This window comes from Nicotiana sylvestris, chromosome 5 (genome assembly GCF_000393655.2).
Source record: "Nicotiana sylvestris chromosome 5, ASM39365v2, whole genome shotgun sequence".
Classification (NCBI taxonomy): domain Eukaryota; kingdom Viridiplantae; phylum Streptophyta; class Magnoliopsida; order Solanales; family Solanaceae; genus Nicotiana; species Nicotiana sylvestris.
This window is the reverse complement of record NC_091061.1, coordinates 97812216-97884304: the sequence shown is the minus strand read 5'-3', so window position 1 is coordinate 97884304 and position 72089 is coordinate 97812216. Positions and strand designations below refer to the sequence as shown.

At 39.5% G+C, this 72089-nt stretch overlaps 1 protein-coding gene across 1 annotated transcript; it reads right to left on the bottom strand.

The window, feature by feature from the left end:
• Positions 1-25580: 25580 nt before the first annotated feature.
• On the bottom strand, positions 25581-35611 carry LOC138869018 (uncharacterized). The gene is made up of 5 exons (XM_070146605.1): positions 35321-35611; positions 27199-27375; positions 26377-26514; positions 25994-26246; positions 25581-25912 (listed from the first exon to the last, which is right to left on the bottom strand). The coding sequence occupies exons 1-5, from the start codon at positions 35609-35611 to the stop codon at positions 25581-25583; spliced, it is 1191 nt and encodes a 396-aa protein (XP_070002706.1).
• Between the last annotated feature and the right edge of the window lie 36478 nt (positions 35612-72089).

Below are 72089 nucleotides of genomic sequence, written 5' to 3'. Positions count from 1 at the left end.
TAGATGCTAGACAAGCCACGACCATCATGACCGAAGTACATTCCGGGGTTTGCGAGCCGCATATGAGTGGGTATGTTCTGGTAAAGACGATTCTTCGAGCGGGTTATTATTGGCTCACCATGGAGCGAGGTTGCATCGGTTTTGTGCGCAACTGTCATCAATGCCAAGTACACATAAATTTGATTCATTTTCTGCCATCCAAATTGCACACGATGTCCACACCATGGCCCTTTGTTGCTTGGGGTATGGATGTCATTGGACCAATTGGGCCGGTAGCATCCAATGGGCACATGTTCATTCTGGTGGCCATTGATTATTTCACCAAGTAGGTTGAAGCTAAAACTTTCAAGTCTGTGACCAAGAAGTCAGTGGTCGATTTTGTTCATTCGAATATCATTTGTCGGTTCGGAATCCCGAAGGTGATCATCACAGATAACGGGGATAATCTTAACAGTCATCTGATAAAAGAAGTGTGTCAATAGTTTAATATTACACATCGAAATTCCACTCCATACAGCCCCAAGGCAAATGGATCAGTCGAGGCAACCAACAAAAATATAAATAAGATACTTCGGAAAATGGTGCAAGGTTCCAGGTAATGGCATGAGAATTTGCCCTTTGCGTTGTTGGGTTATCGCACTACTGTTCGCACTTCAATAGGTGCAACACTTATTTGTTGGTATATAGCACAAAAGTAGTAATACCCGTGGAAGTTGAAATCCCATCCTTTCGGATTGTTGCTGAAGCCGAAATTGACGACGATGAGTGGGTCAAAACCCGTCTGGAGCAGTTAAGTTTGATTGATGAGAAAAGATTGGCAGTAGTGTGTCATGGCTAGTTGTACCAAAAGAGAATGGAGAGAGCCTACAATAAGAAGGTTCGTCCACGGAAATTCGAAGTAGGTCAGCAAGTATTGATACACATCCTTCCACATCAGGCTGAAGCAAAAGGCAAGTTCGCTCCAAATTGGCAGGGGCCATTTATCGTAACGAGAGTGTTGTCCAATGGTGCTTTGTATTTAACAGATATAGAAGGAAAATGTATAGATATGACTATCAATTCTGATGCAGTCAAAAGATATTATGTATGATTTCTTTGGTTTAAATTGTGTTTGTTTGTACTTGGCATGTTTTGAAGATTGGAATGACGAAGGAATTTTGTTCTGCTATCTAAACACTTTATCCTTTGTTCCCCTTTGAGCCTTATTTATTTCCTTTCATACCCCTCTTTTGGAATTAGTAGCAAAGTTTAGAAACGCGAGCGCAAAAGATAAGTAAAGAAAAAGAGAGAAAAAGAGAAAGAAAAGAACGAAAAAGAGTGGAAAAAAAAGAAGAGAGAAAAAAAACAACAAAAAGGGAAAAAGGAAAAAAAAAAGAAAAGAAGATAAAGAAAAAGAAAAGAGAAAAATCACAACAACAAAGTAATTCCTATGACATGAACTACGTTTGACCTGATTCCTTTTAAGGATAAGTAGGCAGCCTCACGGTTCGGTCCCATCAAACTAAAATTCAAAAGTCTCCAAGCAAAGAAACTAGGGCATAAAGTTGTGGTTGTTGTAAGAAATCTAATTCCAAAAGTTGTAATTTTGAACCCTTTCAAATTGTTTTGAGCCTTTCGATATACTTTCTTTCTAACCCTATCCAAAGCCCACATTATTGTCTAAAGAAAGACCTTCTGATCAGTCGTCGAGAGATGCCAGGTCGAGCAAGTAGAGGCGAGTCGTATCAGGGGAAACACTCTGTTCTGAGCAGGGAAGTGAAAAATGAGAGAGTCTTATTGGTGAAAACCATCACGGGCACCGTAAGGCGACATAAATGAGAGAGGTTTGTTAGTAAAAACTCTTCAGGGCAGCGCAAGCCGAATAAGGTTATTGACTTGGAAAGAGAGTTAGATTATGGGAACCACGGGCATAAAAGTGCAAAGATTGAAAGAAGATTGGTTGAATAGGTTGGGCTGGTTAATTCTAAATGCATGTCATGATCATTGGTACCATCTGCTCCACTCAGATAAGTCTCTATCCCTTTTCTCTTTCAAACATGTCATCCAGTTTTGGATTTTCCTCTTTATTCCTAACTCTTGAAGTCATTGCGTTTCATTTCTTTATGTTTATTTCTCTAATATTTTCCAAATGTCACCCTTGTTTAAGTAAGAAAGAAAGGATTTCAAAGCTTAATACCAAACCTCCAAATTGCACAAAGCAAAGTGCGGCCAAAGCATACCAGAGATAACATGATGTAAAGTGGGAAATAAGGTGTCAGTGAAAGTTCCATTGGTCGAATGGTTTAGTAATATTGTGGGAGATACAGAGGTTTAGGTAGAAGGGTCAGAAATGTAAAACAACGGTTTGGATGTAGAACGCTCGGGTCATCCAAGGTTCTGCGGTTGAGAGTCCGTCAGAAAGTCAAACGGTTCTTGGCCAGTTCAAGGCAACCAATCAAAGCAAAGAACGGTAGCAGAGAGACCACTTTCAACAAGAATTCCACAAACTAACCACCACATTTTAAACTGACAAGATTTTTGTTTGATTTGAAACAGGGGTAGAAAATTTCGTTTGTTTCGAAGAAACCCTCCTTGAGGAAAGCAAGCACCAAACAGGTTCGACTGTAAATTCTCAGGACCCTCCTGGACAATGAGACCTAGTTTTAAAATTCAAATATTCATGAGTAATAAGATCTAGCATAAGCTCTACCTTGTGAAAATATAAGTTGGTTTTGAAGTTTTCATTCTTAGGACGAGACTCAATTGGAAATTTTCAGGACCCTCTTGAATAATGAGACTTAGCTTTAAGACCTCCATTAGATAACAAGATTTAGCGTAAGTTCTGCCGTAGGGAAGTATAATTTAGCCTTAAAGTTGTCACTCTTAAGATGAGATTTGATTTTGATTTTTAGGACCCTCTTAGATAATGGGATGTAGTTTTAAGACATTCATAGATAACAAGATTTAGTGGAAGTCATACCTTTAGAAATTTTTCTTTGTTTTGTCTATTCTGTTGTAATCAGGCGCCCACCTGGAGAGTGAGGGAAAACAACACGAGTTTTGAGAATAGAAAGCAGTCTAGGGTCAAGCAATCAGGCACCAACTTGGAGAAACAAGGGAGGACAGTTCAAAAGAAAAGCGGTTTCAAGAAAAGGACAATTTAGGTTCAAGCAATCAGGCACCCGCCAGTAGAAACAAGGGAAGGTAGTTCAAAGGAAAAGCAGTCGCAAGAGGAAGTAGTTCACGTTCAGCAATCAGGATCCAACCTAGAGAACAAAGAGAAAACAAATCAAGTTTCGAGGAAAAACGGTTAAAGTTTTGGCAATCAAGCGCCCACCTGGAGAACAAAGGGAAAGCAATTCAAGCGTTGGTAATCAGGAGCCCACCTGGAGAATAAAGAGAAAGCAATTCAAGTGTTGGTAATCATGAGCCCACCTGAAGAACAAAGGGAAAGCAATTCAAATGCTGGTAATCAGGAGCCCACCTGGAGAACAAAGGGAAAGCAATTCAAGTGTTGGTAATCAGAAACCCATTTGGAGAACAAAGGGAATACAGTTTAAGTTTTGGTAATCAGGAGCCCACCTGGAGAACAAAGGGAAACAATTCAAGCGTTGGTAATCAGGAGCCCACTGGAGAACAAAGGGAAAGCAATTCAAGTGTTGGTAATCAGGAGCCCACCTAGAGAAAAAAGGGAAAGCAATTCAAGTGTTGGAAATCAGACACCCACCTGGAGAACAAAGGGAAAACAATTCAAGTGTTAGTAATCAGGAGCCCACCTGGAGAACAAAGGGAAGCAGTTCGAGTTTCGAGGAAAAACTGCGTAAATGGTGGTGATCAGGAGTCTATCTGGAGAACAAAGGGAAAGAAGCAAGGTTCAAAGCAAGACGGTGCAAGTTCGGCAATCAGGCGCCCACCTGGAAAACAAAGGGAAAACAAGTCAAGTGTCGGAGGAAAAGAATATAATTCAAATGTTCGTAATTCGGCGCCCACCTGGAGAACAAAGGGAAAGCAATAATGTTCAAAGGAAGACAGTTCAAGTTCAGCAATCAGGCGCCCAACTGGATAAAAAGGGAAGGCACCTCAGAATACAATTCAAGTCAACAACAAAAGAAGTTCACCTGGAGAGTACAATTCAACAAAGCAACAGATATTGCAAGATCATGTTTGAAGATACAGATATGATTCTTGTAATTCATAGATCAGAGTTTAGTCCAACTTCTTTTATTTTGTCTTGATGTAATAAGGGGTTCAACAAGCAGCAGCAACAACAATAGTGAAATCACGGCTTCTTGGTAGTCCCAGCTACCAAAAATTCCCGAACTACAGTGACCTGATTCCTTTATAACCAAGAATATGTAGGCAGCCTCGGAAGCATGGCGCGGTCAAATCTTTTAAAAATGCTTCCCACGGAGTATTCAAACGGGCAAAAATCGCTAGTATCCGCTCACTTTATCTTTGTACGAAAACTCTTCATGTTTCCGAGCAAAGAGGGGCAGCTGTGAGCACGTAATGTTTTCCCTATATCAATTACTCCCATAAATTCAAGAAATAAATTTTCCCATTATTTTTTGTAGATTTTTTATAGGATTTTTATTAATTGTTTGCATTTGTCCATGCATGTTTATTTTATTTAAATCATAAAAAATTACAAAAAATACCTTGCATTGCATTTGGGGCTTATTAGTAACTTAGTTGTTCTATAAAAATGAAAAAATCACAAAAATGACTCACTTTGCATTTTTAACCTTTTAATTTTAAATTTTATAGTTCTTCTTTTAATTTAGGAGTTATTTAATTTTTGTAAATACTATGATGAGTAGTTTGTTTAAATTGGTAAATTATTTTAAGTTAATAGTTATTTTGTTTGTTAATCAATTTGAAAAGAAAAAGAGAAATTAAGAAATTGAAGCAAAAAAGAGAGAATCAGAATTGGGTTAATTTGGGCCAAAAGTTCAATTGAGCCCAACCTTTCTCCTCTCATTAACCCGCCAAGTCCAGCAGTACCTGGTCCAAATCCCCACTATGGCCAAACGACGCCGTTCCGACTCCCTCCTATGTCAACCGTTGGATCACACTGATCCAGCGGACCAGAACTGAACTCCATTAGATACATATATGTCCGAAACGAGCCCACCCCCCTCCCGAATCGACCCCCTCACTTCATCTCCTCCTTCAGGTTCTCTCTATGAACCCTAGACCCGCCGCCCTAAATTCCTCCACTATCTCTACCGGCGGTGGGCAACTCAATCAACCCCAAATTTGTCCTCTACGATCCTCACACCCCATGGAATATGAATACAACACGAATTTCCCCAAAATCCCCACCTTTTCTCTTCAATCCCAATTCTGAAAATTCAAAAAAAAAAAAACCTAAGCCGTCCCTAACGTCGATTTTCATGTTTCCAAGGCTTGATCTGACTCAAGACTTACGTTAGTTGATTGTTCTCGTTCAGAATAATTGATTAACAGTAGTTTTGGCTCACTTCGAGAGTTACCAACTTCTGACCAGACCATTGACGCCGGACAAGTTCGTCTTCTTTGTCGATTTATTCCGGTTAAAACCAGTACCATTCCTTCTTCTTTTCCTTTTTCTTGTGTCCGTTTTCTGGTTCCTACTTGTTGTTGGTTTGAATTAGTTTTAGTTTGCTTAAAATCAACAATTCTAACTATTTGAATGCATGATTAGGATTAAATGTTTTATCATGATTTTTCTGTTTGATTTTTTTATATTTTATTTTGGCCGAATTTACTTAGGTTAGTCATTGATTTCGAACTAATACTTAGATTATTAAGTGTTTGCTGAATCAGAATTATTTTCCTTTATTACAGCTCCTTTCTTCTTTGTTCTTTTCCTTCAATTCACCCTTAGTGTAGCCTGGGTCATAGCTTGAGCTTCAAATGCTCAGTTGGGTGATTTATGTTTTAGCTGTGGGCCTTTTTTTTTCCGGTCATCACTGACCTGTTTCAAGAAACCAGTTCATTTTGGTTTGGGTTTTGGGTCAAACTTGACCCATGTGATCTTCTGAATGTAAATTGTAGGGGGCAGAGGGTTAATTTGGGTATTTTAAAACTCAGGGAATATTTTTCTGTTAGCATAGAACCTTCTAGAGGATAAGGTTTGGCTGGTTGGTTAAGAAGAGGGAATTTTTAGATATTTTGAAGGGTTAAAAGAGGTAAAATGACCATGAATTGGGATGGTAAAAGAGGAAATAGTTATTCAGGCTAGGGCTGCCTTAAGCTGCTTATATAAAGACTTCTTTGATTCATTTCAGAGGCAGCCCAGATACCTTGAAAAATACAGAAAGTTTTCTGCATCATTTCAACTTAAATTGCTGAAAATTGCTCTCTAGGTTCATTGTTAGGAATAGCTTAAAACTTTCAAAAGAATTTCTGGTTTATCTTGGTCCGAAAATGGTCTAGAAGAATTGAGTACTGCTATTGATTGATGTGATGAGCTGCTGTTACTGCTTGAAGTCCTCACTCATTTGCTTTTGTTTAGATTTCCAGGTATGCCTTGGCTCTTGAGTAACATATGAGGTGCAAATGTGAAGCCCTGTAATTGATTTAGATAGTTGTGGTTGAATGTTAGCTGAATATTGGTCTATGCTCTTCAAAGATTGCTTATGTGTTTCTTATTGAATCAGCTTGACTATTTGAACGCTACTATATTCAGTCATGCTTAGGCAGTGTATTTTCGGACTGTATTTGGACTCTAATTTGTTATTTTGATTCTAGTTTGGTTAAATTCTTTCTCAAGTACTTGTGTGTTTGGACTATTATGGTAGAGATTTAGTGAATAATGTTATCGGTTGAATCAGTAGTTTGAGTTCTGCATCTCTCATTCATATTTAGGTTTGGTTTGGATATCACATTAAAATTGGTTGTTTGAAACTCCACAGCTCAATTGTTATAATTTGATTAACGTTGGTTGATTGTTGAATATACATAGTTTTTATCATCGTTAGGGTAAGCTGTTAATGCCAAAATTAGCATGTGATAAAGGGTAGCCTTGGATTCTTGTTCACCTCACCATTACTTGTAAACAGGCGTAAGAAATTTTGAACTCTCAATATGGTAATGTATATTAGTTCTTGCCTATGCTTTCTTGGAGTTTTCTTAAGGGAATTGGACCCCGCTTAAGCCAATATGGGTCTGCCTGTTAGGAAGGGGCTAATATGTTTGTTTCCGCCCTTGGTGACTCTTCAGGCCCAACTTTGGGCCCTATCCAGAAAAGTTCTAATTCGTTGTTTTTTTTTGTAATGGATATGATGAAAAAGGGTTCGTCCTCGAGATTTGAATGGCCATTCCCTTTTGATGTTGGTTTTCGGGTATCAGGCCTGGCCACTCTCATTCTTTCTTCTGAAAAGTCTTCAAATAACATTGGGCCTATAGCTGGCCCAAACCATCTCATGTGATTAAAATGTTTGTTTCATTACACTTGGGTTTGTGACTAGCAAGAGCAAACTGAACCTCAATTTAGATTAGGCTTAACGTCTTGGTTTTTTTTATTAAGTATTGTCCTTCAATTAGATTGAGGTGCTCCATTTCAACAAAACATATAATTTATGGCCCTCAAAAGAGTAGTTCAAACATCCTTTAAAATTGAACTTGAGGTGTGCCATAAACAAAATTAGATAACCCATGGCCCTCGTATAATTAATACTAACTCTTTAAAATCGAGGTGTGCCATCAATTAAACTTTCCATGGCCCTCGCAAACCTTGTGATTAATTTGGAATTTTGTAGTTGCTTTAGGCGCGCTATTTTAAATTGATTTTCTTTTGTTTTATTAAATCCGGGTGCACATTTCATGTGACTCAATTTCAAACAACGTTAAATAGAACGTGTCGCAAACCGCGGGTGCATTTCATGTGACGTGATTCAAGGCATGCTTTAAATAACGTTGAATTTTCCTAAAAATAATTAAAGGCAGTTAATAAAGTTAAAATGCACCATAGGCTAAACACATGTAATGAATCTAATAATAGGCCAATTATAATAGTTTGAGCGACCGTGCTAGAACCACGGAATCCAGGAATGTCTAACACCTTCTCCCGAGTTAACAAAATTCTTTACCCAGATTTCTGTGTTCGCGGACTATAGAATAGAGTCAATCTTTGCTAGATTCGGAATTTGAACCGGTGACTTGGGATACCATAAATTATCTCAAGTGGTGACTCTATATTATAAATAGTTAATCTCATTTTTATTGTCACTTAAATTTGAAAAAACTCCATTATACCCCTTCAGGGTAGTAAAAAGAAGGTGTGACACATGCCAGGTCAAGAAAAGTCCAAGCTAGGAAGGCAGATATATTTAGAATCGCTCAAGGAGAATTTGAATTACTTCGAGAGTTCGTGATATAGTTCCAAAAAGAGATGATGTTGTTGTCGGCAATACCAGATGAATGGGCAGCAGAGGCATTCACCAAAGGCCTCAATCCTTTAAGATCCGATTCCTCGAGGAAATTGAAGGATAGACTGTAGGAATTTCAGCAACCACATAGGCATATATCCATAATCGTTATGAATCAAAAATCGGAATTGAAGATGACCAATTGAGTTCTTGAATGTCATCCAAGGGTCGTAACCATGATCGAAATCAAGAAAAGTTCAAAAATGATTCTGATGCAGACCAGATCATCCAGAAGTCATTTCCAACCTTATTTATCAAATGGGAGATCTGATGGATGTGGATCTAAAGGTTTTCAGTCTTCAAAAAGGTTTGGTTTGGATAGAAGAACGGATCATGGACAAATTAGTGGAGCTTTTTAGGATAAAGAGCCATGGGATCCTGAGATTTAGGATATCCCCAGTTATCGAATTATAATTTTAATATAAGTTTGGTATAGTTAGTTTCAGCGATGAGAAATATCAAGGAGACAATGTTTCTGAAACTAATTAGATGAGATCCCACTCAAAAGGATCCTAGTTTGTAGTGTGAATTTCACAAAATGCATGTCCATAGGACTGGGGAATGCCAGCCCCTTCGTGAAGAGGTAGAGATGTTGTTGAAAAACGGTCACCTGAATTTCTGAATGACCGGGCTAAGAACAATTTTGGGAGGAACCGAGATGCAATGGATCTGGCAAAACCAGCCGCATGATCACCTCGTTTAATAATAAACATGATTTTGGTGTGATTGAAATAAATGGGGCGACATTTTTCTGCAGCGAACAATACGAAAATATTGGTAACTCATGGCAAGAGAATTCGAGAAGCATCAGAAGATTATGAAATCACTTTCACAAAGGAAGATGCTGACGCCTTATTTTACCACATAGTGACATGATAGAAATATCTTTAAATGTTTTAGATATTAAAATTAAATGTGTTTTGGTTGATCTAGGTAGTTTAGCCAATAACATCTTGAGGGTCTTAGAATAAGTAAAGTTCGACAAAGCTTTTGGCTGGATTCAACTTAACCAGCATAACAACCCGAGGAGAGGTCTTCTTTCCTATGCATACCGAATGGGTTAGAGGCGGTGGATGGCAATATGATCCTTGGTAGACTATGCATTTATGAAATGAAGGTTGTGCCATTAACTTACCATCAATTGTTGAAGCTCCCTACACCGGATGAGATCAAATAGATTAGATGTGATCAATCTACTGTGAGAAAAATGAATGTAGTCACCTTATAGAGTAGCAAGGCAGAGGGAACCAGCAAATAAAAACTATAGGAACCGATGTCTACTTCCTTTCCGATCCCCGTTGAAGGCGATGAAGAGAATGAGACATCGGATTGTACCAGGTGCCTAGATCCTTCCAGGAACTGAAAGAATGCAACAAAGCCAACTGTAGATGAACTCAAATAAATTTCTTTGTTCATTGAATTCCCGGATAAAAAGGTTTACTTGGGAATAGGGTTGAGTCCCGAACTCAGGCTTTGAATTATTGAATTTTTAAAAGATAAGTTTAATTGTGTTGCATAGTCTCATTCAAATATGACAGGTATTCTATTGGAAGTGGTTGTCCACAAATCAAGTTTGGATCCTAATTTCTCTGTGGTAAAGCAAAAGAATTGGTTGATAGCCGAGATCAGAAATAAGTTTTAAAAGAAAAGGTAACCAAGTTGGTAAACATAGGTTCTATAAGTGAAGTAAGTTATCCCGATTGGGTAACGTAGTACTCATACCTAAAAAGAATAATAAATTTAGAATGTGTATAGGTTATAAAGATCTAAATAAGGCTCGCCCGAAGGATCCTTTTCCATTGCCAAATATCTATCAAATGATCGATGTTACAGTTGTTCATGAGTTGATGAGTTTTCTTGATGCATACTCTGGGTAGAATCAAAATAAGATGCACCCGATTGATGAAGAAAAAACCCTAATTCATCACAAATTTTGGCACATATTACTATAATATAATTCATTTGGACTTAAAAATGTCGAGCTACTTATCAAAGGCTTGCTAATAAGATGTTCGAGAATCAAATTGGAAAAACTATGGAAGTATACATTGACGACATGTTGGCTAAGTCTCTTAATGCAGGGGATTATTTGATTCATCTTCAAGAAATATTTGACATCTTGAGGATGTCACATCTCCTTTTTTACTACACCCCGTAAAGGGTATAAATACAAGGGAGTTTTTCTAATTAAAGGAAAATTGAAACGAGATCGTTTATTTATTAAAATCAGAGTTGCCACTTGGAATAATTTAGGGTGTCCCAAGTCACCTGTTTAAAATCCCGAATTGAGGAAGTTGACTCTGTTCTACAGCCTGCGAACATAGAAATCCGGGTAAGGAATTCTGTTAACCCGGGAGAGGGTGTTAGGCATTCCCGAGTTCCGTGGTTCCAGCAGGGTCGCTTTGATCATACTTGGCTTATTAAAATTGTTTAATTACAGACTTAGATCCTATGTGCATTTACCCTTTACCGCTTTTAAATCACTTGATTATTCGTAGTTAAAGAATTGAGTTATGCGTACGTATACTCTTTTCCTTTGGCGCGTCAAAAATCATGTCACGCGAACGTGTCCATAACTAATAACGCTTTGTTTATTTATTTAAGAAAATTTTGTTGAAGTTGCGCGAACGCATCCCTCGAGTTACTTTTAGAATTTCCAAATCATGTCACGCGGACGTGTCCACAATCGCAATGGTATATTAAACATGCCTAAAGCAAACTACGAATGTACAATTATTTTCCTAAAGCTAATGTGAGATTGTTGTGAGGCCAAAAGGACTCTTTGGAGCATACGACATATGGGTGTTACAATTTCAATTCTTCTACTTCATTTTGTTTTAGATTTCATTTAGGTTACATGTTATACACATTTAGGCTACATGCTATACACGTCAGAATGGAACACACGGCTAAATCTAAACTAATAATGGAATGTGCACTGACCAAAAGTAAGACAAACGAAGCCTCCCCTTTCGTATCAACATGGATTCGAAATCCAAACCCCAAGGCAAAGTAATTTTTTTTAAAAATGACGCAAGGCCAAAACAAGACCCGTGATTGAGTCCCTACAACACACACAAGGGACGCCTAGACATCAGACTATCATATTCAAACAAATCAGTCCTTTAGCTAATTCAATAAAAGCAATTATGCGAGATTCTACACCTAATTAAACCATTTCAATAACAAATTACACCTCATGAGACTGTTAAATAAGTGAATCTGAATTTGAACAATAGACTCATATTTAACATGTTCACAAATAATCAAGGTAATTCTATATACGTCTCAGACCCTGAAGTGACAAACCGAAACATTTTCCTTGACCAAAATACTATAGAACTGCATACTAACTTAAAACCCGTCCAATCAGCCAATTCATGAAAACCAAATACTATTTAAGTACACCAAGCCTGCCATGACAGTTCAAATAAATTACACAGCAAAAGAAGCTTTCATACAGTCCATATTACTCGATTTGCACGATTGATGGTAAAGTATAACTACTAATTCGACTAAACAAGTTATTCATCAAGTTTCTATGATAGTCTAGGATCAGATTCAGGGATAGGAGTTCAATTGCCCAAAACAAACATTTAGCTATGAGATATTTGATAGAAAATGGAGTCACCCACCGATTTCAAACCAAATTCAGCTCTCAGAAGGGTACTATCAACAACCGGCAGAATACAATGCACTATACGATTCTAAAACAATGCAATTAAAACAAAATAAAGCTAAGACTATGAGCAAAACAAGGTGACATTATGCTCAAAACTCCAGATTTTCATTTCATCTTTAAATCAGGCCTCACATTAGATAGAACTCAGAAATGTGTACCTGAATACAACAAAAGAATCAGAAATTTAGCTTGAGATTAGGAGGAAACAACAGTAGCAGTGATCAACAATATAACAGTAACATCAAAACTCAAACCCAAACTTCTAAAGATCCAAAACTCAATCCATTTCAATCCAGGTGCAAGACTTTGGTATTTTCAGTAGTTTTAAATTAAACAATGAAGATCCGAAAACCAAAAACCAAGCAGAATTTTTGAGTAGTTTCGACAATGAAATGCAGGGAATTCAGTGTATTCTTTTCAGAATTTTCAGTTGTTTTCTTCAATTTTTGTATTTTTTTCCTCTCTAAAGTTCTCTTGGGTCTGCCTTGAAAGGCAAGAAAGGCTGCCTTTATAGGCAAGGCACCAGGGCAACAAAGAATGGGTTCAGTTTTGCACTTGAACCCTTTTTGAATTTTTATTTTTGCTCTCATGTCCTAAGTTTTAAAATTAGCATTTCATATAAGTCCCAATCCCAGCTTCTAGGAAGCTTCCTAGGTAGTTATTTGAGAGATTCCCTCAACCAATTACCTAAACTACCCCTTGAACCCTGATTATTTACTCTAAGAAACCAACCTAGCAGAACCCTTGTTGATACTTAGACAGACCGAATGGGTCATGGGTTAATTTGGCCCAACTGTTCAACCCCAAATGAACCGGAATAGACCCAAAACCCAACCCTCAAGGTCAAAGATCTATTCAGCCCAACTAGCAGTTATCTGATTACGAAATAACACAGAACCATTAAAACTTTAGCCTAAATGGTTTACTAACTAAACTTAACCAAACTAACAATTTTGAAACTAACCTAACAAGACTCCAATTACTCATGCATGAATGAATAGACTCCGGAACAAATGAAGAATGATTCAAGGAGAAGAGAAGAAACAAAAAATTTAAAACAAACTAAGGACAGATTAAACCAAAAGAAGAAAAGAAGAATACTTAAGAAAAGTTCGAAAAATAAACAAGGGAGCCTGGGTCTTCAGATCCTCGGATTTTTCGGCCAAATCTGATGTTAATCGTGTGCTCTTACGAAGAGCACACGAATAAAATCGGATTCGGCACGAAATTTCGCCAAAACTTGACTTGGGATTTCTGGGGTTCGTTTCTGATCTACGATTAGAGGAATTGGGGAAATATTCGAGGGTAATGGAGTATGGATTTGGAAAGAGGGGAGTGAGGAGGCTATAGGGTGTGATTTTGGTGGCGTTTGGAGGTGGCGCCGCCACCGGTAACTGGTGATTTGGGGGCGGCTAGCTAGGGTTTCGGGGGTGTTTCTAATGAGGGTGGTGAGCAGAGGGGATTCTGAGGGGGGGGGGAAGGTTTTTCGGACACTTAAATACACCTGGAGCTTCAGTTCTGAGTCGTTTGATCAAGGGGAGATCAACGGCTCAGATCAATACTTATCGAAATGACGCCGTTTGGTTTTTTGGGGGGGGGGAACCGGACCGAGTTAAGGCATGGGTTTGGGCCGGGTTTCGGGTAATTTCGTTTGGGCTGGGGAAATTTGAATTGGTTTTAGCCCAAATTTAGATTTTCTTTCATTTGTTTCTTTTCCTTTTTCAATTTCAAAATTCTTTCCTTTTCAAAATTAAAATAAAACCTAAATTAATTACATTAATCACTCATTATGGTATTTACAATAATCAATTAAATCCTAAATTTAAAGAAAAACTATGCAATTCAAATTAAAAGTTAAAATGCCAAATGAACTATTTTTGGGATTTTCATTTTTTGTAAAAAAAACTAATTTCTAAATTAAATCCTAATTGCAGTGCGTGATATTTTTGTATTTTCATGAATTAGATAAAATAAACGTGCACAGACAAATGCAAATAATTAACAGAAAATGCCACAAAATCCAACAAAATTGCAAACACTGAAAGAAATTATTTTATTTTGAATTTGTTGGAATAATTCATATAGGGCAAAAATCACGTGCTCACAGCTTCCCCTCTTTGCCCGAAAACACGAAGAGTTTTCGTGCAAAGATAAGTGAGCGGATACGAGCTATTTTTTCCCGTCTGAATACTCCGTGGGAAGCATTTTTGAAAGATTTGACCGCACCCTACTTCCGAGGTTGCCTACATATCCTTGGCTAAAAAGGAATCAGGTCAGTGTAGTTCAGGAATGTCTGGTAGCTGGGACTACCATGGAGCTATGATTTCACTGTTGTTGTTGTTGTTGTTGTTGCTGCTGCTCACTGAACCCCTTATTACACCATGTCAAAAATAAAAGAAGCTAGACTAGACTATGATCTATGCTTTACAAAATCCTATCTAGATCTTCAAACTTGATCTTGTGTTTCTTGTTGCCTTGTTGCCTTGTATTCTCTCGGTAAAAGTCCTTCGTTGCCGCCTTGAATTGTAAACTGAGATGTTTCCCTTTCTCTAGGTGTATGCCTGACTACTGAACTTGATATGTAATCCCATGCTATCCAGGAGGGCTCTTGACTTCGAAACATGAGTATATTCCCATGCTATCCAGGCGGGCTCCTGACTTCAAAACGTGAGTGTATTCCCATGCTATCCAGGCGGGCTCCTGACTTCAGCAAAATAGACAAAGACAAAGAAAGTTTTCTGCCCTAGTTTAGGTATGTGGGCCCAGGTGTAAGTGTAAAACGAATCACATTACCGACTATCAATAAGAATTTTGAAAAAAAAAAACTTGAATTGTACTCCCTTGTTCTCCAGGCAGGCTCCTGACTGCGAAGCTTGAAAGTATTCCCTACTTTCCAGGCGGGCTCCTTACTTCAACTTGAAAGTACTCCCTGCTCTCCAGGCGGGCTCCTGACTTCAAAATAGACAAAACAAAGAATTTGAAAGCTAAAACTTAAATGGTACTCCCTTGTTCTCCAGGCGGTCTCCTGACTTCAACTTGAAATGTATTCCCAGCTCTCCAGGCGGGCTCCTGACTACTGCATTTGAAAGTATTCCCTGCTCTCCAGGCGGGCTCCTGACTTCAAAATAGACAAAACAAAGAATTTGAAAGCTAAAATTTAAATTGTACTCCCTTGTTCTTCAGGCGGGCTCCTGATTTCAATTTGAAATGTATTCCCTGCTCTCCAGGCGGGCTCCTGACTTCAACAAAATAGACAAAAACAAAGAAAATTTTCTGCCCCAGTTTGGTGGATGGGCACAGATGTAAGTGTTAAACTGAATCATATTACCAAATATTACTAAGAATTTGAAAGCTAGGTCCCATTATCCAGGAGGGTCCTGAAAACTCCTAGTTAAACGACAATTAAAAATCTAAGTTATATCTTCTAAAGTGTGACTTCTCCTAAATCTTATTATCTAAGAGGGTCTTCAAACTACTCCTCATTATCCAGGAAGGTCCTGAAAATCAAAAGTCAAGTTTTATCTTAAGAGTGACAACTTTTATGGCTAAATTATACTACCCTACAGCAAAATTTACGCTAAATGTTGCTATCTAATCGAAATTTTAAAGCTAAGTCCCATTATCCAGGAGGGTCCTGAAAACTCCTAATTGAATCCTATCTCGAACATGCAAACTTTTAAGCTAACTTATATTCTTTTGGGATACACTTATGCTAAATTATGCTATTTCTGAACTTTAAACTAAGTCCCATTTTCCAGGAGGGTCCTGAAAATTTACGGTCAAACCTGTTTTGATGCTTGCTCTTCCCCTGCGGAGAGTTTCTCTGAAACAAATGAATTTTCTTCCCCTATTTCAATCAAAGAAAATTTGTCAGTTTCAAGTGGCGGTTAGCTGATGGCATTCTTGCTGAAAATCTTTCCACTGCATTGTTTTGTTTTGAATGGCTTTCCCAAACTGGCCCTGAACCGCTTTGACTTTTTGAGTGACTTTCAAATCCCATGACCTTTGACGAACCGAGTGTTCTATACCCATGTTGTTGTTTCACACCTCTGACCCCTTTTATCTGAACCTTTGCACCTCCCACCAAATCATTCCACCGGTGAAACTTTGGGTGATCCCCTGTGTCCCACCTTTCATCATGATGTCTTTAGTATGCTCTAACCACTTTGTGATTTGCAATTTTGGAACTTGGTAGTGAGATTTGAAATTCTTTTCCACTTACTTGGGACAAGACCGACATTAAAACATCTTATACAAATAATCTCAAAAGAAAATAAAATGCAATGACTTTGCGGGTTAGATAAGAAGAATCTGAAACCAGATGACTGCTACAAAGGGAAAAAGAAAAAGAAACTTATCTGAGTGGAACAGTTGGTACCAATGATCATGACATGAATTTTGGATTAATCGGCCCAATCTGTCCAACCAATCAACTTTCAGTTGCCGTACTTTGTTGCCTCAGAATTTCCATGACCTGATTACTTTACCCAAACCTTGATCTTATTCATCCTGTGGTGCCTTGAAACAGTTTTCCGCCAACAGACCTTTCTCACTGGTTGACTTTTCAACTCACTTTCGCCTTAAGGTGCCCGTGAGGGTTTTCACCAATAAGACTCTCTCATTTTATTTTTCTCAACTCCCGTCGCCTTATGGTGCCTGTGAATGTTTTCACCAATAAGACTCTCTCATTTTTATTTTTCCTGCTTGAACCAGAGTGTTGCCCCTGACATGAATTACCTTTACCTGCTCGACTTGGCATTTCTCAAAGACTGATCAGAAGGTCTTTCTATGGACCGTAATGTGGGCTTTTAGGCAGGGTTAGAAAGAAATGGTATAAAAGGCTCAAAACAATTCAAATGGGTTAAAGTTACAACTTTCGGAATCAAGTTTCTCACAACAGCCACAATTTCTGCCCCAGTTTCTTGCTTGGGGCTTTTGGATTTTTGTTTTGATGAGACCGAACAGTGAGGCTGCCTACATATCCCTAAAAGGAATCATGTCAAACGTAGTTCATGTCATAGAAATTACTTTGTTGTTGTGATTTTTCTTTTCTCTTTCTTCTTCTCTTTTTTTTCTTTTGCTTTTCTCTTTTTTCCTTTTTATTGTTTTTCCTATTCTTTCTCTTTTCGTATTTCTTTTTTCCATTCTTTTTTTTCTTTTTCCTTCTTTTCTCTTTTTCTTTTCTTCCTTTTCTTATCTTTCACGCTCGTGTTTCTGATATTCACTACTAATTTCGAAAGACGGGTAAGAAAGAAAATAAATAAGGTTCAAAAGGGGTGACGAGGGATAAAGTGTTTAGATAGCAGAACAAAACGCCTTCGTCATTTCAATCTTCAAAATATGCCAAATACAAACAAGTACAATCAAACAAAGAAATCATACATAGTATCTCTTGACTGCATCGGAATTGATAGTCATTTCCACATATTTCTCTTCCACGTCTGTCAAATATAACGCGCCATTGGACAACACTCTAGTTACGACAAATGGCCCCTGCCAGTTTGGGGCGAACTTTCCTTTTGCTTCAGCCTGATGAGGCAAGATACGTCTCAACACTAACTGACCCACTTCGAACTTACGTGGACGTACCTTCTTGTTATATGCTCTCACCATTCTCTGTTGATACAATTGGCCGTGACATACTACTGCCAATCTCTTTTCATTAATCAAACTTAATTGCTCCAAGCGGGTTTTGACCCATTCAACGTCATCAATTTCTGCCTCAGTGACAATTCGAAGGGATGGGATTTTAATTTCTGCGGGTATTACTGCCTCCGTGCTATACACCAACAGATAAGGAGTGGCCCCTACTGAAGTGAGAACAGTAGTGCGATAACCCAACAATGCGAAAGGTAACTTCTCATGCCATTGTCTGGACCCTTCCACTATTTTCCGAAGTATCTTTTTTATGTTCTTATTGGCTGCCTCGACTTCCCCATTCTCTTTAGGGAGATATGGGGTGGAATTGCGATGTATAATCTTAAACTGCTGACAGGTCTCCATCATCAGATGACTGTTGAGATTAGCACCATTGTCCGTGATGATTACCTTCGGAATCCCAAACCGATAGATGATATTTGAATGCACAAAATCGACCACTGCTTTCTTCGTTACAGATTTGAAAGTTTTTGCTTCAACCCACTTGGTGAAATAATCAATGGCTACCAGAATAAACCTGTGTCCGTTTGATGCTGCTGGCTCGATTGGCCCAATGACATCCATGCCCCAAGCAACAAAGGGTCATGGTGCCGACATTGTATGCAATTCAGATGGTGGGGAATGAATCAAATCTCAGTGCACCTGGCACTGATGACACTTGCGCACAAAACTTATGCAATCTCGCTCCATAGTGAGCTAGTAATAACCTGCTCGGAGAATCTTCTTTGCTAGAACGTACCCACCCATATGTGGTCCATAAACCCCGGAGTGTACCTCAGTCATGATAGTTGTGGCCTGTCTAGCATCTATGTATCTTAACAATCCCAAATCTTGAGTTCTTTTATACAATACCCCTCCACTGAAGAAAAATCCACTTGCCAATCGTCGAATTGTTCTTTTCTGATCACATGTGGCCTGTACCGGATATACCCCCATCCTGATGTATTCTTTGATATCATGGAACCATGGCTCCCCATCAAGTTCTTCTTCCACCATATTACAGTAAGCATGCTGATCACAGACCTGAATCTGCAAAGGGTCCACATAAGCCTTATCTGGATGATGTAACATTGACGCCAGAGTAGCCAAAGCATCGGCGACTTCATTATGTATTCTTGGGATATGCCTGAACTCTATTTGACCGAAACCACTGACAAAGATCGTGCAAACATTGTCTGTATGGTATGAGTTTCAAATCCCGTGTTTACCATTCTCCCTGAATTTGGTGCACTAGGAGGTCCGAGTCACCCAAGACCAAGACTTCCTGGACACCCATATCCACAACTAACCTCAAACCCAGAATTCATGCCTCTTACTCAGCCATGTTGTTTGTACAGTAAAAATGAAGTTGAGCCATAACAGGGTAGTGCTTCCCTGTTTCAGAAATAAGTACTACTCCTATCCCCACGCCCTTCATGTTTGCAGCCCCATCAAAGAAAAGTTTCCATCCCGGCTTCTCAACTTGCTCCAACTCATCAATGTACATCACCTCTTCATTGGGGAAATAAGTTTTCAAAGGTTCATAATCTTCATCAACCGGGTTCTCGGCCAAATGGTCCGCCAAGGCCTGTGCCTTCATTGCAGTTCGAGTCACATAGACAATATCAAACTCTATGAGTAGAATCTACCACTTTGCAAGCCTCCCTTTGGGCATAGGCTTCTGAAAGATATACTTCAATGGATCCAAGCGAGATATGAGGTAGGTAGTATAAGATGACAAATAATGTTTCAGCTTCTGTGCCACCCAAGTTAGGGAGCAACATGTCCTCTCAAGCTGAGTGTATTTAACCTCGTACGACGTGCATTTCTTGCGGAAATAATATATGGCCTACTCCTTCCTGCCAGTGATGTCATGTTGACCCAATACACAGCCGAATGAATTGTCCAAAACCGTCAAATATAGAATCAAAGGTCGTCCTGGTTCTGGCGGGACCAACATAGGTGGATTTGACAAATACCCCTTTATCTTATCAAATGCCTCCTGACATTCATCTGTCCATTTGACCGCAACGTCTTTCTTTAACAGTTTGAAGATAGACTCGCAAGTTGTTGTGAGCTGAGCGATGAACTTGCTGATATAATTCAATCTCCCCAACAAACTCATCACCTCGGTCTTGTTCCTCGGAGGTGGCAATTCCTGGATGGCCTTGGCTTTTGATAGATCCAGTTCAATGCCCCGGAGGCTGACTACGAACCCCAACAACTTTCTAAACGGATCCCCAAAAGTACACTTTGCAGGATTAAGCTTGAGATTGTACCTGCAAAGCCTTTGAAAGAACTTCCTCAGATCCCTGACATGGTCAGACTGCTTTCTAGACTTCACGATCACATCATCCACGTATACCTCGATTTCCTGGTGTATCATATCATGGAATATTGTTGTCATCGCCCTCATGTAGGTTTCCCCAGCATTCTTCAAGCCAAATGGCATGACCCGATAGCAGTACGTTCCCCACGGTGTGATGAATGTTGTCTTTTCTGCATCTTCCTCGTCCATTAAGATCTGATGATAACCCGTGTAACAATCCACAAAAGAACCAATCTCATGTTTTGCGCAATTATCAATCAAGATATGGATGTTCAGCAATGGGAAATTGTCTTTTGGACTCGCCTTGTTGAGATCTTGATAATTGACACACACCCTGGTCTTGCCATCCTTCTTTGGCATAGGCACAACATTAGCTAACCAGGTGGGATACCGGGTGACCCGAATGACTTTGGCATCGAACTGCTTGGTGACCTCTTCTTTGATCTTTACACTCATATCCGTTTTGAACTTTCTCAGCTTCTATTTGACAGGAGGGAATGTCGGGTCAGTGGGCAACTTGTGAACCACTAAATCAGTGCTCAGACCCGGCATGTCGTCATAGGACCATGCAAAGATATCTTGTATTCGAACAGTGCTTTAATTATCTCCTCCCCGAGTTGAGGTTCCAGATGTACACTTATTTTAGTTTCACGGATATTATCTTGGTCCCCTAGATTAACTGCTTCTGCATCGTTCAAATTAGGTTTGGGATTTTCCTCAAAGTGACTTAGTTCCTTACTAATTTCTTCATAGGCCTCATCATCATCAAATTCCAACTCGTCATCACACTCAATTTCTTGTATTATTATTTCAGAGTTAGATTGACTTTTAAAACAGGGCCGAAGATTTCCCATGCATGTCATGTTATTGATATCAGCATAAAAAGAAATGTACAAAAAAAAGAAACAAAAAATAAAATTAGAAGAGATGAAGGAAAAGGAACAATTGCATTTCATTGAATTTAAAGATAATAGGGCTTTAACACATCCAACTGGACGGAACATAATATCTGAATTACAGACCCTAGAATAATCCAGACAACAAAAAGAAAATCAAAACCCACTACCAAGACTCCCTCTGGGTAGGAAGAGGAGTAGCTTCCCAGTTGTTGACTTTTTCACGTGGTCCCACGAATTGCACATCTGCCCTGCTGGACCCTTCCCCAGCCTCAACCATGTTAACCTCGGCGAATAACCTTTCGAACCCCTTCTCCATGTCTCCATCGGTACCAATCAATGATCCAGGAACCTTTAACAACAGTTGCTTTCTGATACCCGACATGACGAATGATCTGGACAGACGCGAGATTGGCTTTGGCAATGCCCATGCTTTCTGTTTCATTTTTCTATCTCTTCTCACGTCTACGACTGTGGGCTTGAACCCCAGGCCAAAGGTATCCAGATTCTTTGGAAGAGAAACTGACTGCACAATACCTTGCAGAGATGCACTTAAACCCTTGCCCGGTACGAAACCATTTTTCGACATTTCAACGGCTACCATGACTGATGCAGTAGCTACCTTTGGAGTTGTAATGCACTTCCCTTCAGGAATTTTCTCTACCGATACTGTATCGAAAACCTGATAAACTCATGGCCCCTTGATGTCTTCAACCTCTATGAGCGGAACAATGGCATCATTGGGCACACACAAATTATCCTCGCCGTGTACGACAATTTCCTGTCGATCCCATTCAAACTTGACAATTTGATGCAGAGTAGATGGGACCGCTTTGGAAGCATGAATCCAAGGTCGTCCCAACAGCAGATTGTACGAAACAGCCACATCTAGCACCTGGAATTCCATAGTAAATTCAACCTGGCCCTATTGTGAGCTCAAGCACTATGACCCCGACTGAATCTTTCCCTCCACCGTCGAATCTCCGAATGCAAATATTGTTCTTGTGAATTCTTTCATCCTCCACTTGCAGCTTGTTCAATGTAGAGAGAGAACAAATGTTCGCGCTAGACCCATTGTCAACCAGTACCTGAGTAACCACGGAATTTTCGCATTTCACCGTCATATAGAGGGCTCTATTGTGCTCGGTACCTTCCACGGGTAACTCATCATCAGAAAAAGTGACTCTGTTTACCTCAAATATCTTATTAGCTATCTTTTCCAAGTGGTTTACTGAGATTTTGTCAGGAACGTGGGCTTCGTTCAATATCTTCATCAAAGCCCGACGGTGTTCGTCTAAATGGATCAATAACGACAAGAACGAGATCTGAGCTGGTGTCTTCCTTAACTGCTCCACAATGGAATAGTCTTGAACTTTCATGTTTCTCAGAAATTCTTCTGCTTCTTCCTCAGTCACCGCTTTCTTCACCAACACTGGATTATCTTTTGAGGTCTTAGCTTTTCTCAACTCTTCGGGGGCAAAGCATCTCCCCGATCGAGTCAAACCATGAGTCTCACACACTTCTTCTTTAACCTCTTTTCCTTTGTAAGTCACGGTCACTCATTCATAATTCCATGGGACGACCTTGCTGTTAACTATCGGTAATTGAGTTACCAGTTTGATAACGACAAGATCTGTGGGGGCGCCCTTCACAATTACCACAGGCTTGTTCATCATTCCTGGCACAACCACTTTTGCTCTTTCATGTTTTCCTGCAATGTCACTTGAGGACCCCTTCTTGACCTCCACAGAATGTTCAGTATTTGCCCTGTTCAACTTGATAATAAACTTCTCACTTGGTGACTTTTCAAATGGTCTGGCTTCACTAGCCCGAATCATCATGACGGTTTGCGTCGGCTTCTTAGGCTCCCCTCCCTTATGCACTATCTCAATCATATTTGTTTCATGATGGGCTGGCAAGGGATTCTGATTGATATTGGGCGCCTCCGGAGCTTGGACCTCAATCCGATTGGTGTTAATAAGTTCTTGAATGACTGTTTTCAATTTCCAGCATTTCTCTGTGTCATGTCCTGGGGCCCCTGAACAATACTCACAACTCACCGAGAGGTCATGATTTTTGGGAGTGGGATTCGGCAATTTAGCCTCGATCGGATTCAACATACCCAACTGTCTCAGTCTGTGGAATAGACTAGCATATGATTCTCCCAATGGAGTGAAAGTCTTTTGCTTCTGTAACCTCTCATTCTTGAAGGCTTGGTTGGGTTGAAAACCCATTCCAGAAGGATTTCTGTAGGCTTTTGGGGGGTGGATAGTTATTTTGTGGAGCTTGGTAGGGATTCTGTGGAGCTAGCATACGCCATTGTGAGTGAGCGGGAGGTTGGATATAGGTTTGTGCGTGATGGACAATAAAATGGGGATCTGGCGGTGGGTAATAGTGTTGTGGTAGGTTATATGGAGTGTGGGGTAATTTTGGGGATAGGTTTGCAGCTGGTTGTAGTGACGGGGAAGGTTCCTGGATCCAACCCAAGCTCCCGACTCAATTGTCGCAACATCCTCCTTCTTATTCTTCCCGAGCGCACCCCCAGTACCATTTTGAATGGCCTGAGTGGTCGCTTTGATCGCTGAATAACTCATGATCTTGTTGGACTTGAGTCCTTCTTCGACCATGCCTCCCATTTTTATGACTTCATTAAAGGACTTACCTACTACTGACACCAAGTGGCCAAAATAAGTGGGTTCCAAAGCCTGCAAGAAATAATCAACCATCTCGCTTTCTTTTATCGGAAGGTCAACCTTCGCTGCTTGCTCTCTCCAACGGAATCCATATTCCCTGAAGCTCTCAACGGGCTTCTTCTCAAGCTTTGTCAACGACAGATGGTCTGGGATAATTTTGAGGTTGTACTGAAAATGGCAGGCAAAGGCTTGGGCCAAATCGTCCCATGTGTACCACCTGTTGTGGTATTGTCTGGTATACCATTCTAAAGCCGATCCACTCAGATTTTAGCTGAAATATGCCATCAACAATTCATCTCTTCCACCTGCTCCTCTCATCTTGCTACAGAATCCTCTTAAGTGTGCTACCGGGTCACCATGCCCATCGTACAGATCAAACTTGGGCATTTTGAATCCCGATGGCAACTGAACATCTGGGAACATACATAAATCCTTATAGGCCACACTTACTTGACCTCCCAACCCCCTCATATCTCGGAACAACTATTCTAAGCTTTTGACCTTTCTAATCATCTCTTCATGCTAGGGATTTTTGGGTGTTTTCTCGGTCTCTGCCGGGAGATCAAGATGAGATGTGTAAGGATATGGTTCTGGAACTTTGAAGGTAGGTTCAGGGGGATAGTACTGGTTGTCGTGAGTTTAGAACAGGGGTTCACTGGAAGATCAGTGTAATGTAGCAGGTGGAGGTGCCACAAAAATAGGTGTAATTGGTGGGGGAGGGTATGGGACTTGTTTAGGTTGTGGAGCTTGAGAAGTATGGGAAGTGGCGCCATGGCATTGTTGGTAGAAGGGAAAGGCTGGAGATGAGTTCACAGTGGGAGGCTCCGGAGGTTGGACTGATTGTGGTATATAAGCAGGGTTGGCGGGATAAACCGGTGGTGGATGCCCTTTCGCTCAGGCTTGGTACATTTTAGCCATCTGTTGCTTTAGATTATACATTTCTTCCCTCATTGCATTAATGTCCAATTCTTCCACTTCTTTCAATGGGTCGACAATACTTGTTTTCGGTTCCTGGTTGGCCATATGCAGCCTTTCTTTCGATCGGGTGTTGTACGAGTGAGTTGCCAGAATGCCAATCAACTAACCATCTTCCTGGGCTCAATGCATCAACAACAACATTGTTAGCGATTAGGTTTTAACAGATTGGCAACCACATATTGGGCATGAATGTACCTAAACAGTTAACCGTCTCGGTTGCATGCGTCATCCCGGCCTTTTAATTGCAATCTTCCCCCTTTTCTTTCTTTTCGTTTTCTTCCTTTCACTCTTGCCTCTGTTCTTTCTTTGTTTTTACTCTCTCTTGATTTCTTATTTTCTCTCTTCTTCTTTTTTCTTGTTTTTCCGCTCTTTTCTTTTCTTTACTCTCTTGTTTTTCCTCTTATTTTCTTTCTCTCTCTTTTTATTTGGTTATGGTCGAATCCTACGGAGATTGCCTACGTATCATGACCCCACATGAATCAAACCAAGCGTAGTTCATGGGGATAAGTGTGAAATAAAGTAAAAAATATTTTGGGATTTTCAGTTTTCATATATATAAAAAACGCTATTACAAAGACTAAAACTAACAAACTCTGATGAAAGAACGAGAAACAGACTCAAAAAATAAACAACCCACATACTCTGATAACAGAAATACAGACTCCAAAACAACTGGCAGACTACAGACTCAAGAAATCACGAATATATCAGTGCCTCAATTGTTTTCGGGACCCGCTGGGTATCATTCGGCCTTGTTGCGGGCCGACTCGCTAAATCCCCTTGAAGGTGGTAGAGACCTTCCATTACCCGGCAAACAAAAATCATCACAGTATCAAAGAACATAGATCTAGTCATATCCTCACAGCTACTGCACTTTATTGCGATATAGTTGGCGACCCTTTTGACTCGCTCTCTTATGATGCCCTTCTCTTGCAACAAATGCCCAATTTGTTTGGTTATGGCTTCCAAAGTTCATTCGGCTACCTGGTTCTGCTCTTGGAGTTGTTTCAAGTCTCTTTCTAGCCGTGCCATTAAGGAGTAACAATGTTCTCTTTCCGCCTTAAAGTTTTTGGCTTGTTTAGCCATTTCACCCTCGAGGTTGCCAATTACCTTTTCCCAACATGTGACCCCTTTTTCATACCTTTCTTTCATCCGTTGAATGAAAGCTGCACGCCCCTCGGCGCTTTTAGACAACCTCGCTCGTGCTTTTGCTAGCTCAGACTCAGCTTTTTGCAAGTCATCTTCATAGTCACGTACCTTTTGAGTGAGGTTGTAAATGAGCCTTTCGTCTTTCCTGCTTCGGCCTGGGTTCTCAGCTTCAATTTTCAACTGTCAAACCTGAGCTCTGAGGGCTTCATTTTCTCGCACCAATCTTCTCCTTTCACCTTCGGCCTCTTGTGCCTGCAACTCATTGTTGAAGGTGACATTTCTCAATTCTTCTCGTAGATCATGGATGATGGCCTTATATTCCTTTTCCTTCTCCCCCCAAGCTAACCTCTCTTGAATTTTATCATCAAAGGCTTGAACATGCGACCTTTTGGTGGGCCTTTCGGGCTCTGGCTCGTTGTTTACATAAAACATTTTCTCAAACCAATCAGCATAATTTGGATCTACTTCCCCCTTGGCGATGTCTGGTACCTGGGTGCCATTTTTTAGATACCGGCAGCTATTCCAATCCTGCTGAACTACAGCCTCGGGCAATGCAGCTTCTGGATGTAACTCTATGACCTGGGTGCTTAGGTCTTCATCTTCAGGCACAATCTGATACCTTCCCAATTGCCTCAAGACCCTCTGCGGTGCATATGGATGGACACTCCTTACGCCCATTATCATCAGGTATCCTTTGGTAACAGTCATATAGATGGCTTCTGTCCTCGGGAGCCATCCTATAGTCCACTCGCCTGACCTGCGTTAAGAACTTTCAAATGAGAAACCCATGCTTCAAATACTTCTGGTGTGTTGTAATCTTTTATCCTCTCCTCATAACTAATGATGAAGTTATTTGGGCTCGAACCGTAACTCATGAATCTGGGATGATGGCGAAGGTGCTCGATCAACCACATTTGCAGAATGATGCTGCAACCTTCAAAAATTGAGCCCCTGCTTTGCATAAAGTCAATGCTCGATAGATATCTGCCAGCACCAATGGGGCGAGTGTATGATCTTCCTTGGTAGTGAGGATTTGTGCAATTCTAGCCATACGAATATCCACCGTCCCTTTCTCATTTGGAAAAACCATGATCCCCAAGAATGCCACAATAAATACGAACCGGTGATGAATTTGCCAAAGGCCCTTGTTTTGTTTGTTGCTCAGACCCTTTTCATGCGTTTCAAAACCAGCAGAATGCCCGAACCTGAAATATAAGAAATGGAAAGCACAACACCCATTGCTCACACGTTCCTTATTCGTCTGTTTACTAATATTTAGGAGGTCAAAGAACTTGTGCACCGATGGAGCCCTTGGAAATATAAGTTGTTGCTTCCTCAAATCCCGTCCGAATTCAATGTACCCGGCTATCTCCTCCAAAGTAGGGGTGATCTCGAAATCCGAGAAACGAAAGACATTGTGGACAAGATCCCAGAAAGTTACCAAAGCTTTGATCAAATCTTCCCGTGGTTTGATCTCAAAGATTTCTATAAGAGAACTCAAGTGCTTTTTCACCCATTTCTGACCATCTTCGTCTAGATCATTCCAACACATACGCAAGTGTAGCCGAGCCTGTTCCCTGGCTACTTCTGGCAGTTCCTGGATGGTATTCATTTGTTCCTGTGGAAGATTAAGGTTAGGGTTGACTCGAGTTGACCCTTTTGTAAATAGTTTTTTAAAGGAGAAAAGAAAAATGAAAGAGAAAAGAAAAGAAGAAAAGAACCATGATTTCTTCCCCTATATGACAACTTTAGCCAACTGGCTATTTTTGCAAATGCAGCCCCTTCCCAATTTCACACGAATTTCGAGGCCGGGGGGAATTATTTTATGACCCCACACAAACTTGTCCATTCTTTGACGAAAATAGCCTTTCGACAATGGAAAAATACTCTGAGGCTATCTCGACAAGAACGGTTTAAGACACTGCCGAAGCTAGATCGGCTTATTTTGACCAAAAATCAAGATTGCATTCACTCGACCACCGACTCTCTTTTCTTGTTTTTCTTTTCTTTTTTTTCAAAAAATAAGGCTGAACCTTATGTAGGTTGCCTACGTATCCCACATCCGGTGAGAATCAGACCTGCGTAGTTCGGTCAGTTTGACACATTTGAAAGAACATAGTGTTTGACTCTTTCTTTTCTGAAAAATTTTGGCAGAGCTTCGGGACGTTTTTCAAATACCGGGATTTTCTTTAGAATCGGGCTTTATTTCCTTCCATACATCACTCTTGGTTTTTCTTTTTGCTTTATTTTCCCTAGTCGATCAGCATGCAAGCCCAAACAAATAAATGTACACATAGCACATAGAATGCATCAGGATGGTCTGTTGTTTCGGGCATACCTGTCCTAGACGGACTCAACCCCTGTATTGAGTCCCCTAAGCCAAATGCACATGATGCAAACAAACATTCCTACTAGGGATCCGGCATGAAGTTGTGTTTTTCTAGGTTTAAATCCTGGGGTTTTGGTCTAGACTTGGGTACCCGAGTGGACAACTGGGGCCGAAGAGGGGGCGACGTACCGGGAGCACTGAAGTCTACCCGGCCTTGTTGCTTGCCCAGCCTCGTTCTAGTTGGTATAATTTATACAGAAAAAGCAGGCTACGCGAACGTATGCACCATTTCCAGAAGACTCAGAAGGGTGGCATAAAAAGACAGTTATATACAATTCAAATAATATTAAGGCGGTAAACAGATTGCATTTAGCATAAAAGATTCACAGAATACATTAATATTAACAATAAATAAAGCCAAACAAAATCATATTAACAAGCTCGAATTCTTGAACCCTCAACCAGAGATTCTGGGTTCGATCCCCAGCAGAGTCGCCAAAGCTGTCACACCTCCCTTTTTACTACACCCTGTAAAGGGTATAAATACAAGGGAGTTTTTCCAATTAAAGGACAATCGAAACGGGATCATTTATTTATTAAAATCAGAGTCGCCACTTGGGATAATTTATGGTGTCCAAAGTCACCGGTTTAAAATCCCGAATTGAGGAAGTTGACTCTGTTCTACAACCTACGAACACAGAAATTCGGGTAAGGAATTCTGTTAAACCGGGAGAAGGTGTTAGGCATTCTCGAGTTCCGTGGTTCCAGCACGGTGGCTTTGATCATACTTGGCTTATTAAAATTGTTTAATTACTGACTTAGATCCTATGTGCATTTACCCTTTACCGCTTTTAAATCACTTGATTATTCGTAGTTAAAGAATTGAGTTATGCGTACATATACTCTTTTCCTTTGGCGCGTCAAAAATCATGTCACGCGAACGTGTCCATAACTAATAACGCTTTGTTTATTTATTTAAGAAAATTTGGTTGAAGTTGCGCGAACTCATCCCTCGAGTTACTTTTTGAATTTGCAATCATGTCATGCGGACATGTCCACAATCACAATGGTATATTAAACATGCCTAAAGCAAACTACGAATGTACAATTATTTTCCTAAAGCTAATGTGAGATTGTTGTGAGGCCAAAAGGACTCTTAGGAGCATACGACATATGGGTGTTACAATTTCAATTCTTCTACTTCATTTTGTTTTAGCTTTCATTAGGTTACATGTTATACACATTTAGGCTACATGCTATACTCGTCAGAATGGAATACACAGCTAAATCTAAACTAATAATGGAATGTGCACTGACCAAAAGTGAGACAAACGAAGCCTCCCCTTTCGTCTCAACATGGATTCGAAATGCAAACCCCAAGGCAAAGTAATTTCTTTTTAAAAATGACGCAAGGCCAAAACAAGACTCGAGATTGAGTCCCTGCAACTCACACAAGGGACGCCTGGACATCAGACTATCATATTCAAACAAATCAGTCCTTTAGCTAATTCAACAAAAGCAATCATGTGAGATTCTACACCTAATTAAACCATTTCAATACTAAATTACACCTCATGAGACTGTTAAATAAGTGAATATGAATTTCAACAATAGACTCATATTTAACATGTTTATAAATAATCAAGGTAATTATATATACGTCTCAGAACCTGAAGTGACAAACCGAAATATTTTCCTTGTCCAAAATACTATAGAACTGAATACTAACTTAAAACTCGTCCAATCAGCCAATTCATGAAAACCAAATACTATTTAAGTACACCAAGCCTGCCATGACAGTTCAAATGAATTGCACAGCAAAAGAAGCTTTCATACAGTCCACATTACTCGATTTGCACGATTGATGGTAAAGCATAACTACTGATTCGACTAAACAAGTTATTCATCAAGTTTCTATGATAGTCTAGGATCAGATTCAGGGATAGGAGTTCAAGTGCCCAAAACCAACATTTAGCTATGAGATATTTGATAGAAAATGGAGTCACCCACCGATTTCAAACCAAATTCAGCTCTCAAAAGGGTACTATCAACAACCAGTAGAATACAATGCACTATACTATTCCAAAACAATGCAATTAAAACAAAATAAAGCTAAGACTATGAGCAAAACAAGGTGATATTATGCTCAAAACTCTAGATTTTCATTTCATCTTTGAATCAGGCCTCACATTAAATAGAACTCAGAAATGTGTACCTGAATACAGTAAAAGAATCAGAAATTTAGCTTGAGATTAGGAGGAAACATCAGTAGCAGCGATCAGCAATATAACAGTAACAACAAAACTCAAACCCAAACTTCTAAAGATCCCAAACTCAATCCATTTCAACCCAGGTGCAAGACTTTGGTATTTTTAGTAGTTTTAAACTAAACAATGAAGATCCGAAAACCAAAAACCAAGCAGAATTTTTGAGCAGTTTCGACAATGAAATGTAGGGAATTTAGTGTTATTCTTTTCAAAATTTTCAGTTGTTTTCTTCAATTTTTATATTTTTTTTCCTCTCTAAAGTTCTCTTGGGTCTGCCTTGAAAGGCAAGAAAGGCTGCCTTTATAGGCAAGGCACTAGGGCAGCAAAGAATGGGTTCAGTTTTGCACTTGAACCCTTTTTGAATTTTTATTTTTGCTCTCATGTCCTCTGTTTTAAAATCAGCATTTCATATAAGTCCCAATCCCAGCTTCTAGGAAGCTTCCTAGGCAGTTATTTGAGAGATTCCCCCAACTAATTACCTAAACTACCCCTCGAACCCTAATTATTTACTCTAGGAAACCAACCTAGCAGAATCCCTGTTGATACTTAGACAGACCGAATGGGCCATGGGTCAATTTGGCCCAACTGTTCAACCCCAAATGAATCTGAATAGACCCAAAACCCAACCCTCAAGGTCAAAGATCTATTTGGCCCAACTAGCAGTTAGTTGATTACCAAATAACACAGAACCATTAAAACTTAAGCCTAAATGGTTTACTAACTAAACCTAACCAAACTAACAATTTTAAAACTAACCTAACAAGACTCCAATTACTCATACATGAATGAATAGACTACGGAACAAATGAAGAATGATTCGAGGAGAAGAGAAGAAACAGAAAATTTAAAACAAACTAAGGACAGATTAAACCAAAAGAAGAAAAGAAGAATACCTAAGAAAAGTTCGGAAAATAAACAGGGGAGCCTGGGTCTTCAGATCCTCGGATTTTCCGGCCAAATCTGATGTTAATTATGGCCTTCTGGGGTTTCTGGGGTTCGTTTTTTATCTAAGATTAGAGGAACTGGGGCAATATTCGAGGATAATGGAGTATGGATTTGGAAAGAGGGGAGTGAGGAGGCTATAGGGTGTGATTTTGGTGGCGTTTGGAGGTGGCGCCGCCACCGGTGGTTGGGGATTTGGGGGCGGCTAGCTAGGGCTTTTGGGTGTTTCTGATGAGGGTGGTGAGCAAAGGGGATTCTGAGGGGGGGGGGGAAGGTTTTTCGGACACTTAAATACACCTGGGGCTTCAATTCTGAGCCGTTTGATCAAGGGGAGATCAACGGCTCAGATCAATACTTATCGAAACGACGTCGTTTGGTTTTGGGGGGTGGGGGAACCGGACCGGGTTGAGACGTGGGTTTGGGCCAGGTTTCGGGTAATTTCATTTGGGCTGGGGAAATTTGAATTGGTTTTAGCCCAAATTTAGATTTTCTTTCATTTCTTTCTTTTCCTTTTTTAATTTCAATATTCTTTCCTTTTCAAAATTAAAATAAAACCTAAATTAATTAATAAATTTTTTAAGCTAAATTAACCTACCCAATTAGATTAATCACTCATCATGGTATTTACAATAATTAATTAAATCCTAAATTTAAAGAAAAACTATGCAATTCAAATTAAAAGTTAAAATGCCAAATGAACTATTTTTGGGATTTTCATTTTTTGTAAAACAAACTAATTTCTAAATTAAATCCTAAATGCAGTGCGTGATATTTTTGTATTTTCATGAATTAGATAAAATAAACATGCACAGACAAATGCAAATAATTAACAGAAAATGCCACAAAATCCAACAAAATTGCAAACACTGAAAGAAATTATTTTGTTTTGAATTTGTTGGAATAATTCATATAAGGCAAAAATCACGTGCTCACAGAGGAAACACAGCATGATCCGGAGAAGTGCGCTTTTGGAGTTGGGTCCGAAAAATTCCTTGGCTTCTTGGTTTCTCAAAGGGGTATTGAAGTAAATTCTGACATGATTAAGGCTATAAAAGATATCCCTGACTAATTGAAAAGTGTAAAGGAGGTACAAAAGACTAACTGGCATATTGGCGGCCTTTAACATATTTGTATTAAGGTCATCAGAGTAATGTCACCATTTATTTTCTCCTTTAAAGAAGAAAAATGATTTCACATGTACTTTGGAATGCCAGCAAGCATTAAAAGAGTTGAAGAAGTATCTGTATAGCCCTCCTTTGATGTCAAAACTGAAGAAGGGAGAGCAATTGTTAATCTATTTAGCAGTATCAGAGGTTGTAGTAAGTGCAGTTCTAGTTCGGGAGGAAGAAGTTACGTGAATCCCTATATATTATGTTAGTAAGGTTCTTTCAGGTGCGGAAACATGATACCCACACCTGAAAAAGTTGGCTCTAGCTCTCGTAGTTGCCTCTCGAAAGCTTAGAACCTACTTTCAGTGCCACCCAATAGATATTGTAATGACCTTTTCCCTGAGGAATGTCCTTCATAAACTTGAGTTATCGGGCCGATTAGCTAAATGGGTAGTTGAAATTAGTAAATTTGATTAAGAGTATAACATCAGATTGTTATTAAGTCTTAAGTTTTGATCAACTTTGTGGCTGACTTTAGCCCGGGAACGATGCCTTTAGCTGCCAAAGAGGTAGTTCTGGTATTAGGAATTATCTGCATGGACCTTGTTTACGGATGGTGTCTCCAACGTAAAAGGTTCCATTCTTAGGATAGTACTGATCACTCCTTCGGGAGAAATACTAAGGCATGCCATTAGAACTGTTACATTACCTAACAACGACACCGAGTATAAAGCTTTGGTTGTAGAACTTGAATTGGCTTCGAGATGATTGAAGTAAAATGCAAATATCAGTTGGTAGTAAATAAGATATATGGAATTTTTTATACCAAAGAAGAGCGCACACAGAAATACTTGAGTAAAGTTCAAGTATTACTTTTCCGGTTTAGGGAGTGGTTAGTGATTCATATACCAAGAGAAGAAAACATAGAGGCAGACACGTTGGCCAATTAGGGCCATCCTAAAAATGAATGAAATTAATTCTGATACAGTTGTTCAACTATTGCATTCAGTCCTGGATACGGATGGGTATTGTGAAGTTAACTCAACCAACCTAATATGGGATTGGGAAAATGAGTTTATAAAATATTTATGGCATGAAAAATCTCTTGAAGATTTTAAAGCCTCTCGAGCATTACGAACAAAAGATGCTCGGTATTGTTTTGATGATGGAAAATTATAAGGTCTTTATAAGGACCGTTGGCTCAATGTTTAGGAATATAAGAGGTTGATTATGTGATGAGAGAAGTTCACGAAAGGGTTTACAAAAATCACTCCAGTGCAGACTCATTGGTGCTCAAATAGATAAGGTCGGTTACTATTGGCCCTAGATTGAACAAGATGCAAATGCGTTTGTACAAAAATGTGATAAGTGTCAGCATCATGCTCAATTAATGCATCAGTCAGCGGAGCTTCTGTATTCGGTGGTGTCACCATGGTCATTCATGAAAAGGGGGATGGATAGAGTCGGCCCTTTGCCTCAAGGGTCGAGCAGGTAAAAGTTCTTTTAGTTTTAACTGATTATTTCACTAAGTGGGTTGAAGAAGGTGCTTTGAGGAAGATTGGAGAGCGTGAAATGATTGATTTTATTTGGGATCATATCATTTATCGGTTTGGAGTACCAACAGAAATTGCTAGTGACAATGGGCCATAATTTATAGGTTCCAAAGATACAAATTTTTTATAAGAATTGAAGATAAAATAGATCACATCCTCCTCATATCATCCAAGTTCTAACAGTCAAGCGGAGTCAACCAACAAGGTGATAATTCATAACCTCAAAAAATATTAGAGAATGTCAAAGGCAGTTGGCCAGAAGAGCTACCGGCAGTATTGTGGAATATCGAACGACCGCAAACTCGAGAACAGGAAAAATATCCTTTTTCCCTTGTGTATGGTGCAAAAGCTTTAATTCTGGTAGATATTAAGGAACCGACCATGAGGTATTCTCGAGCAAACGAGCAGGAATATGATAAATCATTATTGATTAAGTTAGACCTGATTGAGGAGCATCGGAACTTAACTTATGTAAGAATGGTGGCAAAAAGCAAAGGATAGAACGTAACTATAATCGTAGAGAAAATCTTCATTATTTCAAAGTCGTAGATTTGGTTTTGCGGAAGGTAACTCATAATACCGGGGAAATTAATGCTAGAAAGATGCGATGAACCTGGGAAGGCCTTGATATGGAAACTTACTAGGTGATCACTTTCAAATTTAGAGAAACCCTAGAATTAACAAAAATGGGCAATACTGGACCTTACAGGATTTCAGCTATAACCGGTAAAGGGTCATATTAACTGAAAAATCAAGATGGAGTAAAGTTACCAAGCAATTGGAATGTAACTCACCTCAAAAGGTATTATGATTGAAGATCCTTGATAATACTGAAAGTATGTACTGCACTCTTTTTCCTTGAGCTTAAAAGATTAAAAGTTCACTTATTTTGAAAGACCTCGAATCAGGACCGGGGAATGAATGATTAGTCTCATAGAAATAAGTAATACAGTTAGGCACATGTATTGGTAGCTTTAGTTAATTAAGTGAATGTAAATATACTTTTGGAAATAGAAGGAACAAATTAAAGTCCTTTTATTTTTATCTTATTTCTCGTCCAAATTATATGATATGGTCTTTTTCATTTGAATGTTACTTAAATTTCAAATCCTAGCACTAGAATGAACAGGAGATGTCCTCTTCAAGAGCACTATAAATATAAGGACCCTCTTTTATGAAACCTCATAATTAATGGGTAAAAAACAGAAGTATGAATGTCCGGTGTTAAAGTTATCAGATGAAAAAATTTGCGAACTTATCAATGGAAAAAGATATCTTTTGCACAGAAGTTAAGTTATGTCTTTATTTCACAAAATACTAAACTCAATAGAGGTTTAGGCATAATTAAAAAAGAAAAATATACATTAATTTCCTTTGTTAGCAAAATCCGAAGGATGTGAAGTCTCTGATGCATCATTGAAGGTGAAAGCTGCTCAGCATCCGCTCTGTCGCCTTCATCCTTGTCTTTTTCTTCTTCATCTACAACCTCCTCCTCGGTTTTTGAGGACTCAGAGCAAGTACTCGAGGAGCTTGAGGCACTGGGCCTGGCAAGAATGTTCTCAAAGGCGGTTGTTTCCAAGTTAAGAGCCTCAACAATGCATTCATCTATATTTGAAATACTCTCTTTGGCATCCTCCAAAGTCTTTATCCTCATGTGATAAATTGCATGAGTTTTCTTAAGAAGGAAATAATCCTCTTGATCCCAGATTTTAGCATGTAAGTTTTGGATTTTTGACAACAACTAATCATTTTTAATCCTAAAGATATCGTAGGTCCAGCAAAGGTCCATATTTGTCTTTGCATGTTCGCGGTTTTGCTTTATGACCCTTTTGAGCCTTTCTTCCATTATTTCCCTTTTCTCCTCGGCTGGAACAACTTCCTCAGTTTTGAAACGCAAGTTTGATTCTAGGTTGTTGATTTGCTCCACCAAAGCAGACTCACATTCCACTACCACAGTCACAACATCCTACAACTCATCCCACTTGACCTTCAACTCACCAAGCTTTGCATGTAGCTGAGTGGTTTCTTGACTGTGGGCCCTTTTCTTGATCTGTTTGCTCTAAAAGGGCTTCAAGTTTGCCCATTTGAGCAAGCCTTGTCTCTAAAGCCGGGAGGCACTCAGCGAGTTGGTCCCGTGCAACAACAATTTGATCTTGTTCGGTAGAAAGTGTCTCTTTGGCTAGGATCATCTTCTGTAAGCCCTCGGAGGCGAAGAGGTTAGCCTATAAAGTCAAAGATTAAAGATATTGAAGATAATGGTTAGCAAGTGAAAAGGGAAAAGAGAATAATAAGATGATACATGAGCAACAAAGTGCATGTTGTTGTTAATCAGATATTCCGTAGAAAGTGCATCCATATTTCTCCGATCCTTGTTCGATGTAATGCTTCAAGTCTTTGACAACTACCAGCTTGGAAAGCAAGTGGCACTTATTCGAAACCAAAAAGGTAACACTATGTTTACCATTAAGATTTCAAATGTGTGTTGGGAAAGTGTTTTCTATGTTCCCTTGATCAAGTGACTGAGGGGAATATACATCTTCCACTTGTTCAACTGGAGTCGTGGTGAGGCAGGAGCTGATGATGCAACAATTGGTGTTGAAGTAGAAGGTGGAGGAACAATAGAAGCAGAACCCCTCTGACTGGAGGCGACAACCGGAGCCCAAAAGCGGGACTCAGAATTTTCAACCATGTCTAACTTAGTAAAGAGTCCTTGAAGGTCATTTGGTTGGGCTAGGGAAGTTCTTCTTCTCTGAAGAGAAACTGTTTCATTATCATCCTCGGTTTCTTCTTCATAAAGGACCACTATGGCTAGTCCTATAGGGGTTTCTTCTATTGGAGGCTTTTCCTAAGCCTCAACTTTGGAGATATGTCTTCTTTTTGGATTTTTTCCTTGGGCTGGGGACTCAGGGAAGATGGGCCTTCACCGAAAGCAAAAGCGGTATCATGAGATATCTTCCGATCAAAGGCTTCTTGAATTTGTTGCGGAGCCACCTTCGGGTCACGAGAAACTTTGACGGTAGGACAGACAGAATATCACTTCGAAAGGCCTACATATTATGAAAAGAAGTCAAAAATTTGTACTGCACAAAAGTTGAAGATTAAAAAGGAAAAGGAATGTTTTGCTTATCATTTTTGTCCTTCCAATTAAACCTATTTTAGATTTCCTTCCACTTTGAGGAGTCCGGTGTGGAAATGTCTAGAATATTTAGCACCCATTAGGTTAGGTTCTCAACCAGTGGAGGAACCCAACGGGTGATTGAAATAAGAGAAGGAAAAATTAGCAAAAAGGGAATTTACTTTAACATAGTGAAAGAGGATTATTCGAAAAACTTACGAGTGTAGTTCCAGGATTCAGGGATAGGAGATTTCAACGCCGGTAGGATGTCTCCGGGAGCAACAAAAATGAACTTCTCCATCCAACCATGATCGTTGTCAACATCAATGCTACTAATGATGGCATGGTGACCATGTTTGCTAAGTTATATCATGCCTCCAAGGAAAATCTTAGGAGCGTAGAGATTGATTATATAAATAAGGGTAAGGATCTCACCAGCTCGGGAACAAAGGTACCAAAGATAAGCAACCATTCGCCATATTGACAGTCCTACTTGGGCTAAGCAGACCTGGTAGTTCATGCAAAAATCCATGATGATGGGGTCAATTTCTTGGCCAAAACTTAAAGTGAAAGGGTACATGTAAACATATATGTACCCTGGTCTACTAAAAGTGACATTTTCCACTTTATTAGGGGCTAAAACTTCAATGTTGTTCTAGCCACAATCTTCTTTCATAACGAGAATATTAGTAGGGTGAATAGAAGAAAGGTATTTACTAAGAACATATGTTTAATTGAGAAGGGATGATCGTGTTGGTGGAAGGAGGACCGATATCGGGTTCCTTAGACTTGTTCTTCTTGGATGGGCTGCTTCCGATGTAAGAGCTTGTGTAACCGGGGGAAGAGATAGTAGAAGACATGGTGATTGAAAGTACGAATATTAAAGTTTTAATGGGAAAGGGGGAGTTGCAAAAAAACTTTAAGAAAATTTGAAGAAGAAAGGTTTGTAAAAGGGAAAGGTAAAGTGATGAGACGGGGAGAAGTTTATAGGCTGCAGAATGCAAGGCCATCATTATCTAGGTAACTGGCGAAAGTTTATATTTTCTTCAAGTATTCTTAATTAATTTATTTCTATTCTTAATTATTTTATATTTTTGGATTAATTTAATTCACTTCACGCGTCTATAAATCATGTTATAAATTGTAACGACCCGACCGGTCGTTTTGAGCATTTGCACTTCGCTCGGTAGTTTGGGGGCACGAGTAGCTCCGTATGATGTATTAGGACTTGTGTACAAAATTTGGATTCATTCCATTGGAGGTATCAAAAGTGAGTTTCGAGATCTTTTGGCACAAGAAACGAGGCAGAATAGTGTTAAAATGATGGTTTTGTGCATTTAACATATTTTGAGTTGGGGAGCTCGAAGTTTGGCAATTTTTCGAGGCGTTTTTCAGCATATGAATTGGGATAAGTATTCTCTACTCAGTTTTGGTTATATTTCATGAATATATCTTCGATTTTAGCTTTTGGTTAATGAATTTTAAAGAAGAAATTGGGGGTTTTGGCCTAAAATTTCATAATATGAATTTTTGAGGTTTGAACACCGATTCAGAGTCGGATTTGAGTGAAACTAGTATGGGTGAACTCGTAATTAAATGATTGACGGATTTTGTGAGTTTTGTCGGGTTCCGAGGTGCTGGCCCGGGTTGGGCTTTTTGGCCAATTTTGGGCTTTTGATTAAAGATTCGACCTTTTACGACTGGGATTGGTTCCTTTAGCATTGTTTAATGTATTTGAGTTGTTTTTGATTAGCTTCGAGCCATTCGGAGGTCGGAACTCGCGTGATGGGATTCTTGGAGCATCGCTGGCTTGCTCAGTATCGGCCGAGTCGTTACAGTAACGAGTCCTCCTTTACCAGTGAATTACCAGTGAACTATAAATAGTGGAATTTATACTCGTTCAGAATGACACAAGAAAAGGCTAAACTTATTCTTACTTTCTATTAACATCTTTTTACTCGATACTTTGTTCTTATTCTTGCTTTCGAAAAAGCTCACTTCACCGCCAGGTTTGTATTTTTTTCAAGTATTCTTAATTAATTTATTTTTGTTCTTAGTTATTTTATATTTTTGGATCAAAGCAATTTGCATCACGCGTCTATAAATTATGTTATAAATTTAACTGTATCATTTTATGGGTAAATAACTTTTAGATTGTGACTTGAAACTTCGTGAGTGCCCCACCTGGGTGTTTCACATCATTCACCTTCTTTCGTGACTTCCGTGGGTATTTTTCTATGATACTTTGAATAAGTAATATGAAAATGATCAAGACCGCAGGTGTCATTGTCACATACTATATCTATTAGATTCAGACATATTTTACAACAATCATAAAGAGCGTGATCTATATTGGAGTATTTTATTGACTCTGTTTACATGTTTTATGTGAGTTTAAGTAATGGTGCAATTTTTTTTAACACTATTAATACAATTTAATCTGTTATAGCGAATTATTTGTCATACCAATATGTTTGTCTTATAACAAAATTTGTAGGTATTTCTTTAGGTTTAGATGTTCTTGCTCCGGAAATACTTTCAACCACTTTGCTTTTGTCTCTACTCCCCACTCACCCCTAGAGATACCCTTTTTCTGCCTTCCCAATTTGATACTCTCTCTCCATCATTCACAAACGTTGAATAATATCAAACTGTCCATTAACCGAATCATTTTCTTAAAGTTAGCTAACTTAAATTTGAACATCCAATGAAATTTCTCCCTCAACGTACTTGGAAAGTCTAAATAATGGAAATAGCCGAATACGATTAATTTATTCCAAGTTAAGATTAATTTTAAGTCCTTACGTTGACAAGTTGTGCTTAATAATTATATAATTGGTTAAAGACAAATCAAAAATATCCACGTGGTTTTTTCCATTACAGAAATGAAGGACGTTTGAAATTTTATACTAATCCCTATTTCAAAAAAATAAAAATAATAAAATAAAGCTTTAAATATTTTCATGTCTACTTATGATTTTACTCCGCGTTGGAGAATCGAAAATTTAATGCATATGTTTTTCTTTCTTTTTAACCTATAGATAAAATATATACAAAAATTACAGATTAAAAATCATGTTTTAATTTGAAAACCATATATTTAATTTAAGTGATTGCATTTAGATGAAAATAGTTGAATCATTTTAATATTCACTTTTCTATGACTTATATATATATATTATATACAAGTTTCAGTATTATAAAATGTAGTATCCAAATAATGAGGAAATACTTATTCATGTATACCAACTTAATGTTATTGTATAAAACTATAATAGGAGTGATGTATTCAGCCAGGGGCAAATACTTTTTACAATTAATATTGACTTTTCCAGAGGTCACAGATACGTAGTCAGAAAAAACTAGCGCGTAATCCATGATTTCTCACTTAACCCCTTTACCAGTTCTTCCCTCGTACAGTGGCAAACAACCATATTAGAGTTTAGACTATAAAATGACTGTTGAATTACTAATTCATGACTTAGTATAAATGTAGTAGTATAATGACTGTTGTTGGTGCATTCGCCGGAATATTATACTGTGTTGTTTGGTAAATAAAATATTTTATGCATACATGTTACATGTTGAATTCCTTTAATTTTTTCGTGTTTTTTTTTCAACTTTTTATATTCTGACACAGTTTAGTGAGAATTTTGACCCTGATTGCAAGACATGCCAAGAATTAATTATTCCTACTCAAATTATTATTATCTGGATTGGCACCTTAGTGTTTACACCAAATCATATTATTATTCAGGTGCTACGCTATAAGGTAACAGGTTTTCATCCAGACAATGCAGCATCAATTTGGCAATTTTATCAAATCGATCTTCTTTTTTCGAAACAGCAAATATGCATGGCTGAGCTAAGTACTTACTTTTATTTCACGAGACCATATTGAACGAAGAGTATGCATCTTTAGTTATACTGAAGAACGAAGAGTAATGTTCTTTAATTTCCTGTGTTGACACAACGAAAACTAAAAGGTAAACACCCCCCACCCCCACCCCACCCCAACTCCCTTCGTTTTTTCTAAATTCTAACATTGAACAATTCTTAACTTATTATTAATCACTTGGCAGTTAGGCATCTTGAACCTCAGTCTGATTCTGTCAAAACTTCAAAAATGGAAATAAAACTCTGTTTGATTTTTTCTCCCCAGCAGCCTCTAATTGCCTGATGAACACGAATAAACGCGTTTGCAGCTGAAGCATCTTAATTAGAAATTAAAGGAAAAGTAGGAAATTGTCCAACTACGACATACAGACAAAATTAAAGCACAAGGACCTTTGACTCAACAAAAGAACACGCACACATCGACCACAATGTGCTCCATGTATAATTGGTGTATAAAAATTTCTCACACGATCATCATATTTAACATGTTGGGTTTACTAATTTTACCTTTTAATGTATAAACTTATTGAAAGTTAGTTTTTATTTGACCTGATATTGTAAAGATTCTTTAATACTACGTTTTATGTATATAATCTAAATCATTTTCTTTTATCAGATGCTCCGCCCAAGGACCATTAGCAGCAAGTAGAGATCTCAATACTTTTTTGCATAGTGAATACGAGCAAGTTGACTAATTGCACGGTAAAATATTAAAAATTTAACGCACTTGGCATATTAGAAAATTGAAGTGTCCATAGACTTGATCTGAGTCATATTCTAAATTATCATGCAATATTAGGTTCTCTTTCACAGCACGCGATGAGAATGGCACTATTCTTATAGCATTCCCCTACCTTATCATAATATTCTAACTCTTGAAGCAGTTGGAAACAATAAACAATTGAAAAGAATCCAAATTTTATATCTACATCGAAATCGAACATATACTTAATTCTGACGTGTTTTATGCAAATAATAGCTTCTCGGTGAAAGCCATGTTATGGATTCTGTTGTTATCATTTAATTTGTCTAGAGGGATTTAACCCAACACCTTATTTCACGAGATGACATGATTTAATTAATTAGACAACATCTAAGAGTTATACTTGGATAGTGAGGCTGTGATTAGTTAAGCAAATCGAACCAATTGTTTCGTTGAATCTGTACTTTGTCTATGTGATGCTATTACAATTGACAATATAGAGTGAAGTTTTTTGCATTTTTTGTACCTTTTCAGAAAGTGAAAAAAAGAATGACGCAACGGACAAAACAAACCTTTCCTTTTCCTTTCGTTTTTTTTTCTTTCGTTTTCCTCATTCTCGTTATGAAGTTGGTAGTCCCTTCTCTTGAAAATCTAAAAAATTAACTAGTAGAAGACGACTGACAAAAGAACAAAAAAAAAAAAAAAAGGAACGTGTGTTCTTGAATGCAAAAAATGCAAGTGTACGTCAATTCACAAAGAAAATTTTAAAATATCACTATTGAAATGATCGAACTCATGACCAAAAATGTTTTTTTAAACCTCCTTGGCTAATACTTGCTGAGTTTTTTCTTGTGTTAAAAGAACTCAACAACCAATATATACATTTAAAAGAAAACGTTTACCTATGCAAAAAGGATTCAATTGATCACTTGAGTCAATGTGGATCCGCGACTGCCAAACTTCATTAATTCCACCCAAGTTCGATTAAAGTTTCATGTCGATTTCCACCAGCACCATTATAATAAGTTATTGTGAATGCATATTTGTAATTAATTTCTTGCTATATGGCTATTTGCTAGTCATTATTAGAAGAGGTTCATTTGTCTAGTTAAGGAGTTTAATTTATTTACAAATTCTTGACACAAGTCTATGTATTAATTAATTGATACACTCTATTGTTTCACCCCTAATGGAGGGGAAAAAGAACGAAAAGAGAATGTTTAGTGGACTGGAGTTTTTCTCCAAATACTTCATTGTTTCATCTGATTTTGACGCTTCATGTCCAAATTGTTTACCGGTAAAACAATACAGTTAAATTTATAGCGTAGTTTGTTAACAAGCGAATCGATTTGATCCAAAAATGATAAAGAAATAAGAACAAAAATAAGATTAGCGATTGAAATTAAAGAAAATAGCAAGCTTGATTTTGAGCTCGGTCGTTCCTAGTGAAAAAGCATAAGCAATGATAAAGCAATAACAAAATTCTTTAGATTGAGCGTAAAACAGTATGCTACAGCTTTTGTGTGCAGAATGTTTCATGCCCTACAACAGTTTCCAATATGATATTTATAGTTATTCCTAAGGAGACAAGATCCTAAAATCAAACCCCTCTTTAATGAGAATAAAAATGTCATTGATGTGTGCGTAACGACTGGCTCTGAATGCAGATATTATCTGTAATGGCTGCTCATTAAATGCTATCCAATGTCAAGCCTTTGAGTCTTTACCATCGTTTGTGTAACGACCTGGCCGGTCGTTTTGAGAATTAAAGTCCTGTTCGACGGCATAAGGTCTTGAGCATCTTCGTAATATGTGTTATGACTTGTGTGTGTGGTCGAGTTCAGTTACCAAATGATTCAAAGTCAATTTGGAAGAAGGATTCTAGTTTTGGAAACTTAAGCGGTAAAAGTTGATCGGAATTTGACTTTTATGTAAACGACTCTGGAATGGGGTTTTGATGATTTTAACAGCATAGTATGGTGATTTTGGACTTAGGTGCACGTACGGATTTGGATTTAGAGGTCCGTAGGGTAATTCGAAGCATTTCGACAAAAGTTGGAAAAGTTAAAGTTTGGAAGGTTGAGAAGTTTGACCAAGAGTTGACTTTGATGATATCGGGTGGGAATATGATTCCAAGAGTTGGAACAACTCCGTTATGTTATTTGGGACTTGCCTGCAAAATTTGGCGTTATTTCGGGTTGATTTGATAGGTTTCGACGCGAGTTTTAGAAGTTGGAAGATTTGGAAAATTCATGAGTTCGATTCATGGTGCGCTTCGTAGTTTCGACGTTGTTTGATTTAATTTAAGACCTCGAGCTAGTCCGTGTTACGTTATGGAACTTGTTGGTGTGTTTAGAAGGGGTCCTAGGGGCCTCGGGCGTGTTTGAGATGAGCTACGGGCCATTTCCTTCTATTTTTGGACTGCTTATTTTCTGATATCTGGTTTCCTTAATCGCGTTCACATCAATTCCTCCGCGTTCGCGTAGAGTAATTTTGGAGGATGAAATATTTACTCTTTGCATTCGCATGCTTCTGTACGGGTTTGCATAATTTTTTACTTCCCTTCTTCACGTTCGCTGCTACCTCTTCGTGTTCGCGTAGTAGAAACTAGGAACTGGGCACTATTGACCATTTACCCTTCGCGTTCGCGTGTCTCCTTGTGCGTTCGTGTAGATTGTTGTCCTTACTCATCGTGTTCGCATTTGTTCGTTTGCGTTCGCGTAGGGTCATTTTGGACAGTCTTCATCCTTCTTCTTCGCGATCGCGAGGAATGTTCCGCGATAGCGATGCATTAAACATCTGGGCAGAATATAAAGTACTTTATTTCGAGGGTTAGCAATTTTCAACATTTTTGGAATTCTAGAGCTTGGTTTTGAGTGATTCTTTGTGGGTTTTCCAAGCAAATCAATTGGGTAAGTGTTCTCCAGCTAGAATTTATTATATTCCGTGATTCTATCTTTATTTTTATCATTAAATTAGTATTTTAAGTTGAGAAAAAATGGGGATTTGGAAGAAAATTTTCAAAATGTAAAATGATGACTTGAGGGGCGAAATGGTATCAGAATTTGATAATTATAGTAGGGTATAACTCGTATCGGAATGGGTGTTCAGATTTTGTAAAATTTGTCGGGTTTCGAGGTGCTGGTCCAGGGGTCGACTTTTGGGTTAATTTTTAGTTTTTGATAAAGATTGAATCTTTATTATCCGGAATAGTTTATTATGAGTTTTATTTGTGCTTTGAAGTTATTTTGACTAGATTTGAACCGTCCGGAGGTTATTTCACTCGAGAGGTTCATTTTAGAGTGATGATCTATCTTCTTTGAGGTAAGTAGCTTGCCTAACTTCGTGTGGGGGTACTACCCTTTAGGATTTGAGTCTTCTATGCTAATTATATCATGTAAAGTTCGTATATGCGAGGTGACGAGTACGTGCTTGGGCTTATTTGTGGAAAGTTGAACTTCTAGGGCTCTTAGGTTCTTATGGTTGTTAGATATGAAGTTGTCTTATTATATTAAGCTCCATATTTACTATTTTCACCTCTACGTATTTTAATTAAAATTAATTGCTTCAAGTTTCACCCTTATTGCCTATTTGACTCTCATGTGCCTTAACTGAAGTTGTTGCCTCGTTAATTACCATGCTATCTTCTCTGTTGCTTATCCTTAATTGAGTTGCTGTATTGTTTCCGTAATTTTCTCAAACATAAAAGAAGTTAGTTATCCTTTATCATAGTTTCCTCGGAATTCATGACTCATGCTATCCCCCATGTTGTCGAATTGTGAAGTTACTGTTACATAGAAATTCTCCCTTGTTGAGCTACTCTTATTGTGACCGGTATTATCTATTGTGTTTATTCTTTGTGAGTTCGTTTCTACCGTTCCTTTGCGTTCTAAAGCTGTTGAGTTGATTTACTTGTCTTATTCTCGTGTATTGTTGTGGTTGTTGTCGTGGTACTTAGTTTGTTGAGCCGAGGGCTATGCACGGTTGTGGTATTGAAATTTTTTAGTGGAAATGTTGTGGAATATGGACACCTGTTGTGAAGGCCATTCTATTGTATTTTTGTGTTATTGGCACGTGATGTTGTTGGGATATTTTATTCGAGTGTTTGCACGAGGTTTCTGTTGTGCTATTGCTACTGTTAATTATACACATGCAGCGTGACAAGGCGGCTATATCTGTGTGTTTGCGCATATGACGAGAGAATGTGGGAATATTACTATGCACATGTGGTGAGACAAATTATTGAACACGTGGCGAGACAAGGTGGGCTATGTCGGGGATTATTTGTGATGACTTATGATGGTCTGGGGGCATTGTTGTTGTTGATATTTGTGTAGTGGCGTACTTACCCTATGTGAGTTACCGGGTACATTTCCTGGTGATTGTTTCTTATTTGTCATTCATCATTTCTATTCTTATTAGTTGGCCTAAACTGTGATAAAATACTGGCACAAGCATACACGTAGTTAATCACCCCTAATGGTTTAAGAAGATGGATCCTAATATTATTGATCATTTCTACACACCCTCGTCTATTGCCTCCTATGTGAGAACGGTTCTATTGGCACGTGCATCGTCCGTGTAGTCACTAGTTGAAATGAGGGCACAAGATGCCAAGTGTTTAGGGTTCACGAATTGGAACCCATGACTTGTGAATATATTGAGGCTAGGTACCTCATGGAGATTGTTGAATGAACCTGGCATGATAGCGGTTATTCTTATCGAGTTGCTACTTGTCTTGTTTTTATCTGTTTTCACCGGATTCTAACTGTGTTCAGCTTGCTCCACTGTGTTATTTCTTGTCATGTTCCTCTGCTAATTATTGCTTCTATTTCTTTTTGAAAGTACCGTATTATTGTTATCATTATGCGTAGCTTTGAAGAGATATCGTACTCTGTTAGTTCTATACCTATACTTGTCAAGTTTATCCAGACCAGTAGGTGTCTTGACTGTCCCTCATCACTACTCCACTGAGGTTAGTCTTGCTACTTACTGGGTACCGCTGTAGTGTACTCATGCTACGCTTCTGCATATTTTTGTGTAGATCCAGGTATCTCAGTCAGTCGATCGTTAGCTAGTTGTACGGATCTGTTGTAGAGACTCAAGGTAAACCTGTTGCTGCATTCGCAAGTTTCGGAGTCACCTTCTGATATTATTTTTTTACACAGTATATCCTTATTCCGAAGCAATTGTATTTAGAGGTTTCTAGCAAACTCTATAGAGCTTATGTCTTGTACTACCGATTTTTGGAATTGTAAGTCTTGTATAGAGATTTCTAATTTGCATTTGTCAATTGTTATTTACTTTTGATATTATTTCAGTAAATGTTAGGCTTTCCTAGTCCCTAAGACTAGGTGCCATCACGACCACCTAACGGAGGGAGATTTTGGGTCATGACAGTTTATGCTTCCTTCGGGATCCATCATGTACCGGTTACAAGTGCGTAACCGATGTTGATTCTTTATCGACACAACTTTTGTCTATTCTCGGTTCCATGTGTCACCTCGCTATTTAGACACTTGTTATCAACCAATTTCACCATTTACAGATAGTCCCCTACTTTCCGGTGACGCAACCTAATTCCTTTCTTGGCGGAAAAGTTCCTGAACGGTCTCTGGCATTTGAAAAGACGCACGTCTTCTTGCATTTAAGGCTCCGAACATGTGTTGCCCCGTGATTCAGCAAGTATTTTCGCTAAGTTTCGAGGTAATCATGACCATGATTTTTCCGCCTATATCTTCTTTACTACTCATCACTTTTACTTCTTCACTTTTAGTACTCTCACAATCTTTCTCTTTCTCTGAATTTCCCTAGAGCATTTTTTACAACATTCAACTTTCTCAGTAAGAAAATCTTTACCAATCTTTTACCACCATGTCTTTTTACATTGCTTCCTACAATACAACGGTCTTCTCTTCGGTGGAGGCCTGAAGAAAAACAAAGCCAAAGAGGTTGATGTTGAGTATGAACCACTAACTGTTAACACCATCATACCACTCCATCTTAGTACCGCATCCGATCTTCAAGACCAAATCGCATCTGCAAACTCTCAAAGCCGCAGGTTTTGGCAAGTTCACAGGTACCCCTCCTTTATTCATCCTTCTAATATCCCCATTGTGAAGGAGGACTGCAACTACCTCAATGTCGAAATCCTCTCCCCAGATGGGCTAGAGCGAGTTACCTACTCTAGATAGGCGTTTATGTATGTCTATGCATATCTCTTCACTTTGGCTCCCTTTTCCTTGGGGTCGGGTAAAGGACCTGGCCCAATAATTTTAGAATTTTTTCACTGGTACCAGGTCTTCTTAGCACAAGTAGGACCATCCATATGGCAGATGGTGGACTGCCTTCGTCAATTATGCATTGAGATCGGGGAAACCCTAACTCTTAGACATATGATGAACCTTTACTCTCCCAAAAATTTCTGTGGGGGAGTGTTAAACTTCAGCAAGTGTAGTCACCACGCCCTTCTCACCAATGTAGACGATGACAAAGATCATGGATGGATGGAACGATTCATTATTATTTCTATCAAGGACATCATTCCGACCATAACTCCATCTTTCCCCGGGTCGTGGAATCTTTTCCGTAATTCTTTAGATATTTGTTTCCTTTCTTCGTAACGAGATAATTTCTTGTTTTGCTATTTTTTTTTTGCTTTTTTGGCTTCCTTCATTTCATCTACCTTCTAGGAACTACCACGTGTTCACGGTCTGGACCGATAGGTTCAGCAAATTCTAAATATTACAACTCCGGAATATCATCAGTGAAAAGAAATGGCTCCCAAGTACGGGTGGAGAGATAAGAACCATGGTCAGCAAAGCTCCTCTATTTTTTCTTTTTTCATTTTATCTTAATAGTTTAAGAGTAGTTTGTTTAATCATCTTTTTTACTTGCATAGGGCTCCCGATGGGTTACGCCATCTGCCCCGATGTCGATGGCCTAGATGACCCCTAGGAGGCCAGAAGAGTGTTGTAAAATGCCCTTGATCGAAGCAGAACTCGTGGATCTACCTGATCCTCTAGTGAGGGTACCTTCTCTTAGAATCCCTAGTCCAAGATCAAGAAATCGAAGAGGAGACATTCCTGCTCGACTGGGACTCAAGTGAAGAAGAAAATACCAACCGAGCCGACCACAGTGGTCCTCGATGACGAAGGGGGAGCTAGTGATGAAGAGGCTTCCCTTCAAAGGAGAAAAGGATCATCATTGGCTCAACCGGATGCTCAGCCGGGGAGCTTCAAAACCCACCAGCAAAGGAAGTTCAGACGCTCTAGATGAAATGGACCTGGTTGAGAATGGTGATTCTTTCTTCCCGACCCCTTTTGCTATCTCCGGTTCCAAGAGTTTGGACCCTGAGCTTCTTCTGCCCTCAAGCACCGAGCAAGCAACAACCACCACTTCTTCTGCCACATCTTATTCTTCTCCTTCTACACTGACAGCTCCATACCCACCCACACCAGCTGCTCCTTCGTCACCAGCACCAACTGCATCTCCTCTACCGGCATCAACTGAATAAAAAGGGGATGCTTCCCCTCCCCGGTCTCCTAACCACGAGAACTTGGGGAACGCCTATACCACACCTTCTCAAGATCCCCAAGGACAGCGAAGTGCCACTCTTTCAGTTTTGAAGGAGTGTCATGTCCTCTCCAAGTCGGTGGAGCTCGCCAATTATATGAAGTCGATGCTTCAGCGAATGATTGGAAAAAATGGGTTCCTTTTCTAGGGAGTGCCTAATAAATAATAGTATGCACTGTTCGGTGCGGGTATCATCCTAACTTCCTTGTATCTTTTTTTCCATTTACATGTTGCCATGATAACTTTAACTCTAACCTTTTTTAGGCCAAACTCCTTGCTTTTGAGGGCCTGAAAAGATTGATCCCAGATAAACAAGGGATTCCTTCCAAGAGAGATCAACTTTTGACCAAAAGGAACCAGCTTGTTGCGCGCCTCCGGTGCTGGAGGAAAGAGTTACACATATAGATGAGCTTGAGGCTCGGGTATAGCAAATTGAGCAAGATAAAATAGCCCACATCCAATATGTTGTTCAATTGCACGAAAACCTTAGAGAGGCCAAGGCTAAGTAGGTCAAACTTCATGATGTTGTAACTGCCGCTGTCGAGCGTGAGTCTGCCTTCGAGGAACAGATTAATAATTTGAAGGCCAACTTATGTTTCAAAGCCGAGGAGGCCAATGCTGCCAATGAGAAGAAGGCCAAAATGGAGGAGAGGATCAAAAGGTTCATGGAGCAAAACCAACTTTACTCAACTACCAATGTTGAGCTTGATTCCTGACTCAGCAAGATGAAGGCTAAAACAGAGGAGCTACAAGCTGAAATTGATAAGCTCCGAGCAAAACTCCAAGATCAAGAAGATTTACTCATCTTCAAGAAACCCTATGCTATATACCATATGAATAGGAAGAATATGGAGGAGGCCAAAGTGAGCATTGCCGATATTGACGATTGCATTTCCAAAGCCCAGGAACTGAAGTTAACTGCTAGTGAGAGCCTTCCTGCTCAGCCCGCTACAACTGACTCCTCGAATACTAGTTTCGAGTATTCGGGAACTAAAGGGGAAACCGAAGAGGATGAGGGCCCTGAGCCGGCAGGGGAACAACCTCCTTCCACCAGGAAGAATGATGGCCCTTCTCCCCCTTCGGGTTCTGGCAGCAAAGAATAATGTATAATTTTTTTCTTTATCTTTTGTAATTATGCCAAAACTTTTTACTCAGTTGGGTACTAGAATAAAAGAATTTTTTGCTTAAATGTTGTGCAAAAATATCCTTTTTATGTGTAGTTAATAAAGCTTCAGGTATATTCTTTTCATCCGATAGCTTTCGATTCTAGGCATAAACACTTCCGGAATCTACCCTTTACTATGGGGGTTTCATAAGAGAGGGCCCTTATTTTTACATTTCTCTTTAAGAGGAAGTCTCATGTTCATTAAGCATTCGAGGTTTTTGTTAACTCTCAAATGACAAATAAATTAACTTATCATTTGGACAAGAAATAAGACAAGAATAAAAAGGATTTTGACTTATTCCCTTCTATCTTTAAGAGTAAATTCACATAAACATTCATTTGCTTAAGTAAATAATTCTGCCAATGCATGTGGCTACCTTGTACAACTTATTTCTATGGGGCTGATCATGCAATTTCTGGTCTTGATAAGATATTGATACCAGTTCTTACAGTCCCCAATTATTGTGGCACTCTTGGTGTCGTATCATACATTGCCCCCAGTGTTCGCATACTAAGAATGAGAATTCGAACATCTAAAGTCTTGTATTCAAACTGCTGCTTCATCGATGAAGACGACCTGTGAATGGTTAAATAATACTTTTGAATATACCTATCGAGCCAAAGATAATTTAACCATCCATAAGTTGTTTACCATGCGAGCTCGTATTTGTCAATCCCGTCATTGTGAGAATTTTAGTTCCTTGATATTTAAAGGTCTTGCCTTTGCTGATGATCCTCTCTTTGTAGTATACTTTATGTCGTTGCCTCGTTAAAAACCTTTCCAGAAAAATTTGATCGGGACAAAATCTGGTCGAAAGAAAAAAGAGTGCAGTACATACTTTCAGTATCGGCAGGAATCTTCAGCAATAATACCTTTTGAGGTGAGTCACGTTCCAACTATAAGGCAATTTGACTCCATCTTGACTTTCTAATTTATATGATCCTTTACCGGTACTAGCTGAAACACGGTAAGGCCCTTCCCATATTGGTCCCAGCTTCCCGACGTTAACTTCTTGAGGGCTTTGAGTGACTTTATTTAGAACCAAATCTCCAACTTTAAAATAACGGAGATTCACCCTGTGATTGTAATATCTTTCCATCCTCTAATTCTGGGAAACCATCCTCACATATGCCAGGTCCTGGTGTTCTTCAAGCAAGTCTAGCTTCTCCAGTAACGCTTCATTATTTGCTTCTTTGTTCGCTCGGGAAAACCTCAAAGTCGGCTCCCCCACTTCAACCGGTATCAGAGCCTCCGGTCGTATACAAGTGAAAAAGCGTTTCTCTAGTGCTTGACCTTTTCATGGTCCGATATGCCCACAGCACCCCTGGTAGCTCATCTACCCACTTGCCCTTAGAATCTTCTAACTTCTTTTTAATGTTTTGAATAATTACCTTGTTGGTTGATTCTGCCTACCTGTTAGCGCTCGGGTGGTATGGTGAATAAGTGATCCATTTGATTTTTAATCCTTCCACGAACTTTGTAACCTTTGAACCTACGTACTGCGGCCCGTTATCACAAGCAATCTCCTTAGGAATTCCAAACCGGCAGACTATGTGGTCCCATATGAAGTTGACCATTTTGCGTTCTTCGATATTTTGGTAAGGACCTGCTTCAACCTATTTAGTGAAACAATCAGTTAAAACTAAAAGGAACCTTACCTTCTCAGGGCCCAGTAGTGAAGGACCAACTATGTCCATCCCCTATTTCATGAATGGCCACAGGGACACCACCGAATTCAAAAGTTCTGATGGTTGATTCACTAACTGTGCATGACATTAACATTCCCTTTTGTACAAATGTTTTTGTGTCATGTTCCATTCGGGTCCAATAATAACCTTCCCTGCCCATCTATGAGGCAGTAGCAAGCTGCTTTGGTATGCCCGGGACGCCTTTGGGTCTTCAGATAATTCACCATCCCTGAAATATTCAATGAACTTGTTCCTCTAGTCCCAAATTAAGTTGGTTGAATTTACTTCACAGTAGCATCTACGTCCAACACCGAATGTAGCAATTGGATTACCGAACAGGAATCAGATCCTTTAATCTCCATGTAGGACCCACCAAATTAGCCAATGCATTTGCTTCCTTATTTTCTTCCTTTGGAATGTGAATGATTGACCATTCTCTAAATCATGCATGTAATGCTTGAACCTTGTTCAAGTACTGTTGCATACGCTCTTCCTCTGTGTTGAAAATCCCATATACTTGGTTGACCACCAACTGAGAATCACACTTTATCTTGATGATCTCGGAACTTAGTCCTCGAGCTAGTTCAAGTCCTACAACCAAAGCCTCATACTCAACTTCATTGTTAGTTAACAATATAGTTCTAATAGCATGTCTTAGGGTTTTCCCCGAGGGCATGATTACAACTACCCTGTGACCGGGCCCTTTTACGTTGGAAGCTCCATCTGTAAACAAGGTTCAAACTCCCGATGTCATCCCTGATACCATCACTGCTTCCTTGGCAGCTATGGGCATTAATCCCGAACTAAAATCAGCCACGAAATTGGCCAAAACCTGTGACTTAATTTCAATCATCGGCTTATATTCAATGTCTAATTCGCTAACTTCGACTGCCCACTTAACAAAATGGCCTGACAACTCAGGCTTGTGAAGGACATTCCTTAAGGAAAAGGTTGTCACAACGACTATAGGGTGACACTGAAAATAAGTCCTAAGCTTTCGACAAGTAACTACGAGAGCTAAGGCCATCTTTTTGAGGGACGAATAACAAGTCTCCGCTCCTGATAATATTTTACTAGTATAATAAACAAAAAATTGCATACATCTCCTTCTCGGACTAAAACGGCACTGCCGCTACTTCCGAGACCGTTATATAAATTTATAACTACTCACCTTCCCTCGGTTTTGACAATAACAGCGGGCTAGACAGGTACACTTTTAGGTTGTTCAATGCCTGTTGGCATTCTGGAGCTCATTTCTCCTTTTTCAAAAGTGAAAAGAAGTGGTGACATTTTTTCGAGGACCTTGAGATAAATCTAGTAAGAGCCTCCAACCTACCGGTCAGTCTCTGCACTTCCTTTACACTTGTCAACTGGTCCAGGATGTCCTCGATGGCTTTGATTTTATCAGGATTTACCTCGATCTCTCTCTACGAGACCAGAAACCCCAAGACTTTTTTGGAGCCAGCCCCGAAGGCACACTTCTCCAGGTTGAGTTTCATATTGTACTTCCTCAGAATGTCAAAAGTTTCTTGGTGATGTTTTTAGATGATCTCCTGCATTTAAAGACTTAACTAACATATCATCAATATATACTTCAATCGTTTTGCCTATCTGATTCTCAGATATCTTATTAACGAGCCTCTAATAAGTGGCTCCGGCATTTTTAAGCCAAAAAGGCATCAAATTATAGCAATATGTGTCGTATTTTGTTATGAAATAAGTCTTTTATTGGTTCTCTGGGTTCATCTTGATCCGATTATACCTAGAGTAATGATCAAGGAAACTCATTAGCTCATGCCCGATCGTAGCCTCAATCATTTTATCAATGTTCGGCAACGAGAATGAGTCTTTAGGTCACGACTTATTTTAATCCTTATAGTCTACACACATCCTAAATTTGTTAATCTCTTTAAGTATTACAACTAGGTTGTCTAACCATTCCAGATACTTTACCTCTCGGATCGAACTGATATTGAGTAATCGAGTCACCTCTTCTTTAACAAGCCTATTCCTGACCTCTGCTATCGGGCGTTTGTTTTGCCTTACTAGTGGGAAGATTGGGTCCAGACTTATTTTGTGGGCCGCTACCTCCAATGGGATACCTGTCATATCCGAGGGAAACCATGCAAAGCATTCAACATTAGCTTTAAGAAAATTTATAAACTCTAGCCTGAACTCGGGATTTATCCCCGTTCCCAAATGAAATTTTCTTTCCAAAAACTCCTCGAAAAAGCCACAGGCTTGAGCTCTTCTGAGGTTGACTTGGTCGCATCCGTATCGTTTGGTACCTAAAAAGACCTCGGAACCTGGTGGGATTTTGATGACTCATCGCATTTATCATCATCATTCGGAAATGGAGAAGGCACCAGTTCTTTTAATTGCTATTTGTTGGATTTTTTTCCTTTGCTACTAGAAATGGTCACCGCATTCATCTCGCTTGTCGCTGATTGGTCTCCTCTTTTCTGCTTGATCCCTTCTGACATCATAAATTTCAACAATTGGTCATATGTCGAGGGCACAGCCTTCATCTCATGTATCCATGACCTTCTGACGATCATGTTATAGACCATGCCGCCATCTAACACTTCAAACATGGTGGTCTTGTTAGACCTTCAGCATGAGTGGGTAGCGAAATCTCTCATCAGGTTGTCACACTTGTCAGGTTGAAGGCAGTTAGGAGCTTTGTCACCGAAATGTTGTTCCCGGTTAATTTTGCTTGCTCCAGAACTCTCCGTTGTATGATGTTGGCTGAAGTTCCTAGATCAACAAAAACACGCTTAATTTTGAAATCTAAAACATTAAAAGGTCATTTGGTATGAGGTATAAGAAGGTATATGGGTGGTATAAAAATTTAATATCACCTTAATACTTTGTTTGGTTAGCAAACCAGGTATAAGTTATCTCTGTATTAATTTTAACACCGGGATAACTTATATCTTATAGAGGGTAGGGTAATTAGCACCGGTATAACTTATACCTTCTTCTTATAAATTATACAATTATCATTCTTAATACAACATACCAAACAGTGAATAAACAAAAATCCCAGCATAACTTATCCCAGCATAACTTATACCAACATAAACCCTGTTAAAACCAAACGACCCTTAAGTGAAATTACCAGTGTGTTATTGTGCTGTAGGAAAAGTCCGACGACATCTTCTTTCGGGAAGTTGATGTCATCTTCCGAGACTTCCTGAACCCTCTTGCCATGAGTCACTCATATTTGCATCTTTTTTGCTGACGAAAATGTCACCCTATTGACCTTGCTCCCTCCGAAGATCATGTTGATTGTCATCCGAGGCGACCTTGCTTCCGTATTTGAGGGCTATGCATTGTCCCAATTCCGACCGCAGTTTTTGGTGCGGTCACTTAGAAACTCTCTAAGATGGCCATTTTTTAACAATGTCGCCACCTCCTCACGAAGATGTCGACAGTCCCCAGTTCTATGGCCATGGGTCCTATAGAATTCACACTATAAACTGGGATCCCTCTAGCTAGGATCTGATTGGATTGGTTTCAAAAACTTGCTTCTTTGATATTTCTCTTTTCCGACATTAATTCTACCATGATGATGTTAAAGTTGTAATTTGACCTGGGATATGCGGCATTTCGGGCCCCTGGCATCTCATTTACCTGCAACGACATGTTGTTTTAGCCACGATCCATCCTTTTATCAGGAGAAAACATGTCTGATGATTGAAACCCTTTGCTACTATGCCCATCGGTCCTCTTAGTAGAAAATGACCCCTAGATGACCACTGATCTATATCAAAGTCATTTTTAAAATTGTCCTGATTTTTATCTAGACCCCGTCCCTTGGTCGATACCGATGAGCCAAGTTTATCGTTTTTTGACCTTATTTTTGACTCATAAAAGTTATGGACATTCGCCCATGTGGTTGCTTGAAACTCGAGCAAGCTCTCCTTCAGCTTTCGGGAGGCATCAGAACTCAGTGGATTTAAAATCTCTATGAATGCCTCCGCTATCCACTCATCTGGAACCGCTGGTAGCACCTGTGAGCACGTGATTTTTGCCTCACACGAACCACTCCTAAAAATTCAAAATCAAATAAATCTTTCTTTTTGTGTGCAATTTTGTGAATTTTCTTGATATTTTCTGTAATTGTTTGTATTTGTATGTGCATGTTCGTTGGTTAAGTATAAAAAATACAAAAAATATGTTGCATGTGCATTTAGGATTTAATTTGACATTCTTTTTAATTAATCAATAATTAGGTGTTTTTGCAAAAGTAAAAAAATTCAAAAACAATAATATATATTCTTTGCATTTTAGTAATTAATGTCGAATTTTATGTTTTCTTTTAATTTGGGGTTTAGTTATTTTGTGATAATTACTACTTAGAGTTAATTAATATTTTTAAGATAAGTTGGTCAAAATTAAATTTGGGTTTGTATTTTATTAGGAAGAAAATTGAAAAGAAAATAAAAGAGAATGAAATAGGAGTTGGACCAGTTTTAATTAAATTCCCAGGCCCAAAACCAGTCCAAACCCGATCCACCACCAGCTTAGCCAACGACGTCGTTTCAGAGCTGATAAGTCTCAACCGTCGATCTCATTAGATCGAACGGTTCAGTCCATCTCCAGCATCGACTAAACGACGTCGTTTCATGTTTGTTGATCTGAACCGTTCGTTTCATTCGATTGAACGGTCCAGTATTTTCCTCGCAACCCGACCCGTCCACCCCACTAACCGACCCAATCCCCCAACCGGCCAAGACGACTCCGTTTTACATAAGTGAACTGATCCACGCCGTTGATCTCAATTGATCCAATGGTTTGGATTCAATTCCACAACCTGTATATATATGTGTAACACACCCCGCCCCCCTAAAGCCCCTACTCAGTCTCCTTCGTCTCTTCAAAGACGACCTAAATCCAAACCCTAGCAGCAGCCGCCCCTCTCCACCGGCCTAAACCCGGCGGCGCCGGTTCCAATGACCTCCTTTTTCACACCACGGAGCCCCCTCAACCTCCCCATTCCAAATATCCAAACACCTCTCTTCGAATCATAGCCAAGCGCCTCGAATCTTCAATCAAAGTTCAGTCAAAAAACCCTAGCTTACCCAATCAACCCCAAAAAATCACACCCCTGAACAACCAGGCTTCCCTCGTCCCAAATCCCATGATAGTTTTCCGCGAAACACCGTAGAGCCTTTCGAATTTCAGATCGAAAAGTTGAACCTTGAGTCCCCAAAAACACTACTTAGAAAATATTTCAAGATTTTTAGGTTGAAATAGGCTGTAATCGTGTGTTTTCAATCGAACAAAAACATACGATTAGAGCCCGTCTCAACCAAAGGAGTAGGAAGATCTTTTGAGCGGAATAAAGGGTTCGATTCTGGTAAGTGTTTCGGTGTTTTTCAATGTTTTCTTTTATGTATCTTCTTCCTCATCCCTTTCCCACAGACTGAAATTCACGGTCTTATCATTTTCTTGTCCTTTTATTATATAAAGTTTCAGTCTGTTTGTGTCTTAATTTGCTGAGAACAACAAATGTGAACATTGCATGTAAAATTATAATTTGTTTGCAATTTCTGTTTGAATTTTGGTTTACATAATTCTATAAATGTCTGTATGTTTTACTCAGGTTCAGTTCATTTTCAAAATCTCTACATCTCTTTTGGATCTATTTTGAAACCTTAACATGTAAATAGTCCTCATAAGGGTAATGTGGTTAGTTGGAGTTAATTAAGAAACAAAGGGATTGGTAGTGGACATGGCAGTTTGTCAACACCTTTAGAGGTTTAATTAAAAATTGAAAAGAAGGATCAGTAGTGGAAAGTAACAGCCTTTAAGTACCTTTAGAGGTGGGAATTCAGAGAAGAACATAGGGTAGGTTTAAAAAATTGAAGATGGCAGTAAGGCTGACACCCTTTTAAAAAACCTTTAGAGGTGGGGAAATCAGAAACAACATGGGCTAATAATAAAAGTTTAAAGGGGCGCACATGGGAGGGAATAAACGGGCTGAAAAGTGAAAAATAATTTGAATAAAAAGGGTTTAACATTGGGCTTTAAAGAGAGACAGACCTAAGAGACAAGGGAGGGCTGAGGAGATTAGGAAGAAAAACTTTCTGAGAGAGATACCAACTTAAGAGAAGGGACTGACCTAAGGGAAGAGGGAAGGACTCAAAAAAGAAAAACTGAAACTGCTAAAAAATTGGCTACTGTTCCATTGAGCTTTGATTTGATTTCTAAAGTTTTCAATTTCTGAAATAGTTTCCGGGCTAGGCTGAGATGATTTGAGTTTGGTATTTTAGAAAGTTTGGTATTTTAGAAAGTTTGGTTTTTAAAGTTCTGGCCGCGTTCTCGTGAGTATTGCACTTTGTTTCCTGGTTTAAAACTGGTTTACCTGGTGGTTTCTTTTGCTGATCACTGTTATTGCTATTGTCCTGCTGCTGCTTCCTCATTTTTCGTGTTGTTTTTGAATTTCAGGTACTTTTCTTTAGCTTATGAGTACAGTACGACTGTTGGACATGTAATTCTAATGAAATTCTGGTTGAATAGAAGCCGCATTTGAATTTGACCTCCCATGTTTCTCTTGTTGTTTCAATATTACGTAATTAGGCTTTGAATTACAAATGTCAATTAGGTTTTCTGAATTCGTGCGTAAAGAGTAGTCTGCAGTAGTAAGTTCGCATTTGTATTGATGTATGAACTATGGATTCCATTTACTTATTTTTCTTTTAACGAATCTAAGTGGGTGCTACTTAAAAGATTTATTAAGGTTTTGTATAAAGGTTTAGTGTAATGCTTTGGGTTGTAGATTCTTGTTTAGCTTATACTGTAGACCAGTTGTCTTAGCTTGGGTAACCATTTGATCCAGTGAATTGCTAAATATTGGTTTATATCGATTCACTCATATTCTGCCTTGTAAACATGCCCATTAGTGAAGCTAAGGTTCAGAGTCATGTTAAAATTAGTAAAAGCTGAATCAAACATGCTTACCTGATTGTATAATGCTAGAGTTGTGTTATTCATGATGGGATAAGATGATTAAAATTGGAAGGCTAAGTAGGTAGGAAATGGGATAATTGGAAATTGGAAGGCTAAGTAGGCTCGTTGGGTCAAGTTTGAAAGCAGTTGTGAATTAGATTCTTGAATTAAATATTTCCTTAATTCAATATTTTTCTAATTAGCCAGTAGATTGAAATTTTATTTCGAACGAATAGAGGTTCTCTAATTTTCTTTCTTTATCTAATTAATTGGTTTTCTTTTCAAAGTAGATTAGGGGTGAACCGTAGTAGATAATAAATAGTCCATGGCCCTCCAAATGTAATTTGAGAACCCTTTTAAATTAGAATCAAGATGCATCATGCCAAACAAAAATGACAATTGCATAGCCCTCGTTTTAATTAAGTTCTGTTTTATCCTTAGAATTCGAGGTGCGCCGTTTAGCAAAATTACCACGGTCCTCGCAAAGTTGCAAATGTATAGTTGCTTTAGGTGCGTTACTTTAATAATGTTACCTTCCTAAACTCGGGTGTGCATTTCATGTGACCAATTTCAATTCTCAACAACGTTGAATAAAATATGTTTAGGACTGCGGGTGCATTTCATGTGGCGCGATTCAAAGATGTGTTTTAAAACGACGTTCAATCTTCTTTAAAATTTGAATAAATGCGGTTTTAAAGTATTAAAAAGTGCACATAGGTTTTAAAACATGTGATTAAATTAGATAATTAAGCCAATAATAATAGTTGAGCGACCGTGCTAGAACCACGGAACTCGAGAATGCCTAATACCTTCTCCCGGGTTAACAGAATTCCTTACCTGGATTTCTATGTTCGCGGACTGTAAAACAGAGTCAATCTTTTCATCGATTCGGGATTTGAACCTGTGACTTAGGACACCATAAAATGTTCCCAAGTGGCGACTCTGAATTTTTAAATAAAAATAATCCCGTTTCGATTGTCCTTTAATTGGAAAAACTCCCTTATATACCTTCGGGTGTAGGAAAAGGGAGGTGTGACAGCTCTGGCGACTCTGCTGGGGACCGAACCCAGAATCTCTGGTTCAGGGTTCAGAATTCAAGCTTAGGATAATTGTTATATTTGGCTTTATTTATTGTCTGGTCTTATTTACATGTTTGGGCCTAATGTTCTAAATGTTGCTTTTTACCGCTTTGATATTATCTGAACTATATATAAATAGCTACGAAACCCCTCTCTTCTCTCTCCCAAGGAGTGCACACTGGTCGTGACTTCTTTATGTTAGAGTCCTATTCCAAATAGAACGAGGTTCGGACAAGTTGCAAAGCCGGATGATCTTTTGGTTACCGGTACGCAGGCCCCCATCGACTCGAGTTGTCCACTCGGGTAAGCCAGGTCTAGAACAAATAAACCTAGGTTTTTAACCTAGTATAACAAGACCTCATGCAGGATCCCTAGTAGGAACGTTTGTCTGTATCATGTGCATTTTAACTTTTGAGACTCAACACAGGGGTTGGGTCTGTCTAGGACAGGTGTACAAAAAATGAAAAGACCATCCTGATGCATCTTACTTGCTACTTGTGCATTTATTTGCTTCGGATTTGCATGTTGACCGGTTTTTGAATAAAAGAAAAGAGTTTGGAAAAGAAATAGCAGTGTGAGGGCTAAGGGAGGTAATTACATGTTTTGAAAACCTATATATACCGAAACTCTACCGAAATTTTGAGAAAAAAGAGAATTTTATTATTTTCAAAAAACAAGTTGGTTTTTGTGTTGTCAAAATTGCCCGAACTACGCCAGTTTGATTCTCACAGGGTGTGAGATACGTAGGCAACCCTCATCGGGTCCAACTTCCTTTTCGCAAAATAGTCAAAAGAACAAAATTTTACTATTATTTGAAAAATAGTTAAGGTGATGCCATTCTTATCAGAAATAGCCGAATATCCTTAAAAATGGCGCCGGAAGGCTATTTTTGCAAGAACAACCACATGTGGTCATTTTTTTTCTCAAAATTTTCACCAGTGAGCCAACACAGCCTTAAAATCTTCGTTCTCGGAGTGTTGAAAGGCCGTATTTGCGAAACCGGGTTTTTATTTTTATTTTTATTTTTTGAAAAAATGTGTGTTAATTTTATTTTGAGTCAAATAAGTCTTAAATTTTGCCTAAACACACCAATAAACATGCAGATTGAGCACGAGTCAGAATTTGTCGGTAACAGTTATGAACAAAATCTCTTTGGAGTTGCGTATGTGGTGGGAAGATCTGGGCAGGTCAGAGCAAGATAAGGTCAATCTGCATTTGGGGGGTCTCACCGGGTTATTAAAGATCATACCTAGAGGAGACATCATAAAGGCTTTGGTTACGTTCTGGGACCCGGCCCATAACGTATTTCACTTCTCGAATTTTGAACTCACCCCAACCTTGGAAGAAATAGCAGGTTATATGAAAAGTACTGCAGGTTTGAGGCATAAGTATCTGATCGCTCCAAGGGCCATTAACTCTCACAAATTCATGGATTTGCTAAAGATAAGCAAGGGAATCCCATATTCCGAGTTGGAAGGGGGTTTTTCCACTCTAAGTTTTATATAGCAGAAGTACGGGCATGTAGGAGGGTTCAATGATCCGGAAAGCGGGGTTTGCAGTAAAGGGAACCGAACAAAATGGGACGAGCATAGGCGTTTCGCTTTCATGGTAGCATTCTTAGGCCTTGTGGTGTTTCCCCGAAAAGACGAGAATATCGATTTGCGGGTGGCTGGAGTCGTCAAGGTCCTGGTTACCAATGCCAAGAGCACTCTCGCCCCTATGATAGTGTCTGATATATACCGAGCTCTCACAGCTTGTAAAGTCGGGGCATACTTCTTCAAGGGATGCAATTTGCTATTACAAATGTGGATGATCGAGCACTTGTGCCACCACCCTCAGTATATGAGTTATGGATCCGTAGAGAAAAGCTGAAGTGAAGAATTCAACACAAGGGTTTCAAGGTTCAAGTTACCGGAGGGGTTTGGAGAATGGATAGCCCGCCTTCGCGCCATCACTACGGGACAAATAGAATGGACACTAGGTTGGCTTCCTGTTGAAGAAATTGTGTATATACCCGCCACAGGTCCTTACTTCCTCCTAATGGGTCTTCGAGGTATTCAGCTTTACGTTCCCTACCGAGTGATGAGACAATTAGGAAGGTGTCAGGTGATGCATCTAGATGAAGATCTCAGTATCCACGTGGTTGAGATTAGCTCTGACGGCCAATTTCACGAAGAAACAGTCTGTTCTATTTGGAACGAGTGCCAGTATTTGACGACAAGCACCCGAGTGCGGAACCTATCTAAAGGCGAGGTCTCACCCGCCTACCTTGCCTGATATAGAAAGAAGAACACTGCAAGGGCCGAATCAGAAAGACCGGCCAAAAAACCGCACATTCAGGAATTCGTCGAGGCATCGCAAGAACCGTGGGCTTGGTTGGCCAAAGAAAACGAGTACAGGGCCACAATAGGAAAGCTGGAAAAGCAAGTCAAAGACCTTCAATTCAAGAATGGCTTACAAGCAGCGGCGGATGAGGGTGAAAAGAAAAGGCTAGCCAAAGAAAATGAGGCCCTTCGAGCTCAAATTCAGAAACTAAAAGTAGCGGCAGAAAATCCAGTCCGAAGTAACAGAGATGAAAAGCTCGTAGCTAACCTAAGGCAGAAAGTGAGTAACTATAGTTTCTATTTGAACAAAGCAGAAAGTGAACTGGCCAGGGCTCAAAAACAATTGGCTAAAAATGCAGATGAACGGGTATGCCTGGTTAAGCAGTTAAGAAAAAGGTACGACAATGAGGTCGCGGGGTTGAAGAAAAGGGTCATCGCCATGGAAAACAAAATGATCAAGCAGGCAAAAGACTTCAAGGTTGAAAGGGAATGCTGTTATACGACATTGGCGCAGTTAGAAATAGACTTGCAACAACTTCAGAAACAAAATTATGCAGCCAAGCAAACTTTGGAGGCCAGGGCCCAGCAGGTTGGGCGTTTGTTACAAGAAAAGGGCGTCATAAGAGAGAGAATTAGAAACATCGCAGTCTACATTGTTATGAAGTGCCACATTTGTGAGGATATGACTCGCACTACGTTCTTTGCAGCGGTGATGACCTTTATTAAACAAATAATGAACAACTTGGACCGACTTCAAAGGGATCTTGCACATAGGCCCGCGACGAGACCGAATGATGTCCCTCGGGCACCAAGAGCATTGATATACTCATGATTTTCCGTTTGAGTTGGTATTTCCTTTTCTGTCGGAGTCCGTAAGTCATGTTGGGTTTATATTTTCTTTTTGTTAGTCTGTATTTATTTAAAGTATGATAGCTTAATTTCGGAGTCTGTATTTTGTCTTTTGCATCAGAGTCTGTTAGTCTTTTGAAATTTGTTAGTATTGAGTCTTTGTGATCGAAGCATCTGTTTTTATAAAAGCTGAAAATCCCAAAAATGTTTTATTTACTTTCACACTTATCTGACAGAACTACGCCCGGTCTGATTCATGCGGGGACATGATACGTAGGCAATCTCTATAGGATTCGACCACCACTAAAAAGGAAAAGGGGAAATAAAGAAGGATAGAATAAAAGAAGCTTAAAAGAAGGGGCACAATTATGACAGGCCGCAACCGAAGCAAATGCATGATAGAAAATGGTTAATTGCCTAGGTGCATTGCATCCCAACGTGTAATTGCATATGTGTTAAACTCTAAGAACTAACAAGTTTGTTGTTTTTCAGAGAATGCAAGCAGTTAGTTTATCTAGAGGATACTGACACATTATCATTACCAAACCAGATCGAAAGGACCAATACCAGAAATCATGTCTATCCCGGATGCCGACACTAGTGTTGAGGTGGAGGAGTTGGATGTCAATAAAATAAAGGAGGAGATGCTCAAACTTAAGCAACAGATGGCCGAAATATACCAGGCCTAGTCCAAAGGGCAATCACCCCCGTCTTACCCGACTTTTACCCCACCATTAGCTCAGTCTCAGGATCATCCTGCCACCGATCCAGGTTTTCCCATTTACCAACATTAACATGGCACTACTTCTCATATGCCACAAGCTCCACCACCAAAATCAATTCCATACCCCCTTCCGCCAGTCACCCCTGTCTTTGTGACATCTCCACCAGCTGCACTCTATATATCCTCGATCGAACCTATGTTCGAAGCTCAGGACAACCAGTATTATCCCCTGGAGCTCACCCTCAAAGTTCCCGAAACCTACCCCTATGATCCACGCTCTGATCTCCTGAGAGAAGCTGAGAGACCAGCCAAAAATCCCGAACATGAAGAGATGTTCAGAAAAATGAAAAGCATAGAACAATCGTTCAGGGATATGAGAGGGCTAGGAGGTCAGGTAAGTGTGCCTTACAAAGACCTGTGTTTATTCCCAAATGTACAACTACCGGCAGGGTTCAAAATGCCCAAATTCGACTTGTATAACGGACATGGTGATCCGGTGGCTCATTTGAGAGGTTTTTGCAGTAAGATGAGGGGAGCCGGAGGAAAATATGAATTGCTAATGGCTTACTTCAATCAGAGCTTGAGCGGATCAGCATTGGAGTGGTACACCTGCCAAGATCACGGAAGATGGTACACATGGGATGATCTGGCACAGGCATTCGCTTGTCACTTTCAGTATAATCTTTAGATCATTCCAGACCAACTATCTTTGACTAAACTGTAGAAGAAGCACAGTGAAAGCTTTAGAGAGTATGGTTTCCGGTGGAGGGAGCAAGCAACAAGGGTAGATCCCCCAATGAAAGAAAGTGAGATGGTTGATTACTTTTTGCAAGCTTTGGAGCCGACTTACTTTGGTCATTTGGTGTCCGCAATTGGCAAGTCTTTTAATGAGGTTGTAAAAATTGGAGGCATGGTCGAGGAGGGGCTTAAGTCCAACAAAATCATAAGTTATTCAGCAATCAAGGCAACCACCCAGGCCATTCAAAACGGCACTGGGGGTGCGATTGGGAAAAAGAAGAAAGAAGATGTCGCGACAGTTGAGTACAGAGCCTAGTTCGGATCTAAAGGCCCATCACCCTACTATAACCAACCCCGACCCTACCACCAAAATTACCCCCACGCTCCATATTGCCCCCTACAGCATTACTACCCACCGCCAGATCCCCATTTTTCTGTCCATCATGCACAAACCTATACCCAAACCCCGGCATACGCACAATGGCGTGCGCCGGCTCCACAAAATCCATACCCAGCTCCACAAAACATATATCCACCCCCAAGAGCCTACACAAATCCCCCCGGAATGGGTTTCCGACCAAACAAAGCCTTCAATAATGAGAGGTTATAGAAACAAAAGACTTTTACTCCACTGGGGGAATCATATACCAGTCTTTTCCACAGGTTGAGGCAGTTGGGCATGCTGAATCCAATTGAGCCTAAAATGCCAAATCCCCCTCCTAAAAATCTTGACCACTTGGTGAGTTGTGAGTATTGTTTAGGAGCCCCGAGGCATGATACAGAGAAGTGTTGGAAACTGAAAACAGTTGTGCAAGAGCTTATTGATACTCATCGGATCGAGGTTCAGGCCCTAGAAGCACCAAATATCAATCAGAATCCACTGTCAGATCACCATGAGGCCCATATGATTGAGTTGATACACAAAGAAAGGGATCCCAGGAAGCCCTCGCAGATGATAATAATGATCCGTTCCAGCGAAACCAGCTTAAAGGAAAAGGTAACTAGTGGGAAATCAATGGTCCAATTGAAAGGGGTAGTCGATAAGCCCGCTGTGGTAGCCGAGAGAGGGTCATCAAGAATTGTTGCAGGGAAACCAGAGAAAGCTAAAGTGGTAGTGCCAGGGGTTGCAAGTAAACCTGTTGTGGTCGTGAAGGGTGCTCGCACAGAGCCTGTTGTTATAAAACCAGTAACTCAGCTTCTAGTGATCAACAACAAGGCTTTTCCTTGGAATTATGAACGAGTGATAGTGATTTACAAAGGGAAAGAAATCAAAGAAGAAGTTTGTGAAGCACAAGGTTTGACTCGCTCAAGAAGGTGTTTTACTCCCGAGGAGTTAAGAAGAACTAAAGATAATCCAACTCCGGTAAAGAAAGCTGTAACTAAAGAAGAGGCAGAGGAATTTTTGAGGAAAATGAAAGTGCATGACTATTCTATTGTAGATTAGTTGAGGAAAACACCCGCTCAGATCTCATTGCTCTCATTGCTAATCCATTCAGATGAGCACCGTCAATCGCTGATGAAAATCTTGAATGAGGCCCATGTCCCCGAAAAGATCTCGGTAAACCATCTGGAAAAGATAGCCAACAAGTTTTGTGAAGTAAACAAAGTCACTTTTTCTGATGATGAATTGCCTGTAGAGGGTACTGAGCACAACAAAGCCCTTTACCTGACAGTAAAATGCAAGGATTCTGTGGTTACCCGGGTATTGGTTGACAATGGTTCAAGTGCGAACATCTGTCCTCTCTCCACTTTAAGCAAGATGAAAGTAGAGATCCATAAGAACAGTATCTGTGTGTGAGGATTTGACGGCGGAGGCAAAGACTCAGTCGGGGACATAATGTTGGAGCTGGCTATAGGTCCAGTAGAATTCACAATGGAATTCCAAGTGCTGGATATAGCTGTTTCCTACAATTTGTTATTAGGGCGACCATGGATCCACGCCACTAAAGCAGTACCATCAACACTCCATCAGATGATCAAGTTTGAATGGGACAGACAGGAAATAGTTGTGCACGGCGAAGATAATTTGGGCGCTCACAGCAACACCATTGTGCCATTCATTGAAGTGGAAGATGACAATGGACCATGGGTCTACCAAATTTCGGACGCAATGTCAGTCGAGAAAGTTCCAGAAGGGAAGTGTATCCCAAATCCGAAGATAACCGTCGCATCAGTCATGGTAGCGTATGAAATGTTGAAGAATGGTTTTGTACCAGGAAAGGGTTTGGGATCAGCTCTGCAAGGCATCATACAGTCCGTGTCTCTTCCTGAAAACTTGGGAACATTTGGTCTAGGATTCAAGCCCACAACCGCAGACATAAAATGAGCTAGGAAATTAAAACAGAGGGCATGGGTCCTTCCAAAGCTGGTCTTACGCCTTTCCAGATCATTTGTCAAGTCCGGTACGAGGAGTCGCCCAGTGATAGCAGTTCCCAGTTCTGTGATTGATCCGGACAAGGAGTTAATTGAAAGATTTGAGAAGTTGTTCGACAGTGTGAACATGGTGGAAATTGGAGAAGGTTCTAGAAAAGCGGAAGTGCAATTTGTCGGGCCAACAACAAATCTTAATAATTGGAAGGCTACTCCTCTCCCTACTCGAAAGGAGTCTTGGTAGTTTGCTTTGATTTTCCTTTAAGTTTGTATGGATTATTCCAGGGTTGTAATCCAGATTTCATTTTTTTAGTCTGTTTGAGTGTGCAAACCTTGTTATCTTTTATCATTCAATAAAATAAAATTTCCATTTCTTCATCATTCCTGATGGTTTTCCTTTTTGTTTTGTTTTCTTTTCTATACAGTCCTTTTTATGCTGGTTCTAATGACATGGCATGCATAAGGAATCCTCAGCCCAGTCTTAAAAATCAATCTGATTCCGAAATATTAGTTCAAGAAGTAGATTGTGATTACGAATCAGAATACGATGATGAGGATGAAGCCTTCGAAGAGATTAGTAAGGAGTTAATTCACTTCGAAGAAAAACCCAAACCCAACCTGAATGACACAAAAACCGTCAAATTAGGGGACACAAACAATGTCCGAGAGACTAAAATAAGTGTCCACCTCGAGCCAAAAATCCGAGAAGAGTTAATCATAATACTCATCGAGTACAAAGATGTTTTTGCGTGGTCATATGATGACATGCCGGGTTTAAGCACTGATTTAGTGGTCCACAGATTGCCCACTGATCCAGCATTCCCTCCCGTCAAGCAAACGTTGAGGAAATTCAAAACTGATATGAGTGTAAAGATTAAAGAAGAAGTTACCAAGGAGTTGGATGCAAAGGTTATTCGGGTCACTCGATATCCTATTTGGTTGGCTAATGTCGTGCCTGTACCGAAGAAGGACGGCAAGATTAGAGTATGCGTCGATTGCCGCAATCTCAACAAAGCAATTCCAAAGGATAACTTCCCACTACCCAATATCCATATTTTGATCGATAATTATGCCAAGCGTGAGATTGGATCTTTTGTGGATTGCTATGCCGGGTATCATCAGATTTTGATGGATGAATAAGATACAGAAAAGACGTCATTCATCACGCCATGGGGAACTTATTGCTACTGGATAATGCCATTTGGTTTGAAGAATGCTGGGGCAACTTATATAAGGGCAATGACTATTGTGTTTCATGATATGATACATAAGGAGATTGAGGTATATGTAGATGATGTGATCATAAAATCAAAGCATCAGGCCGACCATGTCGGGGATTTGAGGAAATTCTTCCAGAGGCTTTGCAGGTACAACCTCAAGCTGAACCCCGCCAAGTGTGCATTTGGTGTTCCATCCGGAAAACTGTTGGGATTCATAGTCAGCCGACGAGGCATCGAGTTGGACCCATCATAGATCAAAGCCATACAAGAATTACCCCCTCCGAGGAACAAGACTGAAGTGATGGGTCTGTTAGGAAGGTTGAACTATATCAGCAGATTTATTGCTCAGCTCACGACAACTTGTGAGCCTATTTTCTAGTTGCTGAAGAAGGACGCTGCGATCAAGTGGACTGATGATTGTCAAGAAGCATTCAATGAGATAAAGGGATACTTGTCTAATCCGCCTATGCTGGTACCACCAGAATCAAGGAGACCTTTGATTCTTTACTTGACTGTCCTGGAAAATTCATTTGGCTGTGTACTGGGGTAGCATGACGTCACCGGCAGGAAAGCACAGGCCATCTACTATCTTAGCAAGAAGTTCACGACTTATGAGGTTAAGTACACTCACCTGGAAAGGACATGTTGCGCCCTAACTTGGGTGGCACAGAAATTGAAACATTATTTGTCATCCTACACTACTTACCTCATTTCACGCTTGGATCCATTGAAGTATATCTTTCAAAAGCCAATGCCGACAGGAAGACTTGCGAAGTGGCAGATTTTGCTCACATAGTTTGACATAATCTATGTGACTCGGACTGCGATGAAAGCCCAAGCATTGGCCGATCATTTGGCCGAGAATTCGGTTGATGATAAGTACGAGCCATTGAAAACTTACTTTCCCGATGAAGAGGTGATGCATATCGATGAACTAGAGCAAATTGAAAAACCAGGCTGGAAACTTTTCTTTGATGGGGCGGCTAACATGAAAGGAGTCGGAATAGGAGCTGTGCTTATTTCTGAAACAGGGCATCACTATCCTGTCACGGCTCAACTTCGTTTTTATTGTACCAACAATATGGATGAGTACGAGGCATGCATTTTGGGTTTGAGGCTAGCTGCATACATGGATGTCCAGGAAGTTTTGGTCTTGGGAGATTCGGATCTTCTGGTACATCAAATTCAAGGAGAATGGGAAACACGAGATTTGAAGCTCATACCATACCGACAATGTTTGCATGATCTTTGTCAACGGTTTTGATCAGTGGAGTTTAGGCATAATCCTAGGGTCCATAATGAGGTCGCCGATGCTTTAGCTACCCCAGCGTCAATGTTGCACCATCCGGGTAAAGCCTATGTCGATCCTTTGCACATTCAAGTACAAGATCAACATGCTTACTGCAACATGATTGAAGAAGAACTTGATGGAGAACCGTGGTTTCATGATATCAAAGAGTACATCAGAATGGGGATATATCCAGTGCAAGCCATGGGGGATCAGAAAAGAACAATTCGACGGTTGGCGAGTGGATTCTTCTTAAGTTGAGGAGTTTTGTATAAAAGGACATCAGACCTTGGATTGTTAAGATGCATAGATGCTAGACAAGCTACGATTGTCATGTCTGAAGTACATTCAGGAGTTTGCGGACCACATATGAGCGGGTATGTGCTGGCAAAGAAAATTCTCCAAGCAGGTTATTATTGGCTCACCATGGAGCGAGATTGTATCAGTTTTGTGCGCAAATGTCATCAATGCCAGATACATGGAGATTTGATTCATTCTCCACCATCGGAATTGCACACGATGTCGGCACCATGGCCTTTCGTTGCTTGGGGCATGGATATCATTGGACCAATTGAGCTAGCAACATCCAACGGGCATAGATTCATTCTGGTAGCCATTGATTATTTCACCAAGTGGGTTGAGGTCAAAACTTTCAAATCGGTGACCAAGAAAGCAGTGGTCGATTTTGTTCACTCAAATATCATATGTCGATTCGGAATCCCAAAGGTGATCATCACAGATAATGGTGCTAATCTTAACAGTAAATTGATGGAAGAGGTATGCCAACAGTTTAAGATTACACATCGCAATTCTACCCCATATCGTCCCAAGGCGAATGGAGCAGTTGAGGCAGCCAACAAAAACATAAAAAAGATACTTTGGAAAATGGTAGAAAGTTCCAGGCAATGGCATGAAAAATTACCATTTGTGTTGCTGGGTTATCGCACTATTGTCCGTACTTCAATAGGTGTAACTCCTTATTTGTTGGTATATGGAACTGAAGCAGTAATACCTGCGAAAGTTGAAATCCCGTCCCTTTGGATTGTCGCTGAGGCTGAGATTGATGATGATGAGTGAATCAAAACCCGTTTGGAGCAGTTAAACTTGATTGATGAAAAAGAATTGGCAGTTGTGTGTCATGGCCAGTTATATCAAAAGAGAATGACAAGAGCATACAACAAAAAGGTGCGTCCTCGGAAGTTTGAAGTGGGCCAGCAAGTGCTGAAACGCATCCTTTCACATCAGGCTGAGGCAAAAGGCAAGTTCACCCCGAATTGGCAAGGGCCATTCATTGTAACCAGAGTATTGTCCAATGGTGCTTTATGTTTAACAGATATCGAAGGAAAATGCATAGACATGGCTATCAATTCTGATGCAGTAAAAAGATATTATGTATGATTTCTTTGTTATAATTGTTGATTGTTTGTATTTGGCATTATTTAAGATTGAAATGACGAAGGCAATTTGTTCTGCTATCTAAACACTTTACCATTTGTTTCCCCTTTTGAGCCTTATTTATTTCTTTCATACTCCTCTTTTGGAATCAATAACGAAAAAGAGAGAAAAAGAAAGAAAAGAAAAAAAAAGTGAAAAAGTATAACAACAAGGAAATTCAGGTGTGAACTACGTTTGACCTGATTCCTGTTAAGGATACGTAGGCAGCTTTATGGTTCGGTCATAGTAAAATAAAAGTCAAAAGATCTCCAAGCAAGAAATTGGGGCAGAGGTTGTATTATCGGTGATCCCCATCCAAAAGCCCACATTACGATCCAAAGAAAGACCTTCTGAGCAGTCTTCAAGGGATGCCAAGTCGAGCAAATAGAGGTGATTCATATCGGGGTAACACTCTGGTCCAAACAAGAAAAGTAATGAAAATGAGAGAGTCTTATCGGTGAAAACCCTCATGGGCACCATAAGGCGACAAAAGCTGAGAGAAATGAAAATGAGAGAGTCTTATCGGTGAAAACCCTCATGGGCACCATCAGGCTACAAAAAATTGAGGAATAAACAAATGAGAGAGGTTTGTCGGTGAAAACCCTCCAGGGCACGACAAGTCGCATAAGGTCCGAAAAGTGGGCGGAAAGTAAATTGGGTTGTGGAACATCTTGGAGCACAAAGTAAAACAATTGGAAGAGAGATTGGATAAATAGACTGGGCTGATTAATCCAAAATGCATACCATAATCATTGGTACCAGTGACTCCACTCAGATAAGTTTTTTTTCCTATCTCCAACAATCATCCAACTTTGGATTTTCTTCTTTATTCTTAACTCCCAAAATCATTGCATTTCATTGTTGTTAATTTTTTCAAGTTTAGCCTTGTTTCAACAAATAAGAAGGAATTTCAAAGCTTGCTACCAGTTTTGAAATTGCACAAAGCAAAATGCAGCTAGAACATGCCAGAGATAATATGATGAAAAGTGGGACATAGGGTGTAAG

Coding starts and splice junctions, on each gene's coding strand:
- LOC138869018 (XM_070146605.1), bottom strand. CDS start 35,611: ATGAGGATAAAGACTTTGGAGGATGCCAAAGAGAGTATTTCAAATATA. Junction 26,515..27,198: donor AAGATTTGATCAAAGCTTTG/GTAACTTTCTGG, acceptor TTCTTAACGCAG/GTCAGGCGAGTGGACTATAG. Junction 26,247..26,376: donor GTCTTGAGGCAATTGGGAAG/GTATCAGATTGT, acceptor AATGGCACCCAG/GTACCAGACATCGCCAAGGG.